Genomic DNA, 72,089 nt, shown 5'->3' with positions numbered 1-72,089 from the left:
GTGAGTACAATACAGGAATTCAAGAGGGTCCTGGATGTATTTCTGGAGCATAATAATATTACAGGCTATAGCTTCTAGAGAGGGGTCGTTGATCCAGGGAGTTATTCTGATTGCCTGATTGGAGTCGGGAATTAATTTTTTATTCCCCTAAAGTGGGGAAAATTGGCTTCTACCTCACAGGTTTTTTTTGCCTTCCTCTGGATCAAATTGCAGAATAACAGGCCGAACTGGATGGACAAATGTCTTTTTTCGGCCTTATGTACTATGTTACTATGTTGCTATGTTACTATCTTCACACTCTGTCCTTGTGCCACTCTGTGGCCTCCTGATGATGCTGCTGCCACCTACACATTATCATTGTGCCACCCTGTGGCCTCCTCCTGATGCTGCTGCTGCCACCTCCACACTCTGTCATTGTGCCACCCTGTGGTCTCCTCATGCTGCTGCTGCTTCTGCCACCTACACACTGTCATTATGCCAACCTGTCACCTCCTCCTGATGGTGCTCCTGCCACCACCTCCATGCCCTGTCATTGTGCCACTCTGTGGCCTCCTCCTGATGCTGCTGCCGCTATCTCCACACTGTCATTGCGCCACCCTATGGCCTCCTCCTGATGCTGCTGCCACCATCTCCACACTCTGCCATTGTGCCACTCTGTGGCCTCCTGATGCTGCTGCTGTCACCTCCACACTGTCATTGTGCTACCTTGTGGCCTCCTCCTGATGCTGCTGCTGCCGCCACCTCCACGCTCTGTCATTGTGCCACTCTGTGGCCTCCTGATGCTGATGCTTCCACCTCTACACTGTCATTTTTATATCCTGTGGCCTCTTCCTGATGCTGCTGCGGCTACCTCCCCACTCTGTCATTATGCCACTCTGTGGCCTCCTGATGCTGCTGCTGCCACCTCCACACTGTTATTCTGCCACTCTGTGGACTCCTCATGATCTACTGCTGCCACCACCTTTATACTCTGTCATTGTGCCACTCTGTAGCCTCCTGATGCTGCTGCTGACACCTCCACACTGTCATTGTGCCACTCTGTGTCCTCCTCCTGATGCTGCCGCCACCTCCAGACTCTGTCATTGGGCCACTCTGTGGTCTCCTCATGCTGCTTCCAGCTCACCACTATGTCATAGGGCCAGTTTTTCGACTTATAATGCTGTTCCTACCATCCCCACATCATGACTGGGCCATTATTTTTCCTTTCGGCCTGGCTGACATCATCATTTATTTGATCCTTCTTCTGATCTGTAAGAAGGAAGGAAAAATGAGATCCTAATTAGGTAACAGCTGTAAGGCCTGCATGACATGGTCCCTATCAGAATTGGCTTATGATTTGGTAGCCAAAAGCAGGGGTGGGTATAAAACACAAAAGACATGCAAATATTCCATTAACGTGTCATCTCTGTTTTGGATCCACTGCTGTTTTTTTTTGGCTGACCAAATGCTGGCGAATGAAGGCAGATGCTTCACAGACATGATCCATTTGTTGGGGGTTATTGTTCTGATGAATCAGAAGAAGGGCAAAATAATCAGTGACATCAACACAAACTTACTGCTGACATCCTCTTCACTCTGTCGAGGCGCTCTACTTGTATACACGTTTAATAGAACAGGTTCTTCAGACATCTATGTGGAATCAGCTGCCAACGGTGTAAAAGGAGTGCACTTCTTGACTCTAACATTGACCTTTAAGGCTCTTACTTGAGTAATTTGGTCAGTTTTGGCCAAGTAACTGCCTAAATAAACAAAGTGTGCAATGATTTTAAGATTGACACCTGTCATCTGCATGTACGTAATACTGACTCACAGCATTGTTTCACTACCACAGCAGACTCCCTGTGCGTGTTACTGTTAGGAACAGTGTTCTACACCACTATAAAGGCTCTCTCCAGCAAGAAAATAGCCGTTTTTTAACACGATTTGCCACAAATAAACTCTGATTGAACCCAATTTTTCAAAAAAAATTGGCGAACCGGCCGAATCGATTTTTTTTATTTTTATAAATTTGCTCATCTCTAGTGTCCCCGATAAAGTCATACAAGACTTCTGGGGGACATTTAACTACTTTTAACTACTTTTTTAACTATTGATTTCTCATATTACTGGGCCTGAAAAGTAGCCCCTGTTAAAGGGTAAATACACCCCCAGAGAGGCTATACAATGGCCTCAATGCAGGGCTGATCAAAGTCTGTGGAAGACCCAACGGCTCCTGCACTCCCGCAGCCCCGGCGGTCAAATGACCACCTGGCCGGGACAGGAAGAGGCAGATTTCTTCCTCAGCTGTATACATAGCGCTCGTTCAGCTCTATTTATATAGTGATCTAGAAGGAAGGGACACCCAGCAACGATCCCTACCTTCTCTCTGGGTTGCCTTACTGTCATTGACAGCAGGCTCCCGCTTGGCAGCGGCATGGTTAGCGTGCAGCTATCATCTCTGAAACTACGTTTATAAACGTCCGATCAGACGTAAACCCGATCGCCCAGGATGTTTATAGTCAATGGGTTAACTCCCTTTCTGTGTGTGTGAGACTCTGGGTGTGTCTGTGTGGGTGTGGCCACTTAGGCCTATAAAGCCTCTGTGTTTGGCATGTCTCAGTGGGTTGCTTCAGCCATGCTTAGCTGGAGCAGCCTCCTGTGCATAACATCTGCCAGTGGGGGCCAGCCTTTTGGTCATAAACTAACTGTGACTCTTAAGTTTATGTTGATGTCCATTTGATGTTTTCCTTTGTTATGTTATGCACCTATGGATCTGGCTTCCTGTGTGTTTGTGTGTGTGCTGTGTCCATCTGTGTTTGGGTGTGGACACTTGCTGTCTTGCACGGGATCCAGTCTGAGTGTCTGTGGCAGGTAGGTGTGGAAGTGCTTTTCAGCCTCCTGCCATATCCATAGGCTGTTCATGTTCCTTTCCCTGCAGCTTGGCCAGTGAGACTCCTGTTCATTCGTGTCCAGAAAGAACAGGTCGTCTTACCCTGCTCCTTGTTCCAGGGCAATCCTGAGGGCTAGTAGGGACCCCTAGGCATACGGTGTATGAGTCCTCCCACCTTCAGGGTTGACTCATATGGATAGGAGTCAGGGTCAGTTTAGGGACGTGATAGGAGGTGACCTGCTCCCAAATACTGTCGTCCTGGTCAAGAAGCGCGTAACATCTTCTGGCATCGCACGGCTGAGGGTTTTCCCCATCCTCAGCCGTGACAGCAGTGTTGTTTTTGCACCAAACATATCTTTTGGAATTATGGCTAAAAAGTTCAACCTTGGTTTTATCAGACCATAACACCTTTTCCCACATGCATTTGGCAGACTTCAGATGTGTTTTTGCAAAATGTAGCCTGGCTTGGATGTTTTTCTTCGTAAGAAAAGGCTTTTGTCTTGCCACTCTACCCCATAGCCCAGACATATGAATAATACATGAGATTGTTGTCATATATACCACACAGCCAGTACTTGCCAGATATTCCTGCAGCTCCTTTAATGTTGCTGTAGGCCTCTTGGTAGCCTCCCAGACCAGTATTCTTCTCGTCTTTTCATCAATTTTGGAGGGACGTCCAGTTCTTGGTAATGTCACTGTTGTGCCATATTTTCTCCACTTGATGATGACTGTCTTCACTGTGTTCCATGGGATATCTAATGCCTTAGAAATTTTTTTGTACCCTTCTCCTGACTGATACCTTTTAACAATGAGATCCCTCTGATGCTTTGGAAGCTCTCTGTGGACCATGGCTTTTGCTGTGGGATGCGACTAAGAAAATTTCAGGAAAGACCAACTAGAGCACCTGAGGCGTTTTAAATGATGGCAGGTGTATGCTGACTCCTATTTAACATGATTTTGAATGTAATTGCTTAATTCTGAACACAGCTACATCCTCAGTTATAAGAGAGTGTGCACACTTATGCAACCACATTATTAATATTTTAGTTTTTTGTTTTCTTCCCTCCACCTAAAAGATTTCAGTTTGTTTTTCAATTGAGTGGTACATTTTATAGGTCACATTAAAGGTGGAAAAAGTTCTGAAATTATTTATCTTTGTCTCATTTGTTTACAGCACAGAAACCTGACATTTTAACAGGGGTGTGTAGACTTTTTATATCCACTATATGTAACTGCAAGTTACTGTACTTTCCAGACTCTGTGCTTCAGTATGCCAGGCAGTACACATGGCTGCTGTGCCTACACCATTTCCAATATCTTTTTACTGGCGCCTGTCTGACATTTTTTGTCTTTCCTGCCATGTGTCTAGCATCCCTATGGTTTAAAAACCACCTCCTTCACCAATTTGGATCGATCAGACCCTGATTTCTTAATTTCTTGTCTGACCTATTGTCAGTGGGTTTGGTGTCCACTCTCTGGTTGACAGCCCCAGCCTACCTGACCATAATTCTCTGAATCTGCTCAACTATGAATGACTGACTTCCCTTTGCACAATAAACTCTTACTAAAAATTTCCAGTCTTAGGGAGAGTTATAATCTCTGTTTCATTTTCCATTCTTCTGATCTGTCAAAAGAACAGGAAAAAAAAACACAGGATCCAGTAAAAAAGAATAGATCCTGTGCATCAGTTATCAGACTTTTTTCCATCTCAAAAAATGTATCTCAGACGAAAATTGCTCAAATGGATACCAAATGTGCAACAGGATCATTTTTTCTTCAGGATCCTGTTTTTTTTCTGTTCTTCTGATGGATCAGAAGAACAGAAAATGAAACAGAGATGTGAAATCTCCCTTAGTCCTTGCTGCATTGATCTTTATTATTAACCGACAGATAAACACTTTGCATTTAAGTCCTGGAGCCAATGAACCAGGTCCAACCTGATTCTAAAGAGTCCCTGCTGGAATTGCTCTTTATAGAGCATTCATAGGCGAGATCTAAAATCATCCACATATTAATTTTTTAAAAAAAGAATATTTATATTTGTTATTATAGTTGTTTGATTTTCAAAGATATAATGGAGGGTCTTTTTGCATACAGCAGTTGTTTATGGAAAGGTGACAAGAAATGTAACCATAATAGTTGTCAAATTTGTATCTTAGCAAATGATAGCTGTCACTTTGATTGACTGATATGTGGACACAGTCATGGTTAACCATCAGTTTCTGAGAAGTTTCTGAGAAGTTCATTTGAAAGTGGCAACTAATATGAACACACTTTCTATTGCAAAAACAGCTGATGCAGCTAAATCGAAAGTTAATGGTGTACACTTAAGAGAGGTGCTATCAAAATAAGTTCAAAATGGTCTCCAATATGATGCCGGTTGTGCCATCCAGGACAGAGGGGCCTAATGTTTGCTCTACGCTCTTTCAATTGCTCTTGGAGAAATTCCCCAATTGCTAACCATATAGTTAGTCTGGTAAAGAATGTACAAGCTCTTGCCATAGAGTAGCAAAAGCGATGGGACGAATCAGAACAGGGCTTCTTTCTATAAGCCCCATAGCAGCTGCATGATGTGCCTCTATGTTATGTGTGTCTTTAAAAATATTCAATATTTGTCAAAAGACATACAGATCATGAGGTAAAATTAATAACTTATTCTTCAAACTCTTTACTCAGTATCTTTTGAGGAGTCAATGGTCTATATATGTTACTAATCTTCTGCTTGTTTGCCCAAGCTTTGGTAATGAGTTTGCTATTCCAACCTTTCCACTGACCCAGACAAAACTACAAGCACAAGCCTTGATGAGTTAATTCAGTTTTACAATGTCATAAAGCCAGTATGTTGAATTTTGAGCAATCTATTTAAAGGTTTTGGTGAATTTACTCTTCTGGCAGCGCCATTAATTTTCTGTATCATTTCATAATTTCTTGCCTTCAATTATGTGTCGTTGTAACATCAAAAAGCTCTTGCAGTGAAGGGTTAACAGTCTTGACATTCCTAAAGCATCTGCATAACATTACAATAATTTGGAGTTAAAAAATGAAACCTATATACCTCTTATTCAAGTATTTTATCCAAACTTAATATATCATCTTTAATCACTGCTCTGTGTACTGATTGAACTGTGACCTATGACATTCACCCAAATGGAAGCTCCGGCAGTGTGCACCCTGTCCAGATGCTGAGAGATACTTCTTCATTAGCAAGATCTACTTCACCTTTAAAAAATCCTGCTCTTCTTGTTTGTATCCAGTCAGATAGAGACATCTTAGGTCATAATGACATTTTGGAGTAAGCCTTCGACTAAAAAGAAAGTCAATTACATCTTCAGGTCCTCTGCAAAAGAGATGTCATCATGGGTAGAAGGAGCAAATGAACTAATGTCAACTTGTTAGGTCCGCAAAGGTAATGCAGCCGTCGGATCTTGAGACAAGTAGGATGGAGAATCCTATCATTACTGACACCAAAGAGCTTACTGGTGTCAAAGGTTTCCCTTGTCACAAAAGTTCAGGTGTTGCTAAATTCATTAGTGTGTCATTTTCAGGAGACATGATGTCATTTCTGTTGTCTGCAGGGAAGGGAACCACTGTAGTCTCCCTGCTCCTGTCAACACCCTGTCATCTTGATATCTTTTCTTGTATCTTCCTTTATAGACATCTGCGAGAGGAAAAGGGAATATAATAAATTAGCTTAAAAAAGAAAAGCAAAAAATTCCAACTTGACATTTATCCTTTTCAAACTAGCACTGTTAAGAAAAAACATGATTTTCAGAACTACATTTTTTTTGTTAACTAGATAATGTTTCTTACTCGTAAAGGGATTTCTAGAAATGTGTAGAAGTTGGGGGAAAAGCAATCTATTACGTGAGTATGGATGAAAAGGATGGAAATTATTACATGGGATTAAAAAACAACAACATTGTCCATATGATTAAAAACATGTTATGGGACCAACTTTTTGGAGATTTTTTATATGGCTTTTGGTTGAATATTTTTACTACTCCAATCCCCCTTCCCTAAAAATATATATATAATTGTCTTCATTTATTCACACCTTTGGGAAATTATGAAATTTTAAGGGCTTGAATATTTTTAGGCATTATTATTATGTGTGTGTTTTTTTAACATGTAATAATTTTCATCAAGACATGTTCTAGAACATTTAACAGAGCTGCCCCCTTTGAGAAAATTGCCTTAAATGGAATGTATTACCTATATATTTGTTTTTTTATATATAAAATCAGATTCTGCTAAATATGTGACTATGGAGGCAGCCATCTTAGCTGCTAACATCATTAGAAATATGCAGCTGATCATAGGATAGGAGATTGGAGATGTTCTAGGCATGATCTAGGAGGTGTTCTGTGACTATCACCTATTATGAAATGTGGATCATGTGTTATCTATACACATGTGTTATCTGTGTTATCTGCCATTGTAAACCTGGGTGGCGGCTGTTGCTACCTACTTTTCCTGATCCGATGGCAAGAATGGCTGCGCATCAGTAAGGTCTGGGAATGGATGGGAAAATAATTCCTCTGACTCGAGTGGAGGGGCTATGGTGGTGGTGTCTTTGGGGGTGCACACAGCAGAGAGTGAGGAGGGTGCAGATACAGAGGATGAGGAGGGTGCAGAAGCGGAAGGCTGAGTGAGCCACTCAACCAACTCTGGTGCGTCCTTTGACATAATCGAACGCACCATCTCCAACTTCCCACTTAGGCCTCAATCATTAATTAGTTGAAACTAGTATATCACCGTCAAGCAGTAATTTTGTGGACGTAGGTATATGGAAAACCTCTATCACTATTTTGTGAAAGCTGATATATGGTAGGCCTCAATCAGTTGTTAGTTGAAACTGGTATATCACCCTCAAGCAGTAATTTTGTGGACGTAGGATTATAGAAAAACCTCTATCACTATTTTGTCGAAGCTGATATATGGCAGACCTCAATCAGTTGTTAGCTGAAGCTGGTATATCACCCTCAAGCAGTAATTTTGTGGACATAGGTATATGATAAACCTCTATCACTATTTTGGAAGCTGATAAATGGAAGGCCTCAATCAGTTGTTATTTTAAGCAGGTATATCAAAACCCACAATCTGTGTTTTGTGGACGCAGGTATATGGAAAACCTCTATCACTATTTTGTAGAAGCAGATAAATGGAAGGCTTTAATCAGATGTTAGTTGAAGCTGGTATATCACCCTCAAGCAGTAATTTTGTGGACGCAGGTATATGGAAAATCTCTATCACTATGTTGTGGAAGCTGATATATGGCAGGCCTCAATCAGTTATATAGAAGAAACCGCAGCACTCTCCTGTCTTCAATTCAGTGGAATTTATTTCACCAACAAAAAAATGCGACGTTTCGACTGTAAAGGTCTTTCTCAAGCAATGTTGCTTGAGAAAGACCTTTACAGTCAAAACGTCGCATTTTTTTGCTGGTGAAATAAATTCCACTGAATTGAAGACAGGAGAGTGCTGCGGTTTCTTCTATATGACGCATCCAAGGGGGAACTTCTGACTGGCTCCCAACACGGCTGGCACCACCACAAGATAAGACTTTAATTTTTCGTTGTGCTGCTATACGCATTTTTTCCTATGAGGCCTCAATCAGTTGTTAGTTGAAGCTGGTATATCACCCTCAAGCAGTAAATTTTGTGGACACAGTTATATGGAAAACCTCTATCACTATTTTGTGGAAGCTGATATATGGCAGGCCTCAATCAGTTGTTAGTTGAAGTTGGTATATCACCCTCAAACAGTAATTGTGTGGACGCAGGTATATGGAAAACCTCAATCACTATTTTGTGGACGCTGATAGATCGCAGCCCTCGATCAGGATTTTCTGGAAGCATACAAATGTAGTTAGTGTAGGGAGAGGTTGCATTTTGGAGCAGGGACAGGCTATTAGGAACTTAGGGACACCAAACGCTAACTAATAGGGCCACAAAAGTCCTTTTAAGGACTGGTAACGCTGTGCTATCAATAGGTGTGATACACAGAGGGGTGTGATAGAAAGTATATTATAGAGCATGCACTATAATATACTTTCTATCACACCCCTCTGTGTATCACACCTATTGATAGCACAGCGTTACCAGTCCTTAAAAGGACTTTTGTGGCCCTATTAGTTAGCGTTTGGTGTCCCTAAGTTCCTAACAGCCTGTCCCTGCTCCAAAATGCAACCTCTCCCTACACTGACAAATTGCATAGTGTAAAATGGCGGCCAGATCGGGTTCTGTTATAGGGTATGGGGTGTGTCCATGTGCTGAAACCTCTCAATTGGCTGTCCTGTCCCACCTGATGGATGTGTCATGGGTCAAAGTTTGGTGCAATGCAAAAGAATATGGTGCACGCGGAAATCGCCATATGTTTGCATGTTCTGCGGATCGCGAACGCGCAAAGTTTGCCGCAAATCGACTGCCGGGCGAACTGCAAGGCCATCACTACCACCAAGTATACAATTGCTTTAAACAACTATTACAGCATATTATTATAGTAACACTAAGCTGACAGCCTTATGCTTCACACTGGACACCTAGAAGGTATGTTAGGGTATGAAGAGCATTTCGGGATTAAAACAGTTTACTGACTGAACCACCTGTGCCGTGAAGGCTAATAAAAAGGGCATGCCAATGTGAATCCTGTTAACCAATACTCATCAGACCTTTTTCTCTATTTAACCCTTTTCACCATTTGTCCCTTCTACAGCATATTCTTCTTTACATGTTCTTACATGATAATTTTGCTGCAATAATGGAAACTATTTTCTGATGGCCCTGAAACTGTCTTTCATACATGGTGGATTGATACTGATATATGTTATATGTCAGCCAAGTTCAACCTTCCATACTGACAAAAACCAGCTGATCCAGAAGAAGGTAAACACACCCTTGAACAACATAGCATTTTCCACAGTGTGGTAAATATCCTTCTTGAACCCTTAAAGAAGCACTCCCACAAAATGTTTTATTCTTCAACCTATTAGAAAGGTACATGACATTATGTAAATTGTAGTGAAATTTATCTTCTTACTAGAGACTGTATTTGTGAGGTATAATCTCCCTTCTGATCCTCAGATATGTCACGTGACCAACACTCCAACCATCATCTTAACACCATCATCTTATGTGTGGACAGGAAGAAAATATCTATGTATTTTAATGTTAGTCTTATAGGAATAAATAGAGAAGTAATTGACTTCCTCTCCTGTGTCAGTTGGGGAGACAGAGTGTTGGTCACATGATACAGCTGAGGATCAGAAGGGAGTGGATAACTCACAAATACAGTCACTGGAAAGAAAATTACCTTTACTACAATATACATCATGTGACTATTTTGCTGGGGATGCTTCTTTAATGGCATTCGATACTGTTCATACCAGTAACCAGATCAGTATAAAACATAGTTCTTGACATTGAAGACTGTATGGAATGACCAGAACTGCATAGTTTAGGGTAGTAATATAAGGTTGGATAGTTCTCCAATTGGATTACGTGGGTATTAGGAGATGGTTCCCAAGCCAGATATATATAATTAGTAAGATTCCTGTACTCCACTTGGGTTTCAAAATAATGCTTTTATTTTGTGTGGTTCCAGTCAAAAACGTTTTTCGGCTAACGGTAGGCTTTGACCTAGCGATCCGGCATATAGGCCAAAGCCTACCGGAACACATATGCCAAACAGGGCCATAGAGCCCCCCTGACACGCAGCTTCCTGCCACCCACTGAGGGGACATCGCTCTGAATGCTTGAGTTTTCACTTTATGCGGCTCGATCCGGTTGTACTGAAGAAGGCTGTTAGCCGAAAAACGTTTTTGACTGGAACCGCACAAAATAAAAGCATTATTTTGAAACCCAAGTGGAGTACAGGAGTCTTACTAACTAGTTTAGGGTAGTGTCACCTATATATCCTTTTCTAACAGTTAAAACCAGATGTGCATGCACTTTTTTCTAATCTGTTTTGTATTTCCTCATTGTAGTTTTTATTTTATTTTATTTCCTGAATGTGATTATGGGGGTCACCGTCTTGTCTGAGCTATTGTTAACAGCATTTAGAGATATGCTTTACAGCAGCCACTATGAGCTATAGACATAATAAACCGGAGGGGACCTCATTGACTTGTATGGGAGAGTTTTCTAGATATGCTCTGTGACCTGTGCAGAAGTCAGGAGGGAGCAGATAAGCTATGATATTACTGTACCTATTGTGAATGCTGAATACTGTATTTTCTGTATATTGAGGTGATATCTGTCATTATAATCCTGCCTGTAATGGTAAGCAGATGACTGCAGTACAGGGATCTGTACAGACTAAGAAGTAGAACCTATTATTAGTCTTAGGCTACTTTCACACTAGCGTTCGGGTGTCCGCTTGTGAGCTCCGTTTGAAGGGGCTCACAAGGGGCCCCGAACGCATCCGTCCAGCCCTAATGCATTCTGAGTGGATGCGGATCCGCTCAGAATGCATCAGTCTGGCAGCGTTCAGCCTCCGCTCCGCTCAGCAGGCGGACACCTGAACGCTGCTTGCAGCGTTCGGGTGTCCGCCTGGCCGTGCGGAGGCAAGCGGATCCGTCCAGACTTACAATGTAAGTCAATGGGGACGGATCCGTTTGAATATGACACAATATGGCTCAATTTTCAAACGGATCCGTCCCCCATTGACTTTCAATGTAAAGTCTGGACGGATCTGTTTGAGGCTACTTTGACACTTAGAAATCTTTTAACAATATAATGCAGACGGATCCGTCCTGAACGGATCCACCGTCTGCATTATATGAGCGGATCCGTCTCAGACGGATCCACTCTGAACGCAAGTGTGAAAGTAGCCTTAGTGGTAAGTGCGAAAAATACAGGATTTTATGGTTTCATTGTTTAAATAGAAATAGTGAAATGGAAAATTAAAAATAGCATTTCCAAAAATCTTAAAAAAATATATTTACCATAAAAACCTAATACAATAGATCATTTTCTGATGGCACACTCCCTTTAAGTATTTTTTTTTAAGATGTAAATGTTATATTATGGATATAGTAATAAATATAGTCTAAAGAACAATTATATCTGTAAAGAGCGTAGCCACACTTCATCAAGCACATACCTCTGAAAATGCCACCTCCTCCATCATCAGTCCCATAAGCCTACAGCACTTCATGACTTCAGAGGAGTATATAGTCAAGCATATTGCTTAGTGATATATACAAAGGGCAAAGCAATGTTAATTAGTTAATTACAAGTTAAATGGAGACATTCTTAAGCACTGGCAGGTCAGTGGACTTTGAGGACTGAGTCACACAGCCATGCACTAAGCAATAGTGACATATGGGTAAATTTATTGAAGTAAGAGCCATCATTGCTCTTTACAGGTCATTCAGACAGACAGCTATTTAGGGTGCCATTAAAAATCTCTGGACCTTGGAAAAGCAAAGGCCACTCACTCCATAAAATGATTTATGATAACGTTTTTCTGTAAAGTATCCTGAATGTGTATAGCTTGGCCCCTCTGAAAATGAAGACACATTCATATACACATATGGTATGAGTGTGCTTAAATGGTTGTAGATAAGGAACAATAACTCAGAGTAAATCCACTCACATAATATATTTGGGATGTGAACTAATCAATGGTTTATAAGACATGGTCATTTATGTAAATTTAATAGGGGAGATTTTATTATTATTATTATTATTATTATTATTTATTATTAAAGTGCCATTCATTCCATAGTGCTGTACATATGAAAAGGGGGTATACATACATAATACAGACAATTGCACTAATCATAAATAAGATGAGTTACAAACTGGTACAGAAGGAGAGAGGGCCCTGCCCATGAGGGCTTACACTCTACATGGTATGGGAGAAGGACACATTAGGTGCGGGTGAAGTTGGTCATGACAGTATAGAGGCAGCAGGGTCACTGGTTGTAGGCTTGTCTGAAGAGGTGGGCTTTCAGGTTTCTTTTGAAGGATTCCACTGTAGGTGAGAGTCTGATATGTTGGGGTAGCGAGTTCCAGAGTGTGGGGGATGCACGGGAGAAATCTTGGAGGCGATTGTGGGAAGAGGTGATAAGTGGAGTGGAGAGAAGGAGGTCTTGTGAGGATCGGAGAGTGCGTGTGAGGATGTATCAGGAAAGTAGCTCAGAGATGTAGGGAAGGGACAGGTTATGGACGGCCTTGTATGTATTTGTTAGTACTTTGAAGTGAATTCGATGGGGAGAATTGAGGGGAGAGGCGGAGAAGTAATAGGGTGAGAGGTGAATTAGTCTGGATTTATTAATATTGACCTAAAGTTGGAATGGACAAAACTCGATTAAAATGCAAAGTATGGCACATTTTGCAAATCCTCTTAGCCCAATTGTTGGATACTTTTCAAAACTATCAAGGGAAGAGTACGAAATATCCACTGTAAAACATGCAATAAATTTGGGACGTCATATACTGTACATCTCTATTTTTGTGCACGATGTGGCAGAATTCACACATTTTCCCCAGTATGTACAGGTATTTAACTTACATGAAATACATCATTAAATATTACAAATCCATAAAATGCAAATTAATAATTAAAGAAGTCTTTGAGTTCTTCTTTTTTAACACTTTTTGTTCTTTTCCGTTAAAAATTATTCGGCAGTTTGTTTTAAAATCTGTTTTCAGAAAAGCTCTAATATAGGTGCCCTACGGTTTCACAAGGTTCATGTGTGCAGCCTTATGAGCCATGACCCAAGGGGGTCAAGAAACACCAGCCTAGATTACCAAGGGATCATGAAAAACCATATTTAGGGATGTCTGAGGTCAGGGCAGGCAGAGTTTGTGCAAACCAATAGACAGTCTGAGGTCAGGGAAGGTGGCTCAGAGTCACTACAGAGTTCAGGCAAAGGTCAAGGAAAAGAGTGAAGGTTCAAAAGCAGGAAGAAGTGGGTACACAGGAAAACTAGCTAACAACATACTTTTGTAGAACACGGGAGTACTGAAACCTATTGCTCAGGCACCTTGCCATAGAGGGAAGTTGCATTAAGGATAGCCAGCCATTGACCCAGGAATATTAGCATACATGCATGCTGGCCTCTTAATTGCTGGAGGGAGTGGGCTTGCTATGGGAAGGCCAGATAGCAGACCTTAGACTGTGTGGAGAGGAAAAAGTAGTGCTACTCTGGTGGAGGAAAGGGTCATCAGTGGGTCTGAGCCCCAAAAAAACAGGAGCAGAGGAGCGGGTGAGCAACACAATAGCCTGCTTCCCCATGAGGAGTGGATCAGTGGTGGACATGGACTGTCGCCATACCAATGCCATAACAGATTTAAACAAAGGTTACATAGGTTATTTTCTTGTATTCTTATGGAACCCAGCAGAAAAATAAACCATGCCACATTTCATCACTAGGCCTGTGTTTTGATGGCATGGATGAAGCTGACAAAGGATTTTTGATCCCTTTAATTTAGCATTTTCATCTATTTGCAAGGATAGAGACTGGCTACGTAAGATGCAGCGTTCAGGCAAAAATATAAAGAACAAACCAATACAAAAATAAGTCCTTTACCAAAAATTTTACCATATAGAAATATTTTTCTAATAAGTAGTTTTCTTTATCAAGGTAATTTAAAATTATTATGTTACATTATAGTTTTATATCCACTGAAGGTCTTGTATGTGTGACATTATCCCACTCAGTAGTGAACATAGCTTTGCTGCTAGTCGTCAAGTTTTAAATTTTTTATGAATGTGATGTTAAACTGTTCACTGGGAAGAATATACCACAATAAAGGATAACCTACACAGAGCAACAAATGCTTTCTGAATGCATATATTTCATGATTTGCACATTATGAGGATTCTCTACTACTTGCTTTTGCTTTGAAAATAAACAGGGTGAAAGGTGCCGACATGGTGAATTTATTGTCAGCATCTCCCAGTCTGTTAGAGAAGGAGCACTAATGGTTGACCTTGAGATTCGACCATTCGAGCCTGATGAAGGTCAGGTCCTGGCTTCTCTAGAGTATTATGACCCTTCCATTCTTGCTCTCACGGGCCTAACCTCTAACTGGCTGATCTTTGACCAATTTATTAAGCGAACACCTGCTTTAGTTTGTGACCGAGGGGCTTTTGATCGCCAGTTACAGAAATGTCTTGTTTATTATTAGCAGAAGAAATTGCAAATACAGTAGCAACTAGGTTATAAAAAAACTGCCTTTTATAAAGTGATTTCATAAGACCAAAAATATGAATCAATCTTCCTGACTTCATTAATCAAAGAAACAGAGGAGCAGATGTATTATTTCTGTGGCTGAACAATTACAAAAAATGATTAAAAGCAAGGAAGAGAGAAAACGGGTTGAAATATAGCTCTATGATGTCAGCCACTATAACAGTCTCTGGCGCCAACAAGTATCTCCTAAATTCATAGTTATTTATTGTGCTAATTGTTCACTTCTGCCTCCCACAATCACATTTAATATATGACATTACATTACTAAAGAAATAAACTTCTTTTTTTTTTTTATCTGGCCTAGTGGAGCTGATAAATTGTAGTGCATGAACAGACATTCCAAATTTCCACAGGACATGGTGGAAAAATTTACATTATAAAAACTCCATTGCTAATAAGTGAAATATATAAATGTGATCTAAATTCATGCCCAATATAATGCCATCTTTCAGATGTTCTTAAAGTAAATGATGTAGCAGGCACTAATTGAAAATTGCATGCCCTTGAGAGAAGAAACTCAACGGTGACATATCTTGGTGAATCAGCCTCACTAAGTACCGAAAGAGAGTAAGCTGTTTACCTTAAAATACTTTATATAACACTAACCTTTTGGTAATGCATTTTTTTTTAAATGTAGGCATCAACAAAATCTTGTATTTTATGTTACTTCATTTATACAGCATGTACCTATTCACAAATTGGTTGGGGTTCACAAGTTTGGACTTGATAATTGGATACTATTTTATCACACTCTCCAACCTGGAGTCTTCATGGAAGCCATACCCATATTATGCTTACCCTAAAAGATGCTATATAATACTACATTTTTGCCAATGCATGTTCCATCTTTAGGCATCAGGCAAATGTTGCATTCTATATTACTTCAACGGCATTTGTACAGCATGCCTATTTACAAAATGGTTAGAGTTTGCACTTGATAACAGGACCCTAGTCAATCATTCACATTAAGGATGAGCATGTGTTGTCTGGCGTGGGGTACTCTTTTTCATTAAAGAGAGCTCCTAGTATGCGTAGTACATACATGGAGTATTGTAGGCCAGGCAATGCCCCTCTGGGGTTTTGGAAAATATATTCAAATTAGCTTTCCTAAGCCTATCTGATGTAAAGAGATGTAAGATATGCTAATTTTCATACATTTTTCTTATAAACCCAGGGGAACATTGCCTACCTACAACAGTCATCATGTATATTAACTGATCTCCATAACAGAAATACCTCCCAGATATGATGGAGTTATGTAGCACTTAGCTTTCTTCAATCCATTTAGAGGGAAAGCTGAATTACACATATAAATGTCTATGAGTGTTGTATACTAAGCAACACTCATAAATATTTATATGAGTGTTGTATACCAGGCGACACTACTCTTGGTTTCTAGAAAGAAGATATGCACATTCATATATCTTAATTCGGCTGTCATAAGATTAGTGTTTTTTTTTATTTATTTTTTTTATAGAAGAAAAACTAATTTGAATATTTTTTCCCCAGAAACCCAAAGCAAATTAGCTTGCCTGAAAAAAATGAAAAGAGAGGATATCCTGTTTATGCTATCAGAATTAAGGTATGCAAATTAGCATCAATTTATCTATGAAAGCAAGAGCTTTGTTACCTGGCATACAATACTCTTGATTATTTTATTTTTTTGTCGCCCTGATATAGAGCAGGCATGCTCAACCTGCGGCCCTCCAGCTGTTGCAAACCTAAAACTATCAGTGTGCCCGAACAGCCTACAGCTATAAGCCTACAGCAGGGCATTGTGGGAGTTGTAGTTTTACAATAGCTGTAGGGCCACAGGTTGAGCATGCCTGATATAGAACACCACAAGGGGTGCACCCCAAGACAATTTTCTATTATGGTATTCTGTTTCTCTTATCCTTTTGGAAAGGTAGCTACCGTGTTTCTCCGAAAATAAGACAGGGTCTTATATTAGTTTTTTCTCTGAAAAAAGGGTTAGGGCTTATTATCGGGGTAGGGCTTATTTTGGGTCCATGAACAACAATCACACATTAATGCTTGGACAAAAAAATCTAGATTTATTCAAATACAGTATAATCACAGTGGGTGGCACAGTACTACGGTATGATACTGTCACCACCAGACATCTGAGAAGCTCTGACAGACGTCTAGAACCTCCTCCTTGAGGTTCCTTTGTTTTGCTTTCATTTTCTCATCTCGTTAGCCTCTCTCAGCTGTCATGTAGTTGCACTGATTGCATCCCTTTAAATCCTTTTCCCATAGTGCATCACTTTGCGGTTTATATTACTTCCTGGAGTGTGTGCATGCTGTTTCTACTTCTGAGTCTTCTACAAGATAAGTTTTGTTCTTTCATTTGTGTTTTTCTGTTTTCTGGCTCCCAGGTGACCCTGACTCCCTCCGTATCTAGTGTAGGGAGCCGGTGGTCGTGTCCCCTCACTATTATAGGGTGTTCAGGTGTTATACAGTCGAGGTACGAGGATATGCGATCATCTACCATTGGGATTTTCGCATAGGCTGAGCAGTAAGGGAGAGAGCCAGGTCTGATGCAGGGCTCTCCCTTTTTATTCCTTAGTTTTGGATCCAGGCAGTCGTATATTCATTTTGTGTTTTCTAGTTTCCTGCACACCTTCTGTGACATTATAAACCGCCAAAACCGTCTCAAGCATGGATCCGGTTTCACTTTTGACTGAACACATGCAGGGTCTTTTATTGGCAGTAGCAGATCTCCGTAAGACTCTTTCTCAGTTTCAAGTGACCGGTTCAGCTTGCGTTCATGGAGTTTGTTCTGAGCCTAAGATCTCGCTCCCGGATACGTTCTCCGGGGGTAGTGAGAATTTTGTGCGTTTTAGAGAGGCTTGCAAACTCCATTTTCGCCTACTTCCCCATTCCTCTGGTGATGAGGAGCGGAGGGTGGGGATCATCATATCGCTGCTCAGGGATAATGCTCAGTCCTGGGCCTTTTCGCTGCCGGTGGGGGCAAGGCCCCTCCGTTCAGTGGATGAATTCTTTTTAGCCCTGGGTCAGATATATGATGATCCGGATCGTATTGCTCTGGCTGAGTCTAGACTACGTCTTTTATGTCAGGGTAAACAATACGCAGAGATATACTGTTCAGAATTTCGGAGATGGGCAGCTGATACTGGTTGGAATGATGCTTCACTCCGAAGTCAATTTTGCCATGGTCTATCAGAGGGATTGAAAGATGCATTTGCCTTTCATGAGAGACCTACCTCCTTGGACTCTGCCATGTCTCGGGCCGTTCGCATTGACAGGCATCTTAGAGAGACAGGAGAGATCACTCCTTCCTGTCATACTCAATCCCAGGACAGTGCGGCGGTCTCATTCAGTGCACAGGGTTCTCAGTCGCTGTCAATCCCTTCTGAGCAGGAGCCCATGCAGCTCGGTTTTATTGCCTCTGACAATAGAAGATTCAGCCCTCATGGGAAGGTTTGTTTCTGTTGTGGAGGTATAAATCATTTGGCAAATGTTTGTCCCTCTAGGAGATTCAGGCAGTTTTTTTAGAGTAATAAAGAAACAAAAAGAAAAAAATCCTTTAAAAATGTTCCATCTGTTACCATTGGCAGGGTTGAGGCGGAAATTGAAGGTTTTCCGTTTGCTTGTAGTTCCCGTTTTGTCCTACCTGCCAGGGTGGCGCTAGAGAGCAAGAACATTTTTTGTGAGATTTTTGTAGATAGTGGAGCTGCTGTCAATCTCATTGATAATCAATTTGCTATAACTCATGGTTTCCAGGTATGCACTTTGGGAAAGGATATACCTGTTTTTGCTATTGATTCCGCTTCACTTTCTCAGAAATCGTTAAAGGGCATAGTTCACAATATCCGTTTGATTGTGAGTGATACTCATGTTAAGGATGTGTCATGTTTCGTCCTTAGCGGGTTGCCTACTCCTCTAGTGTTGGGGCTACCCTGGCTCACTAAACATAACCCCACCATTGATTGGCAAGCGAGGCAAATAAATGGTTGGAGTGACTTTTGCAGAGAGAATTGCCTCACATCTGTTTCTGAGGTTTCTACTAAGACTGTACCATCTTTTCTCTCTGAATTTTCAGATGTCTTCTCTGAGAGTGGTGTTCTGGACTTGCCCCCGCACAGGGAGTACGATTGCCCTATTAATCTCACCCCAGGCGCCAAGCTGTCTAAATCTCATTTATACAATCTCTCCCAACCTGAAAGGGTCGCTATGCGTGCTTATATCTCTGAGAGTCTGAGAAAGGGACACATACGACCCTCGAAGTCACCTGTTGCCGCTGGTTTTTTCTTTGTTAAGAAAAAAGATGGTTCTTTAAGACCATGTCTGGATTTCAGGGAGCTGAACAGTATCACAATTCGTGACCCTTATCCGCTTCCTTTGATCCCGGACCTGTTTAACAAGATTGTTGGGGCTAAAGTTTTTTCCAAGTTGGATCTAAGAGGGGCATACAACCTGGTCAGGGTCAGAGAAGGAGACGAATGGAAGACAGCCTTCAATACCCCTGAGGGCCATTTTGAGAATTTGGTTATGCCTTTTGGTTTGATGAATGCTCCAGCCGTCTTTCAGCATTTTGTGAACAGCATTTTTTATCATTTAATGGGGAAATTTGTATTAGTGTATCTGGATGACATTTTGATTTTTTCTCCTGATTTCAAAACTCATAGGGAACACTTACGTCAGGTCGTGCTCATCCTGCGGGAGAATAAATTGTACGCTAAACTGGAGAAATGTGTGTTTGCGGTTCCAGAAATTCAATTTCTAGGGTTTCTTCTCTCTGCTTCTGGTTTTCGCATGGACTCCGAGTAGGTCCACGCTGTGCTTGAGTGGGAGCTTCCTGAGAATCAGAAGGCGCTGATGCGTTTTTGGGGCTTTGCCAATTATTACAGGAAGTTTATTTTGAATTATTCCTCTGTTGTTAAACCACTCACTGATATGACTAGAAAGGGGGTAGATTTTTCCTCCTGGTCGGTAGAGGCGCGTAAGGCCTTTTCTAATATCAAGGAGAGTTTTGCTTCCGCTCCCATCTTGGTACAACCTGATATTTCTCTACCCTTCATAGTTGAGGTTGATGCTTCTGAGGTGGGTGTGGGTGCGGTCTTGTCTCAGGGTCCCTCTCCTGCCAAATGGCGACCGTGTGCCTTTTTCTCGAAGAAACTCTCCTCCGCAGAGAGAAATTACGATGTGGGAGATAGGGAGTTGTTGGCCATCAAATTGGCTTTTGAGGAATGGCGCCATTGGCTAGAGGGAGCCAGACACCCTATTACCGTGTTTACTGACCATAAGAATCTGGCCTACTTGGAGTCAGCCAAGCGTCTGAACCCGAGACAGGCCAGATGGTCTTTGTTCTTTTCCAGGTTTAATTTTGTTGTCACGTTCTGCCCTGGGGTTAAGAATGTGAAGGCGGATGCCCTGTCACGTTGTTTTCCGGGAGGTGGGAATTTTGAAGACCCAGGTCCCATTTTGGCTGAAGGTGTGGTGGTCTCTGCTCTTTATCCTGAATTAGAGGCAGAGGTTCAGGTAGCCCAGTCAGAGGCTCCTGATCTTTGTCCTCCTGGGAGGTTGTTTGTGACTCCCACTTTAAGACACAAGATTTTTAAGGAACACCACGATACGGTCCTTGCTGGGCACCCGGGGGAAAGTGGATCTCATCGCTCGGAGATTCTGGTGGCCGGCGCTTCGTAAGTCGGTTGAGGGTTTTGTGGCAGCCTGCGAGACCTGCGCTCGTGCCAAAGTCCCTCATTCACGGCCATCAGGTCCTCTCCTTTCCTTACCCATTCCTTCCCGTCCTTGGACACATCTGTCCATGGACTTCATTACGGACCTGCCTCGTTCCTCGGGGAAGACTGTGATTCTGGTGTTGGTGGACCGTTTTAGCAAAATGGTGCATTTCATCCCTTTTCCTGGCTTGCCCAATGCTAAGATGCTGGCGCAGGCATTTATTGATCACATTGTCAAATTGCATGGTATTCCTTCAGACATAGTCTCTGATAGGGGCACACAGTTTGTTTCCAGATTCTGCAAGGCTTTCTGTTCTCGCTTGGGGGTTCGGTTGTCATTCTCTTCTGCTTTCCACCCGCAGTCGAATGGCCAGACAGAGCGCGTCAATCAGAATCTGGAGACATATCTGTGCTGTTTTGTGGCGGAGAATCAGGAGGATTGGTGTTCTTTTTTGTCTCTTGCTGAGTTTGCTTTAAATAACCGTCGTCAGGAGTCCTCTGATAAGTCACCATTTTTTGGTGCATATGGGTTTCATCCGCAGTTTGGGACATTCTCTGGAGAGGGGTCTTCTGATTTACCTGATGAGGACAGATTCTCCTCGTCTTTGTCATCTATTTGGCAAAAGATTCAGGATAATCTAAAGAGCATGAGTGAGAGATATAAGCGTGTGGCGGATAAGAGACGTGTGCCTGGTCCGGACCTGAATGTTGGTGATCTGGTGTGGTTGTCTACTAAGAATATCAAATTGAAGGTTCCCTCCTGGAAGTTGGGTCCTAAGTTTATTGGGCCTTACAAAATCTTGTCCGTCATCAATCCTGTTGCCTACCGTCTTGAGCTTCCTCAGACTTGGAAGATCCATAATGTTTTTCATAAGTCCTTATTAAAACCTTATGTCCAACCCATTGTACCCTCGTCTTTGACTCCTCCTCCGATTGTGGTTGATGGTAATCTTGAATTTCAGGTCTCTAGGATTGTGGATTCTCGTGTTGTCCGCGGTTCTCTCCAGTAGATCGTTCATTGGGAGGGTTATGGTCCTGAGGAGAGGATGTGGGTCCCAGTGACGGACATTAAGGCCACTCGTCTCATCAGGGCTTTCCATAGGTCCAATCCTCAGAAGGTGGGCTCTGAGTGTCCGGAGTCCACTCGTAGAAGGAGGGGTACTGTCACCACCAGACATCTGAGAAGCTCTGACAGACGTCTAGAACCTCCTCCTTGAGGTTCCTTTGTTTTGCTTTCATTTTCTCATCTCGTTAGCCTCTCTCAGCTGTCATGTAGTTGCACTGATTGCATCCCTTTAAATCCTTTTCCCATAGTGCATCACTTTGCGGTTTATATTACTTCCTGGTGTGTGTGCATGCTGTTTCTACTTCTGAGTCTTCTACAAGATAAGTTTTGTTCTTTCATTTGTGTTTTTCTGTTTGCTGGATCCCAGGTGACCCTGACTCCCTCCGTATCTAGTGTAGGGAGCCGGTGGTCGTGTCCCCTCACTATTATAGGGTGTTCAGGTGTTATACAGTCGAGGTACGAGGATATGCGATCATCTACCATTGGGATTTTTGCATAGGCTGAGCAGTAAGGGAGAGAGCCAGGTCTGATGCAGGGCTCTCCCTTTTTGTTCCTTAGTTTTGGATCCAGGCAGTCGTATATTCATTTTGTGTTTTCTAGTTTCCTGCACACCTTCCGTGACAGACACTGGTACAGTACTCTGGCAGGCAATGCCACACTTCTTTCTGGTACCATACGTACACTGCCCCTGAGCCCCTAGGCAGCAATTTGTATAGTATGTTACCAGGGAGATCCGGCGCGAGAGATGACAGGGTGCTGATTGGTGGAGGCGGGGGAGGGAGCAGGAAACGCTCACTACCAATCAGCACATCCAGCTCAAGGCAGCAGAGAGGAGAAGGACATCCTACTGCTGCCTCATTCAGCTACGGTAGGGGTAAGTTAGAACGTGCGGGCTGGCGGCAGTACAGGGTAGAGAAGCCATCCAGCCCGCTCAGCGATGTACCTGTTTGGTACCGTAGATGGAAGCGTGGCTGCCGGCATAATTTTGCATTTAGGGCTAGCGGCTTCACTGAAGGCTAAGTGTTGGCAGCCTGCGCTGCTGTACTGTAACTCCTGCCCACTTTCGATCAGCTGGGAGAGCGCCGGTGTCCTGCCCATCCGCCCTGGCAGCTCCTGAGCTGCTGAATACATAAATATAAAATTCATCTAGGGTTTATTTTTGGGTTAGGGCTTATATTTAAAAAACCCTGCAAAATAGGGCTAGGTCTTAATTTCGGGGTAGGTCTTATTTTCGGGGAAACACGGTAGCTTGCATTCATGTACTAATTGTCTTGTCTCACTTTCAGTCGAATATTATAATTGGGGGTATATTGTACTCACTTTCTCTCTGGTTTATCTAAAGTTAATCCCAAAGTGGCAAAATGGATTTGCTCTTTCTTAATTTTAACAAGCCCAAATATTTTGCAATTCATTATAAACAAATAAAGAGACACAGTAAACGAAAATGTGTGCAAGTCAGCTTTCTTTTCAAAAGGATATAAAAAAGCTGTGTTTCACATATCCTTACAATCATTCCTCTGCCTTTTAAAAACACTTACAGATTTAGCCGAGCTAAACTTGACTTGTTAAGTAAAGAATGGCAAGAAAAAGATAACTAACTTTTCAACTGTGCAATGTGTTATTAGAATCAATTTTAGCTTGGCTACATCTGAATGTAGCAAAACTAGTAAGAGTAGGTAAGTCAACCTCACATCTGCAACTATCAGAGCAAAGCAGATAGAATCAGGTTTCTATGTGACAGGCCTGGGGGGGGGGGGATCTCTGGGTGGGTACTATTTCTTTAATAGAGACCAGGTAATATAGGCCAGCAAGAGGGCTAGTATAAAGTTAAGTCTGTCACGTGGCCTGCTAGACAATGTGGCAAACTTATGTAGGGACTTAAGTCTAGCGTGGAAAACATCAGTCTTAATAAACGCCCCTCTATGTGAGGACTATGGTAACAGCATGGTCTCACAAACTAGTAGGCACTTCAAGTGTTGCTGTGTAAGGTTTAATACACACTCAATGCCGTGTGGATAGGTCTATACAAAGCGTTTTCATTCACAGAACTGACAAATTGGGGGTAATATACTTAGACAGTCTTAGCCAGTACCAAAACCCACTTTGGATTCTTATTTTAAAAAGTTTTTAAAGATGCAGATATGAATTTGTGCATCTCTAAGTTACATTTTACCATATTATTGGGCATCATTTAACTAGATAGTAACACACTATAAGTGAGGCCGTAGCAACATTGATATATAATACAAAAAGTTTTTCACAAAAATTTTATAATGTCTTCTTTATTCATGTTTAATATGTTTCTTTCTTATATTCTGTTAATGTTGAACTCAATGACCTCTTAAAGATGAATGTGGCTCACAAAACCCATCCGAATTTCAGGATACATTTTATACGTGTGAAGCCGAATTTCATCTTGTTTCATGGTGGTGAGTCGATTTAACGTGATATAGTGTAAAAAAACAAACAAAAAAATACTTACCTGCTCCATTTGCTCGTGACGGGCCGCCCGTCGCCACCTTGCTTGAAGATCCCAGCCGAAATCTTGTGTACAGTGACATATGACATCACTATGCTGGCTAGTGTGAGATTTCGCAACGGACCATCAAGCAAGATGGCAGTGGTCGGCCCGTCATAAGCAAATAGATAAAGTAAGTTTTTTATTTTTATTTTACTTTTGTTTATACATATATATATATATATATATATATATATATATGTATATATATATATATAGTCCAGAAAAAATGGGCGGCACTCCAGGAAAAAGTACAAGTGAACTTTAATCACCCAGCACCTGGGTGATTAAAGTTCACTTGTACTTTTTCCTGGAGTGCCGCCCATTTTTTCTGGACTACAAAATTGGGGTAAGAAGCCTATTCCCCTGGAGACGTGCACCCTATTTCCACTAGACTGCGTACCAGTGCCGCCATTTTTCCTTTGTATATATATATATATATATACATACACAGAATATATATATATATATATATATATATATCAGATGCTGCGATCATGTATGAACATGGCATCTGAGGGATGCAATGACAGTGATCAGCTCCCTATGATTGCACCATTGCACTACTTACAAAGAAATGCTTTCTGTGACAAAGTAATTTACCACAAAGTGGATTTTTGTTTTGTAAAATTCGACTATGCAGCCAAATCGAATTCTACAAAACTTTGCTCATCCCTACCCAAAAGGTTAGGGACCTTACTAAAAGACAGTCAAGATCTTATCTTCTGTAGAGTTGAGCAGACACCTGGATGTTCAACGGATTGGGACCCGAACTTGACCCCGAACCCGAACTCCATTGAAGCCAATGAGGACCTCAACTTTGGAGCAATAAAATGGCTCTAAAAAAGTAATGGAAAGGGCTAGAGGGCTGCAAATGGCAGCAAAATGTGGTTAATGGGGTTTTCCCATCTTGCAAAATCAGCCAGAGTTGCAGTTACTTCACAAATCACTTCCTGCTTTTCTGTTTCTAAAGCTGGGCGGGCTTAGGCAGCTAGAGTGAAGGCCGGCACGCCTCCTTATGACATCACACTGAGAGCTGAGTCCTGCGTGCTCGTTCATGTGAAAAGTATGACTCACCAGTCTGGCTGAAGCTCATCTCTCCTGCTGTGGACTCCGATCACTCAGTGAGCAATGGAAAGTGATTTTATTGACTACCATTTGGATGTCCTGAATACTAACTACACATAAAACTTTTCATATCTATTCCAAAGCCTATCTGTGCAGCAGAAACTGTAATTTACTGCAGCCCAAATGCATGTCTGCTAGTATCCATATGATTCGTTTTCTTGTCTCCTATTAAAAAAAAATCACTGAACAGCACAGATGCAGATTTGTTACCATTTAGAGCTGTACTACATTTCAGTAATAACGTGCATATTCAACATATCAGTGTATTACCCTCCTCTTGTACTATCTCACCACTATTCTATATATGACATATATGGATAATCCCAACCACACCAATCACTGAGAATGTTCCAGCGCATACCTAGCTCTGCTACATATCAGTGTTATTTCAGTCCTACACCTGTACTATCTCTCCACCATTCTATATATGACATATATGGATAATCCCAACCACACCAATCACTGAGAATGTTCCAGCGCATACCTAGCTCTGCTACATATCAGTGTTTTTTCAGTCCTACACCTGTACTATCTCTCCACCATTCTATATATGACATATATTGATAATCCCAACCACACCAATCACTGAGAATGTTCCAGCGCATACCTAGCTCTGCTACATATCAGTGTTATTTCAGTCCTACACCTGTACTATCTCTCCACCATTCTATATATGACATATATTGATAATCCCAACCACAACAATTACTGAGAATGTTCCAGCGCATACCTAGCTCTGCTACATATTAGTGTTTTTTCAGTCCTACACCTGTACTATCTCTCCACCATTCTATATATGACATATATGGATAATCCCAACCACACCAATCACTGAGAATGTTCCAGCGCATACCTAGCTCTGCTACATATCAGTGTTTTTTCAGTCCTACACCTGTACTATCTCTCCACCATTCTATATATGACATATATTGATAATCCCAACCACACCAATCACTGAAAATGTTCCAGCGCATACCTAGCTCTGCTACATATCAGTGTTATTTCACTCCTACACCTGTACTATCTCTCCACCATTCTATATATGACATATATTTATAATCCAAACCATACCAATCACCAGTGTCCATAAAATTCATATAGTTGCCCCCAGTGTCCATAAAATTCATATAGTTGCCGCCAGTATCCATAAAATTCATATAGTTGCCCCCAGTGTCCATAAAATTAATATAGTTGCCCCCCAGTGTCCGTAAAATTCATATACTTGGCCCCAGTGTGCATCCATTTTATATAGTTGTCCCCAGTCTCCATAAAATACATATAGTTGCCCCCAGTCTCCATAAAATACATATAGTTGCCCACAGTCTCCATAAAATTCATATAGTTGCCCACCAGTGTCCCTAAAATTCATATAGTTGCCCACCAGTGTCCATAAAATTCATAAAGTTATCCCCAGTGTGCATCCATTTTATATAGTTGCCCCCAGTGTGCATCCATTTTATATAGTTGCCCCCAGTCTCCATAAAATATATATAGTTGCCCCCAGTCTCCATAAAATACATATAGTGGCCCCCAGTCTCCATAAAATACATATAGTGGCCCCCAGTGTCCATCCATTTTATATAGTTACCCCCAGTCTCCATAAAATACATATAGTTGCCCCCAGTCTCCATAAAATTCATATAGTTGCCCACCAGTGTCCATAAAATTCATATAGTTGCCCACCAGTGTCCATAAAATTCATAAAGTTGTCCCCAGTGTGCATCCATTTTATATAGTTGCCCCCAGTGTGCATCCATTTTATATAGTTGCCCCCAGTCTACATAAAATACATATATTTGCCCCCAGTCTCCATAAAATACATATAGTGGCCCCCGGTGTCCATCCATTTTATATAGTTGCCCCCAGTCTCAATAAAATACATATAGTTGCCCACCATTGTCCCTAAAATTCATATAGTTGCCCACCAGTGTCCCTAAAATTCATATAGTTGCCCCCAGTGTCCCTAAAATTCATATAGTTGCCCACCAGTGTCCCTAAAATTTTTATAGTTGCCCCCAGTGTCCATAAAAATGCCCTCTTTGAATTTACATGGACCCCCTTTGTTGCCCAATACTCAATAATCGTTGGTGGATTAGTGGGCCAGTAGTTATAATACTTACCTTTTAGGAAATAGTATCCCGTTCCTCCGACGTCCGTCCTCTCACTCCGCAGACTCGCCTGAACTGTTCGGGTGTTCGCGCATGCGCAGCGCTATCTCCGACACACAGGATATACTGCGTATGCGCAGACGTGCGCGTCCTCGTAATAATGGAGAGGCAGCCCGATGACTGTCTTCAGCTGTTGTGCGCAGGCGTGGCACAGAGATGCGGCCGGCCAGAAGAGGCCGTATCCATGGGAGACTCTAATAAACAAAGGGATCGCATATAAGGATTTATTGGAAGAAAGGTAGCTTTTTGATAATTACATAGATAAGAAGATATGTTCTGTGGGGGTAAATACATTAGTTAAAACATATTTAATGAAGTGGGACAACCCCTTTAAGAGCATGGCAAGTGGTCTGCAAAGGTGGATAGGGAAATGACTTCAAATAACATAAAATACGTAAAAAAATAAAAATAAAAATCTTGATCTAGAAGTAGGAGGTTGGGGAGGTGGTGAATGTGGCAGTGTAGGTGGAAGCGACAGTGGAGGAGGAGGTAGCCAACACCGTTTTTTAGTTAGTTGTTTTTTATTTTATTTTTTTGCTTAAATTTGGGTACACCCCAAAACATTGGGAAATATAAAAAATAGAACAAAGAGAAAGTGCACTCGAGTACAACAATGGCTGGGTGAGTCCGGTATACATGTCTATTCTGCACAAGGTACGGACAAGTCCTGTGGGATCCCTGCCTGGTTTATTTTAATGAACTTTGGCTGTGGACAGGCGGCTGCGCTTCTCTTTGATAACCCCCTCCTGCCGTGCTAAACACACATTCAGACAATACACTGGCTGCAGGGCAAGCCAGCACCTCCAAGGCGTAAAGGGCAAGCTCAGGCCATGTGCCCAATTTGAAGACCCAGAAGCTGAAGCACGGCAGACCCATCAGTCAGTACGTGTAGGCGTGTGCACACATAATGCTCCACCATGTCGCACGTCCAATTGGATATCTTCTCTATCAACTTTTGATGTTCTTTTCTGCGCCTACCATGGAGATCACGGGTATCAGGGAATCAGGTTTCCAGGCTGGAGATGGAGTCTGAGAAAGGGATACCACAGCCAAGGGAGGTCAATGGATGAAATTAAATGTGATCGAGCAGAAATGTGGGACAAATTATTGAAGCAGAAGCTTCCAAGTAAAGGAGGGGGAACGCGGCAATTACACACTCCCGACTCGGGGAGGTAGTGACAATAAATAACAATACAGGACTCTTAAGATGCCCTGTTATTGGAATGATTGATACAAAATTTGAAGGAATGTCACTGGGGTATTTAGGATTTGGAAACGTTAGACAGGAGAGGCCCTGCTGCCGCTTAGTTGACTCTAGATAACTTCTTCCTAATTGCACGTCCCCATGACGTCCACTATCCAATTGGATATTTAGAAATTTAAGTCCCTGTCACCTATGCAGAGCAGGGGTTTTTCATCTGCAAAAATGGGTTAATGTCACCCACCAATAGAACAGACGATTTTAAAAAATTTCGGTCCCTGTCAACTATGCAGTGCAGAGGTTTATTCACAGCAAAACTGTGATCATGTCACCCACCAATTGAACAGACTATTTTACAAAAATCAGGTCCCTGTCACCTATGCAGAGCAAGGGTTTGTATACGGCAAAATTGATAAAATGTCACCTGACAATCTAACAGACGATTTTTTGAAATTTGGGTCCCTTTTACATTGTAAAATGTCACCCAAGAATGTAACAGACGCATTTGCACCCTCCTCCCTCTTTTGCTGTGCTGGTGCCACTGTGCAACCACCGCCTCTTCCTCCGAACTAGACAGGTCACTCACATGACCTTGATTCCATGTGGGGTCTAGTACCTCATCATCATCCACATGATCTTCCACACACTCTTTACCCCTGCCCTCCTTGTCAGTCTGCAGAATGCAGAAACCCGCAGCAGTTGGCACCTGTGTTTTGTGATCATCAGAGACGTGCTTCGGTTGTCTTCCCATGTCCTCATCCTGAAACATAAGTGGTTGGGAATCAGTGCACTCAATCTCTTCCACTTCTGGTGCAGGGCTATGTGGATGGCCCACAGAAACCCTGCCAGCAGAGTCATCAATAAGCATAACAGACTGCTGCATGACTTGGGGCTCAGACTGCTTGCCTGATTTTCAAGGGGGTGAGTTAAAAGACAGATGGCCATGGGCTGTAGATGCCAACTCTGATCTTACAGCAGGAGACTGGGTGGGAGACAGTGTAAAGGAACTGGATACACTGTCAGCCACCCAATCTACTATCTCCTGTACTTGTTCTGGCCTCACCATTCGTAGAGCCGCATTTGGCCCTACCAAACAACGCTGAAGGTTCTGTCGCCTACTCGCACCTGAGGAAGGTGTTTCACTTGTGTGTGTAACTGGCACAGATCGACCACGTCCTCTTCCTGCAACAGGAGCTCCACCAGCAGCACCACGACCGGGGCCATGTCCCTTATTTGATGCTCTCCTCATTCTTTGCGTTCACCAACCAAACTAACAGATGGTTTATGCCAGGCGACAATGTAGCCGCCAATAGTCAACAATTAAGTTCACTGACAGAAAGGCAGTGCCGGTGTCATAAAGAGGAAACATTTCTTGAGGTAAGACAACAGTGTGACAGGCGACTTTTCTAAAATTACTTCACGGTCACAATTTTTTAAAAATTTGTCAGCCAACAATGTAACAGCAGTATTGACTGGTTGTATTGGGCCGCACTGGCTGTATTGGGCCGCAACTGTATTATTTTGCCACAAAATGGGTGTTTTTTTAATACCAGACTATAACAGCAGTATCGCTTTTTATATAACGCTTGTATTGGACTGTCAGAAATGCAGCAAAGGCCGCAAATGTATTATCTTGCCCAAAATGGGTGTTTGTTTTTAAACCCAGACTATAACTGCAGCATTTCAAGCTTGTATTTGACTGTCACAAATGCAGCAAAGGCCCCAAATATAGGGTCTTGCAAAAAATTGGTGTTTTTTTTAAACCCAGAATATAACTGCAGTATTTACAGCTTGTATTTGACTGTCACAAATTCAGAAAAGGACTCAAAATGTATTATCTTGAAAAAAAACGGGCATATTTTTAAACCCTGAATATAACTGCAGTATTTAAAGCAGGCATGCTCAACCTGCGGCCCTCCAGCTGTTGCAAAACTACAACTCCCATAATTTCTGGACAGCCTACAGCTATCAGGCTACAGAAGGGCATGATGGGAGTTGTGGTTTTAAAACAGCTGGAGGGCCGCAGGTTGAGCATCCCTGATTTAAAGCTTGTATTTGACTTTCACAAATGCAGCAAAGGCCCCAAATATAGGGTCTTGCAAAAAATTGGTGTTTTTTTAAACCCAGAATATAACTGCACTATTTAAGCTTGTTTTTTACTGTCACAAATTCAGCAAAGGCCGCAAATGTATTATCTTGCAAAAAATGAGTGTTTTTTTAAACCCTGAATATAACTGCAGTATTTAAAGCTTGTATTTGACTATCAAAAATGCAGCAAAGGCCCCAAATGTAGGGTCTTGCAAAAAATTGGTGTTTTTTTAAACCAAGAATATAACTGCAGTATTTACAGCTTGTATTTGACTGTCATAAATTCAACAAATGACCCAAAATATATTATCTTGCAAAAAATAGGTGTTTTTTTAAACCCTGAAAGAATATAACTGCAGTATTTAAAGCTTGTATTTGACTTTCACAAATGCAGCAAAGGCTCCAAATGTAGGGTCTTGCAAAAATGGGTGTTTTTTTTAAAACCCAGAATATAACTGCAGTATTTACAGCTTGTATTTGTCACAAATTCAGCAAAGGACCCAAAATGTATTATCTTGCAAAGAATGGGTGATTTTTTTTAAACCCTGAATATAACTGCAGTATTTAAAGCTTGTATTTGACTGTCAAAAATGCACATATGCTGTACTGGTGCACTGAACTTGCAGAAAAGGGCCACCGACGCCCACCTAACTAACAAACGGATAAAAGTTATTTTTCTGTGTCACTGGGCTCAGGGCAGGGTAAAAAAATGGTGCACTGCACCCACAAAACAAAATCGCTGTAGATTGCAGAGTTAACAAGCACTTCTGATAACAGATTCTTTCCTATTCTCTCCCTCACAGCAGCAGCATCCTATCCCTATAACTAGTAAGAGCAGAGTGACGTGCAGCACTACGTGACTCCAGCTTATATAGAGACTGGGTCACATGCTGCACTGGCCAATCACAGCCATGCCATTAGTAGGCATGGCTGTGATGGCTTCTGAGGGCATAGGAGTTAAGCACTTGTTGATTGGATACTCTGCAGCCTTTCTAAAAGCGCCATTAAATCACCGAACACTGAACTCGAACCCAAATTTTTACTGAAAAGTTCAGGTCCGGGGTCCAAAAATCCTAAAATTCGGTACGAACCCAAACTTTACAGTTCGGGTTCGCTCAACCCTAGTCTTCTGCTGATTCAACCTCAGTGCATCTGCTCCATTAAAGGGAAAACAAGGTAAAGCATTCTGGTACTACTGTTTCTCCACTGAGTATTCAGTGTTTAATTATTTATATGTGAAATGTCTAGCCTTTTCTCAGGCATATGTTACAAATTAATTTAAGTTATGTTCACTATGTTAGGTGTAAAGCTATATAGGTTAGTGGTTCAAGTTATTCTACACTCTAGATACATCTTTTGTCCCTAGAGTTTGCCCCAATGTGACCCTACTTTCCAGTAAATTAGGTTTTTGTTAAGTAATGCTGATGCCTTGCAGCTGCTTTTAATGCCATGACATACTCTGCCCTCTTGACCACTAGTAAAGTATCTATTACAAAGGCCATTCCTGCAGAGTGGACAGAAGTCTAACCAGCAGTGTCAGAATGATAATAGCCTTGTTATAGAGGACCCGCCATCTCTCTTGATGTGTCTGTTTTAGTAAATACTGTACTTATTGCCAATGTAAATATTCTTGAGCACTTTTCTTTTAGTGCCAATATCCCGTTCTTCCTCCTGTGAATCCATAAATACTGTATTTTTCGCTTTATAAGACCAACTTTTTTCTCTCCAAAAGTCAGGGATATGTCTTATAGAATGCAGTATGTCTTATAAAACAAATACTAATGCAAGTTTTCAATATAGAAGTGCTTAAAAGTATGTAGTGATAGGTGCTGGATACAGTGAAGCACTCTCGTCATTGGATGTATTCACTGCTCCCTGGTCTTCTCCCAGCTCGTGCTTCACTATCCTAACTATGTACAGCATCAGGACGTAATGTGCGTACTAGGACCTGATGCTGTACGATGTCATGTCACAGTGCAGCATGGGCCAGGACATAAATTGAGCTGCAGGAAGAGAGGCTACATGTGTAGGTTGGCAGTGCCATCCAGAGAGGTTAATTTAATTACTTTTTGTCTGATCTGAGGTCTAATATGGGAGTCTGATATTAGGGTCTGATCTGAGGTCTAATCTTGGGGTCTGATCTGAGGTCTGATATTGTAGTCTGATTTGAGGTCTGACATGGTGGTCTGATTTGATATGGAGTCTGATCTGAAGTCTGATATGGGGGTCCGATCTGAGGTCTGATATGAGGATCCGATCTGAGGTCTGATATGGGGGTCTGATATGAGGTTTGAACTGAGGTCTGATATGGAGTCTGATGTTAGGATCTGATATTGGGGTCTGGTAAGGGATCTAATCTGAGGTCTAATATGGGTGTCTGATCTGAGGTCTGATATGGGGGTGTGAGTTGAGGTCTTGGATTGGGGGTCTGATTTTCCTCCTCTAAAACATATGTGCATCTTATAATCTGGTGCATCTTATAAAGCAAAAAATATGGTAAATATGGCCAATGCCACTGTACATTGACCTTTAGGTGGAGTGAAAGGGTAGATGAAAAGGAAGACTTTTTGCCTTACACTGCTAGATAGACTTGAGTTACAAGGGTATTGGATTGCAGAATAGTGATCATTTTATATACCCAGCTGGAGTAAGGGTGAGTTGATTGGTACCGGAAATAATGGTACACCTCAGAATTAGCTAGGGTAACTGAAGCCAAATACTGCAGAAGAATTGGGGCCGGAGCTGAGGGGGTAAGAGAAGTTGTCTAGTCTGTGAATCCAGGAAGTAGCCAAGGCCTCTAAAAGAGACAAGCCAATTACAAAGACCGGGCAGCCTATAAGCAACACTGTGTGTCACCTAGCAGGGCATTTCACATGAGTGTGCACAGTGGTTGTTAATAGAGTTGAGCGAACACCTGGATGTTCGGGTTCGAGAAGTTCGGCCGAACATCCCGGAAATGTTCGGGTTCGGGATCCGAACCCGATCCGAACTTCGTCCCGAACCCGAACCCCATTGAAGTCAATGGGGACCCGAACTTTTCGGCACTAAAAAGGCTGTAAAACAGCCCAGGAAAGAGCTAGAGGGCTGCAAAAGGCAGCAACATGTAGGTAAATCCCCTGCAAACAAATGTGGATAGGGAAATGAATTAAAATAAAAATTAAATAAATAAAAATTAACCAAAATCAATTGGAGAGAGGTTCCATAGCAGAGAATCTGGCTTCCCGTCACCCACCACTGGAACAGTCCATTCTCAGATATTTAGGCCCCGGCACCCAGGCAGAGGAGAGAGGTCCCGTAACAGAGAATCTGTCTTCATGTCAGCAGAGAATTAGTCTGCATGTCATAGCAGAGAATGAGGCTTCACGTCAGCCACCACTGCAACAGTCCATTGGCATATATTTAGGCCCAGCACACACACAGGCAGAGGAGAGAGGTCCCGTAACAGAGAATCTGGCTTCATGTCAGCAGAGAATTAGTCTGCATGTCATAGCAGAGAATGAGGCTTCACGTCAGCCACCACTGCAACAGTCCATTGGCATATATTTAGGCCCAGCACACACACAGGCAGAGGAGAGAGGTCCCGTAACAGAGAATCTGGCTTCATGTCAGCAGAGAATCAGTCTGCATGTCATAGCAGAGAATGAGGCTTCACGTCAGCCACCACTGCAACAGTCCATTGGCATATATTTAGGCCCAGCACACACACAGGCAGAGGAGAGAGGTCCCGTAACAGAGAATCTGGCTTCATGTCAGCAGAGAATCAGTCTGCATGTCATAGCAGAGAATGAGGCTTCACGTCAGCCACCACTGCAACAGTCCATTGGCATATATTTAGGCCCAGCACCCAGGCAGAGGAGGGAGGTCCCGTAACAGAGAATCTGTCTTCATGTCAGCAGAGAATTAGTCTGCATGTCATAGCAGAGAATGAGGCTTCACGTCAGCCACCACTGCAACAGTCCATTGGCATATATTTAGGCCCAGCACACACACAGGCAGAGGAGAGAGGTCCCGTAACAGAGAATCTGGCTTCATGTCAGCAGAGAATCAGTCTGCATGTCATAGCAGAGAATGAGGCTTCACGTCACCCACCACTGCAACAGTCCATTGGCATATATTTAGGCCTAGCACACAGGCAGAGCAGAGAGGTCCCGTAACAGACAATCTGGCTTCATGTCAGCAGAGAATCAGTCTGCATGTCATAGCAGAGAATCAGGCTTCACGTCACCCACCACTGCAACAGTCCATTGGCATATATTTAGGCCTAGCACACAGGCAGAGCAGAGAGGTCCCGTAACAGACAATCTGGCTTCATGACAGCAGAGAATTAGTCTGCATGTCATAGCAGAGAATGAGGCTTCACGTCAGCCACCACTGCAACAGTCCATTGGCATATATTTAGGCCCAGCACCCAGGCAGAGGAGAGAGGTCCCGTAACAGACAATCTGGCTTCATGTCAGCAGAGAATTAGTCTGCATGTCATAGCAGAGAATCAGGCTTCACGTCAGCCACCACTGCAACAGTCCATTGTCATAAATTTAGGCCCAGCACCCAGGCAGAGGAGAGAGGTCCCGTAACAGAGAATCTGGCTTCATGTCAGCAGAGAATCAGTCTTCATATCATAGCAGAGAATCAGGCTTCACGTCACCCACCACTGCAACAGTCAATTGTCATAAATTTAGGCCCAGCACCCAGGCAGAGGAGAGAGCTCCCGTAACAGAGGATCTGGCTTCATGTCAGCAGAGAATCAGTCTGCATGTCATAGCAGAGAATGAGGCTTCACGTCACCCACCACTGCAACAGTCCATTGGCATATATTTAGGCCTAGCACACAGGCAGAGCAGAGAGGTCCCGTAACAGACAATCTGGCTTCATGTCAGCAGAGAATCAGTCTGCATGTCATAGCAGAGAATGAGGCTTCACGTCACCCACCACTGCAACAGTCCATTGGCATATATTTAGGCCTAGCACACAGGCAGAGCAGAGAGGTCCCGTAACAGACAATCTGGCTTCATGACAGCAGAGAATCAGTCTGCATGTCATAGCAGAGAATGAGGCTTCACGTCACCCACCACTGCAACAGTCCATTGGCATATATTTAGGCCTAGCACACAGGCAGAGCAGAGAGGTCCCGTAACAGACAATCTGGCTTCATGTCAGCAGAGAATCAGTCTGCATGTCATAGCAGAGAATGAGGCTTCACGTCACCCACCACTGCAACAGTCCATTGGCATATATTTAGGCCTAGCACACAGGCAGAGCAGAGAGGTCCCGTAACAGACAATCTGGCTTCATGACAGCAGAGAATCAGTCTGCATGTCATAGCAGAGAATGAGGCTTCACGTCACCCACCACTGCAACAGTCCATTGGCATATATTTAGGCCTAGCACACAGGCAGAGCAGAGAGGTCCCGTAACAGACAATCTGGCTTCATGTCAGCAGAGAATCAGTCTGCATGTCATAGCAGAGAATGAGGCTTCACGTCACCCACCACTGCAACAGTCCATTGGCATATATTTAGGCCTAGCACACAGGCAGAGCAGAGAGGTCCCGTAACAGACAATCTGGCTTCATGACAGCAGAGAATCAGTCTGCATGTCATAGCAGAGAATGAGGCTTCACGTCACCCACCACTGCAACAGTCCATTGGCATATATTTAGGCCTAGCACACAGGCAGAGCAGAGAGGTCCCGTAACAGACAATCTGGCTTCATGACAGCAGAGAATCAGTCTGCATGTCATAGCAGAGAATGAGGCTTCACGTCACCCACCACTGCAACAGTCCATTGGCATATATTTAGGCCTAGCACACAGGCAGAGCAGAGAGGTCCCGTAACAGACAATCTGGCTTCATGTCAGCAGAGAATCAGTCTGCATGTCATAGCAGAGAATGAGGCTTCACGTCACCCACCACTGCAACAGTCCATTGGCATATATTTAGGCCTAGCACACAGGCAGAGCAGAGAGGTCCCGTAACAGACGATCTGGCTTCATGTCAGCAGAGAATCAGTCTGCATGTCATAGCAGAGAATCAGGCTTCACGTCAGCCACCACTGCAACAGTCCATGGTCATAAATTTAGGCCCAGCACCCAGGCAGAGGAGAGAGGTCCCGTAACAGACAATCTGGCTTCATGTCAGCAGAGAATTAGTCTGCATGTCATAGCAGAGAATCAGGCTTCATGTCAGCCACCACTGCAACAGTCCATTGGCATATATTTAGGCCTAGCACACAGGCAGAGGAGAGGTTCATTCAACTTTGGGTAGCATCGCAATATAATGGTAAAATGAAAATAAAAATAGGATTGAATGAGGAAGTGCCCTGGAGTCCAATAATATATAGTTATGGGGAGGTAGTTAATGTCTAATCTGGACAAGGGACGGACAGGTCCTGTGGGATCCATGCCTGGTTCATTTTTATGAACGTCAGCTTGTCCACATTGGCTGTAGACAGGCGGCTGCGTTTGTCTGTAATGACGCCCCCTGCCGTGCTGAATACACGTTCAGACAAAACGCTGGCTGCCGGGCAGGCCAGCACCTCCAAGGCATAAAAGGCTAGCTCTGGCCACGTGGACAATTTAGAGACCCAGAAGTTGAATGGGGCCGAACCATCAGTCAGTACGTGGAGGGGTGTGCACACGTACTGTTCCACCATGTTAGTGAAATGTTGCCTCCTGCTAACACGTTGCGTATCAGGTGGTGGTGCAGTTAGCTGTGGCGTGTTGACAAAAGTTTTCCACATCTCTGCCATGCTAACCCTGCCCTCAGAGGAGCTGGCCGTGACACAGCTGCCTTGGCGACCTCTTGCTCCTCCTCTGCCTTGGCCTTGGGCTTCCACTTGTTCCCCTGTGACATTTGGGAATGCTCTCAGTAGCGCGTCTACCAACGTGCGCTTGTACTCGCGCATCTTCCTATCACGCTCCAGTGCAGGAAGTAAGGTGGGCACATTGTCTTTGTAGCGTGGATCCAGCAGGGTGGCAACCCAGTAGTCCGCACAGGTTAAAATGTGGGCAACTCTGCTGTCGTTGCGCAGGCACTGCAGCATGTAGTCGCTCATGTGTGCCAGGCTGCCCAGGGGTAAGGACAAGCTGTCCTCTGTGGGAGGCGTATCGTCATCGTCCTGCCTTTCCCCCCAGCCACGCACCAGTGATGGACCCGAGCTGCGTTGGGTGCCACCCCGCTGTGACCATGCTTCATCCTCATCCTCCTCCACCTCCTCCTCATCCTCGTCCTCCTCGTCCTCCAGTAGTGGGCCCTGGCTGGCCACATTTGTACCTGGCCTCTGCTGTTGCAAAAAACCTCCCTCTGAGTCACTTCGAAGAGACTGGCCTGAAAGTGCTAAAAATGACCCCTCTTCCTCATCCTCCTCCTCCTCCTCCTGGGCCACCTCCTGTTCCATCATCGCCCTAAGTGTTTTCTCAAGGAGACATAGAAGTGGTATTGTAACGCTGATAACGGTGTCATCGCCACTGGCCATGTTGGTGGAGTACTCGAAACAGCGCAACAGGGCACACAGGTCTCGCATGGAGGCCCAGTCATTGGTGGTGAAGTGGTGCTGTTCTGTAGTGCGACTGACCCGTGCGTGCTGCAGCTGAAACTCCACTATGGCCTGCTGCTGCTCGCACAGTCTGTCCAGCATGTGCAAGGTGGAGTTCCACCTGGTGGGCACGTCGCATATGAGGCGGTGAGCGGGAAGGCCGAAGTTACGCTGTAGCGCAGACAGGCGAGCAGCGGCAGGATGTGAACGCCGGAAGCGCGAACAGACGGCCCGCACTTTATGCAGCAGCTCTGACATGTCGGGGTAGTTGTGAATGAACTTCTGCACCACCAAATTCAGCACATGCGCCAAGCAAGGGATGTGCGTCAAATTGGCTAGTCCCAGAGCTGCAACGAGATTTCGCCCATTATCACACACCACCAGGCCGGGCTTGAGGCTCACCGGCAGCAACCACTCGTCGGTCTGTTGTTCAATACCCCGCCACAACTCCTGTGCGGTGTGGGGCCTGTCCCCCAAACATATGAGTTTCAGAATGGCCTGCTGACGTTTACCCCGGGCTGTGCTGAAGTTGGTGGTGAAGGTGTGTGGCTGACTGGATGAGCAGGTGGAAGAAGAGGAGGAGGAAGCCGAGAAGGAGGAGGTGGCAACAGGAGGCAAAGAATGTTGCCCTGCGATCCTTGGCGGCGGCAGGACGTGCGCCAAACAGCTCTCCGCCTGGGGCCCAGCTGCCACTACATTTACCCAGTGTGCAGTTAGGGAGATATAGCGTCCCTGGCCGTGCTTACTGGTCCACGTATCTGTGGTTAGGTGGACCTTGCTACAGATGGCGTTGCGCAGTGCACACTTGATTTTATCGGATACTTGGTTGTGCAGGGAAGGCACGGCTCTCTTGGAGAAGTAGTGCCGGCTGGGAACAACATACTGTGGGACAGCAAGCGACATGAGCTGTTTGAAGCTGTCTGTGTCCACCAGCCTAAATGACAGCATTTCATAGGCCAGTAGTTTAGAAATGCTGGCATTCAGGGCCAGGGATCGAGGGTGGCTAGGTGGGAATTTACGCTTTCTATCAAATGTTTGTGAGATGGAGAGCTGAACGCTGGCGTGTGACATGGTTGAGACGCTTGGTGACGGAGGTGGTGGTGGTGGTGTTGGTGGTACATCCCCTGTTTGCTGGGCGGCAGGTGCCAACGTTCCTCCAGAGGCGGAGGAAGAGGCCGAGGCGGCAGCAGCAGAATAGGCCGAGGCGGCAGCAGCAGAAGAGGTAGCAGGGGGAGCCTGAGTGACTTCCTTGGTTTTAAGGTGTTTACTCCACTGCAGTTCATGCTTTGCATGCAGGTGCCTGGTCATGCAGGTTGTGCTCAGGTTCAGAACGTTAATGCCTCGCTTCAGGCTCTGATGGCACAGCGTGCAAACCACTCGGGTCTTGTCGTCAGCACATTGTTTGAAGAAGTGCCATGCCAGGGAACTCCTTGAAGCTGCCTTTGGGGTGCTCGGTCCCAGATGGCGGCGGTCAGTAGCAGGCGGAGTCTCTTGGCGGCGGGTGTTCTGCTTTTGCCCACTGCTCCCTCTTTTGCTACGCTGTTGGCTCGGTCTCACCACTGCCTCTTCCTCCGAACTGTGAAAGTCAGTGGCACGACCTTCATTCCATGTGGGGTCTAGGACCTCATCGTCCCCTGCATCGTCTTCCACCCAGTCTTGATCCCTGACCTCCTGTTCAGTCTGCACACTGCAGAAAGACGCAGCAGTTGGCACCTGTGTTTCGTCATCATCAGAGACATGCTGAGGTGGTATTCCCATGTCCTCATCATCAGGAAACATAAGTGGTTGTGCGTCAGTGCATTCTATGTCTTTCACCGCTGGGGAAGGGCTAGGTGGATGCCCTTGGGAAACCCTGCCAGCGGAGTCTTCAAACAGCATAAGAGACTGCTGCATAACTTGAGGCTGAGACAGTTTCCCTGGTATGCATGGGGGTGATGTGACAGACTGATGGGGTTGGTTTTCAGGCGCCATCTGTGCGCTTTCTGCAGAAGACTGGGTGGGAGATAATGTGAACGTGCTGGATCCACTGTCGGCCACCCAATTGACTAATGCCTGTACCTGCTCAGGCCTTACCATCCTTAGAACGGCATTGGGCCCCACCATATATCGCTGTAAATTCTGGCGGCTACTGGGACCTGAGGTAGTTGGTACACTAGGACGTGTGGATGTGGCAGAACGGCCACGTCCTCTCCCAGCACCAGAGGGTCCACTAACACCACCACGACCATGTCCACGTCCGCGTCCCTTACTAGATGTTTTTCTCATTGTTATGGTTCACCACAACAACAAATATATTATTTGGCCCAATGTATTGTATTCAAATTCAGCGGGATATAAATTTGAGGCCTAGTATTTAGGCGCTGGGTGACCGGTATGGATTTAGTGACAGAATTAGACTTGGAAATGCACAGAAGCGTGTGTGTGAAGTTATTCTGAATGACCCTATGTGCACCTTCAATATTATATACCCTTTTAGGGATAGATTTCAAATAGCTCTGATATAGCAGAAACCACTAAATTATGAAATTGCTAAATTGGGAATTGTACTTCAACCCAGAACAAAAAATGTGCTTTGACGGACACTAAATATCTTGCCCAGCAACAACAGTACAGCGGTGGGTAACGAGAGATTTAGAGGGAATTAAATTTGAGGCCTAGTATTTAGGCGCTGGGTCACCGGTATGGATTTAGTGACAGAATTAGACTTGGAAATGCACAGTAGCGGTGTGTGTGAAGTTATTCTGAATGACCCTATGTGCACCTTCAATATTATATACCCTTTTAGGGATAGATTTCAAATAGCTCTGATATAGCAGAAACCACTAAATTATGAAATTGCTAAATTGGGAATTGTACTTCAACCCAGAACAAAAAATGTGCTTTGACGGACACTAAATATCTTGCCCAGCAACAACAGTACAGCGGTGGGTAACGAGAGATTTAGAGGGAATTAAATTTGAGGCCTAGTATTTAGGCGCTGGGTCACCGGTATGGATTTAGTGACAGAATTAGACTTGGAAATGCACAGAAGCGTGTGTGTGAAGTTATTCTGAATGACCCTATGTGCACCTTCAATATTATATACCCTTTTAGGGATAGATTTCAAATAGCTCTGATATAGCAGAAACCACTAAATTATGAAATTGCTAAATTGGGAATTGTACTTCAACCCAGAACAAAAAATGTGCTTTGACGGACACTAAATATCTTGCCCAGCAACAACAGTACAGCGGTGGGTAACGAGAGATTTAGAGGGATTTAAATTTGAGGCCTAGTATTTAGGCGCTGGGTCACCGGTATGGATTTAGTGACAGAATTAGACTTGGAAATGCACAGAAGCGTGTGTGTGAAGTTATTCTGAATGACCCTATGTGCACCTTCAATATTATATACCCTTTTAGGGATAGATTTCAAATAGCTCTGATATAGCAGAAACCACTAAATTATGAAATTGCTAAATTGGGAATTGTACTTCAACCCAGAACAAAAAATGTGCTTTGACGGACACTAAATATCTTGCCCAGCAACAACAGTACAGCTGGTGGGTAACGAGAGATTTAGAGGGATTTAAATTTGAGGCCTAGTATTTAGGCGCTGGGTCACCGGTATGGATTTAGTGACAGAATTAGACTTGGAAATGCACAGAAGCGTGTGTGTGAAGTTATTCTGAATGACCCTATGTGCACCTTCAATATTATATACCCTTTTAGGGATAGATTTCAAATAGCTCTGATATAGCAGAAACCACTAAATTATGAAATTGCTAAATTGGGAATTGTACTTCAACCCAGAACAAAAAATGTGCTTTGACGGACACTAAATATCTTGCCCAGCAACAACAGTACAGTGGTGGGTAACGAGAGATTTAGAGGGATTTAAATTTGAGGCCTAGTATTTAGGCGCTGGGTCACCGGTATGGATTTAGTGACAGAATTAGACTTGGAAATGCACAGAAGCGTGTGTGTGAAGTTATTCTGAATGACCCTATGTGCACCTTCAATATTATATACCCTTTTAGGGATAGATTTCAAATAGCTCTGATATAGCAGAAACCACTAAATTATGAAATTGCTAAATTGGGAATTGTACTTCAACCCAGAACAAAAAATGTGCTTTGACGGACACTAAATATCTTGCCCAGCAACAACAGTACACCGGTGGGTAACGAGAGATTTAGAGGGAATTAAATTTGAGGCCTAGTATTTAGGCGCTGGGTCACCGGTATGGATTTAGTGACAGAATTAGACTTGGAAATACACAGTAGCGGGTGTGTGTGAAGTTATTCTGAATGACCCTATGTGCACCTTCAATATTATATACCCTTTTAGGGATAGATTTCAAATAGCTCTGATATAGCAGAAACCACTAAATTATGAAATTGCTAAATTGGGAATTGTACTTCAACCCAGAACAAAAAATGTGCTTTGACGGACACTAAATATCTTGCCCAGCAACAACAGTACAGCGGTGGGTAACGAGAGATTTAGAGGGAATTAAATTTGAGGCCTAGTATTTAGGCGCTGGGTCACCGGTATGGATTTAGTGACAGAATTAGACTTGGAAATACACAGTAGCGGGTGTGTGTGAAGTTATTCTGAATGACCCTATGTGCACCTTCAATATTATATACCCTTTTTGGGATAGATTTCAAATAGCTCTGATATAGCAGGAACCACTAAATTATGAAATTGCTAAATTGGGAATTGTACTTCAACCCAGAACAAAAAATGTGCTTTGACGGGCACTAAATAACTTTCCCAGCTACAACAGGACAACGGTAACGAGAGATTTAGAGGGATTTAAATTTGAGGCCTAGTATTTAGGCGCTGGGTGACAGGTATGGGTTTAGTGACAGAATTAGACTTGGAAATACACAGTAGCGGGTGTGTGTGAAGTTATTCTGAATGACCCTATGTGCACCTTCAATATTATATACCCTTTTTGGGATAGATTTCAAATAGCTCTGATATAGCAGAAACCACTAAATTATGAAATTGCTAAATTGGGAATTGTACTTCAACCCAGAACAAAAAATGTGCTTTGACGGACACTAAATATCTTGCCCAGCAACAACAGTACAGCGGTGGGTAACGAGAGATTTAGAGGGAATTAAATTTGAGGCCTAGTATTTAGGCGCTGGGTCACCGGTATGGATTTAGTGACAGAATTAGACTTGGAAATACACAGTAGCGGGTGTGTGTGAAGTTACTCTGAATGACCCTATGTGCACCTTCAATATTATATACCCTTTTTGGGATAGATTTCAAAGAGCTCTGATATAGCAGGAACCACTAAATTATGAAATTGCTAAATTGAGAATTGTATTTCAACCCAGAACAAGAAATGTGCTTGAACGGACACTAAATAACTCGCCCAGCTACAGCACTAGGGACAGATTTAGCTGGATATAAATTTGAGGCCTAGTATTTAGGCGCTGGGTGACCGGTATGGATTTAGTGACAGAATTAGACTGGGATATGGCCAAAAAATGAACAGACTATTGCTGGTTAAATGCACTTGGTGTGACAGCTTCACCCTGATGTAGGCTTTAGCCAAATAACAACCACACCATTGAGGGTTAAATGCACTTGGTGACAGGCGCAGCTTGCCCCTGATTTTGTATATGGCCAAAAAATGAACAGACTATTGCTGGTTAAATGCACTTGGTGTGACAGCTTCACCCTGATGTAGGCTTTAGCCAAATAACAACCACACCATTGAGGGTTAAATGCACTTGGTGACAGGCGCAGCTTGCCCCTGATTTTGTATATGGCCAAAAAATGAACAGACTATTGCTGGTTAAATGCACTTGGTGTGACAGCTTCACCCTGATGTAGGCTTTAGCCAAAAAACAACCACACCATTGAGGGTTAAATGCACTTGGTGACAGGCGCAGCTTGCCCCTGATTTTGTATATGGCCAAAAAATGAACAGACTATTGCTGGTTAAATGCACTTGGTGTGACAGCTTCACCCTGATGTAGGCTTTAGCCAAAAAACAACCACACCATTGAGGGTTAAATGCACTTGGTCGCAGCTTGTGCTGGCGCACCACAAGACACAAAATGGCCGCCGATCACCCCAGAAAAATGAGACTGACAAACGGTCTGTGCAGCCTAAAAACAGTGAGCAATTGAGGATCAGCAGCTCAATGATCCACAGCTGCAGATCGATCAGTTAATCAAGTCCTTTGGAGGAGTTAATCTGCCTAATCTCGCCCTACTGTCGCAGCCGCAACCTCTCCCTACGCTAATCAGAGCAGAGTGACGGGCGGCGCTATGTGACTCCAGCTTAAATAGAGGCTGGGTCACATGGTGCTCTGGCCAATCACAGCCATGCCAATAGTAGGCATGGCTGTGATGGCCTCTTGGGGCAAGTAGTATGACGCTTGTTGATTGGCTGCTTTGCAGCCTTTCAAAAAGCGCCAAGAAAGCGTCACAAAAGCGCCAAGAAAGCGACGAACACCGAACCCGAACCCGGACTTTTACGAAAATGTCCGGGTTCGGGTCCGTGTCACGGACACCCCAAAATTCGGTACGAACCCGAACTATACAGTTCGAGTTCGCTCATCCCTAGTTGTTAAGTCAGGTACTGCAAGATAGGAGCAACTGTTAGATACTGTGCATATTGTGTGGTACTGCACCATGTGGAAACAAAGCTGTACTGACAACTACAGACACACCCATCTTCATTGCTGCCAATCTGAGGAAACCGGTGCCAAAATATTGACCCCACCAGGGTGTTGAGTGCAAGGCAATCCAGAGGGAGAGTGAGTTATTACCATTTAAAGGGACAGTGTCATATTCATCTGTTGCCACTTTAATACACAGTGTACTCAATTAATCTATTGACCTTAAAGGGGTTTTCTGGGAATTACATAAAATTACCACCAGCAACCAGTCCTAGAATGTGTGCAGGACTTATTGTCTTTACTTGAGCTGCTCGGGGAGGTTTCACAACACACTACACTGCTCTACAATAGATGGTAATGATGCAATCCTGCCTATGATAGATGCAATCCTGCCTATGATATGCCATCATGGCTGAGTGCTTGAGAATAGTTTGTAGTGAGGCCCCATCCCCCACCCCCTAGGCAGCTCTGCTAGTGGACGCCACCAGTCCTGCTCATATTCCAAGAAAGGATGCTGGTGGCCATTTTAACTCATTCCCAGAGAACCACTTTAACCCCTTTAAGTGTGATGCCTGTCAAACACTTTTGTAATCATATGATTATTGCCCCACATCAGCCACGTAAAAGCACCTTATTTACAACTGTGTCCACCTGATTCCTTCTGCCATCCTAGGATGGGGAGCCTTGGGCAAAAAAAAGTTGTCCTGCTGTTGTGTCTATATGCAGATCCTAACAAGGTAAGCTCTACTTAACACTGTGGGTAGGCTGCTATACCAATGACAATCTAACATATGGAGTCTGTTTTCTCCAGTTTCATTTGTATTTTTTTAGATTGGAGGAAAAAACACATCAGGCCGTCTGCCAGAAGAGCAGAAGAGGGGGAGAGATCACATAGGCTGTACAGTGTAGAAAGAAAGGAGAAAATACACACCAGATACCGTCTATGTCCAGAAAATTGTAATTACCGTATTTATCGGCGTATAACACGCACAGGCGTATAACACGCACCTTCATTTTAAGAGGGAAATTTCAGGGAAAAAAGGGTAGCTCAGAACTTTTTTTTATTAATATTAATACCACTTATAAGGTAAATAATGTAAAAGGATGACACTTATGGGGCTCTGTGGATGACACTTATGTCATCCACAGATCCCCATAAGTGTCATCTACAGATCCCCCATCAGATGGATAAGTGTGGAGAGAGGAGGCGGGAACACTCATGGCGGGGCCCGGTGCAGTGACTCTACTCTAATACACCGGGCCCCGCAACTGTTAAACATTCAATCTGACTCTATATCTAATTGTACGGTACTTACTGTAGTACCGGAGGTATAACATTAAGACGGCGCAGACCGGCATCTCCCTCGGTCATGCGCCGCCTGTCTCAGCTCCCTCCTGATGCGCTGCCTGCCCCAGCTCCCTCCTCATGCGCCGCCTGCCCCAGCTCCCTCCTCATGCGCCGCCTGCCTGCTTATCTCACTTTATGAATGAACAGGCAAGCGGCCCATGACAGATTGAGCTGGGGCAGGCGCCGCATGACAGAGTGAGCTGGGACAGGCGGCGCATGAGGAGGGAGCTGCGGCAGGCGCTGCGCCGTCTTAATGTTATATATTCGGTATGTAAAAACATGGCTTCATGGATTATATCGGCGTATAACACGCATACATCATTTGCCCCCTATTTTCAGGGGGAAAAAGTGTGTGTTATACGCCGATAAATACGGTAGGTTGCAGATAGACATGTCATGTATGTGACAAATATGGTGCCCACAGAAATCTATAGGCCCTTATTATGCTTTTGTGTTTTTGCTTGAAAATTATCAAGTTTTATAGGCATGCTATATTACAGACAGTTGCATGCTGAAGCACTATTGTGGCATCAAAGTGGCAATAGTAAAACAAATCCATACTGCAGTCCATGCACTATTGTATGGATCCATGCATGCAGAATAGCCATTTGCATAATCCCTTATTTAACAATTTTTTACAAGCCATAGCCTTCCAGTTTTCTTGGGGGTTGTCAATAACAAAGGTATTTGTTGCTTTGACCTAAATCAAGAAACAGTATTGCTGAAAAAACATAGAAATGACAGAACTTATACATGATTATTAGCATATGAGCAATCATCACTCTGTCTCTTAATAATGCTAAATTAAGTTATCTTTGGTTTGCTGCCTGGCTGGAGTACTCAAAGCTAGGGTTACATTAGCATTTATCAGCTCAGCTTTCACTTTTGAAAAGGTTGTTGTAAATGAGTGGAATGCCATTATGAAGACACAGGTTCACTAGAAGTGTCCATGAGTCATGTAAGATTCACTTATATGTGTTTGACACTCCTGGTATAATGAGGATGTCTCTGTTCATTCTTTGTCATTAAAAAGACTTTGTTCACACCAATGTATTAGCCCAAGGATGTCTCAGTTACCTTATTTTAACAAAAACAGCTACGGCTGACATAGGAGGACATGGGGGACCATTTTTGAGCCATTTTTTGCTATGCCATTCATCTTTACAAAAATCTTTTAATTTACTGTAATGCCCCCTTTCTATCATATGTCTTCCTTACTGTATTTTTTATTTTTTTTGAAAGGATATAAAGTAAAGTAAAGAAAGCTGTCTATTACATATGCAATTCAGAAATCACTTCCAGTGAAATATTAAAATTCATCCTTTTTATAATAAAAAAAAACTGTGCAATTTTCTAATATAGCCTGTATTCAATTCCTTACTATTCTCAATAATTTTACTTTTAAGAAGAGAATAGAAACATTGTTTTTAATAATAAACATTTTTTTTTGAAGTTTGTTTTGGGTCTGAGTTTAACGAATTGGTCTAAAATTTTGATTTGTGTCCGTATCAATTCTACCTGAATCAAAACTGTTTAAATTGGCCTGAAAATTGGTGTATCACACGTGGAGTCTTTCTCTCTTCTTTTTCACATCTTTCTCTCCCTCTGCCCTTCAATCTCTTCATATGTCATTCTTTTTAAAATTCTAAAAAAAATAAAAAATGTCCCTTATAGGGGATAGATGCCAGGTCATGCATATGCACACACAGTTGTATTGAAGGAACCACCGGCTTGTTCTGAGCAAGTATCCAAAATGTTACCTTAATAGTGGCTGATATATGCCCTTGTTTGTGCACACAAACATTAGTATCAGAAGAATCATCAGTGCATCAAGAGCAATGGTGATGCCCTCATTGCACCAAATGCCTAATTCACTAAATATTAGCAATAATAAAAATATCCATAATAGTTGTCAATGGTCCCCCATAGAGTTAACATCTAAAATAAAGTTTAAAGCATATACGAGCATCATATGTAGTGATGGATGAACATCGACCGGGACAAGTTGCGAACGCGATCAATTGTTCGCGAACCGCAAGTTTGCAGCGGGACCTATTCACCTTAATGGCAGGCGAACCTGAAAAATCTTCAGGTCACATTTGCAGCCACCAAATACTTAATAGAAGTGCACAAATCGTCCCACAACATGGACAATGACATATCAGAGGGGAATCAGTTGCAAAAATACCCACAAAAAATATGTATTTTAATCAGGGGCCTTTTAAAGGGAAACTGTCAAAAATGTGCCCTGCTGGAGCCTAGAAAATTTTTATTTTAGACCACAGGAGTACAGGCCCCAAACATTAGGCATTCACCGGACAGAAAACATCAAGTGATTATGTGGCTGGAGGTATATTAGACGGTCATTGGATATCAATTTTACTGCAGGCTAGTGGACTACAGGCCCCAAAAATCATTCATTCACCGTACAGAAAAGAACAATTGATAATGTGGCTGGAGGTACATTAGGCGGTCACCGTATAACAATTTTACTTTTGGCTAGTTAGATTACAGGCCCCAAAAATTATGCATTCACCGTACATAAAAGATCAAGCAATTATGTGGCTGGAGGTATATTAGACAGTTGATGGATATCAATTTTACTGCAGGCCAATGGACTACAGGCCCCAAAAATTATGCATTCACCGTACAGAAAAGTGATTATGTGGCTGGAGGTATATTAGGCGGTCACCGTAAAACAATTTTACCGTTGGACAGTTAGATTAAAGGCCCCAAAAATTATGCATTCAACATAAATCAAGTGATTATGTGGATGGAGGTATATTAGACGGTCATTGGATATCAATTTTACAGTACAAATACATGTCAAATACATATGTTTAAAAGAACTAAAAATATAACATTAGTTACGATTGCTAACGAAATCCCCCCTCTTGAAAAAACCCCAAATGATAATAGTTGAAATCCGATAACACGTGGCCGTCACAGGTGTTAAATTCCTCCAGGGCTCCAAACATTAGGCATTCACCGGACAGAAAAGGCCTTTTATGCCGCTGTATTTACATAAGACAGGGACCATTATTTGTTCTGGGTGGTGGTGGATGTGTGGGCTGGTGTTGAATTCCTCCGAAATCCATTCCTCATTCGTATTTAGAAATGTGAGGTAGTCCACACTGTCATGAGCTAGGCGAGTGCGCTTATCGGTCATAATCCTCCCTGCTGCTCTGAACATTCTTTCGGACAGGACACTCGAAGAGGGGCAAGCCAAGAGTTCCATGGCAAATTGTGCCAGCTCTGGCCACAGGTCAAGCCTGCACAACCAGTAGTCAAGGGGTTCCTCGTTGCTCAGAGCGTCCACATTAGCCGTTCACCCAATGTAGTCGAACACCTGTCGGTCTAGGCGTCTCCTGAGGCTGGATCCGAAGGGCGGTTGTTGATGGGTTCGCTGCAAGAATGATCTCATATCTGAAGTGACCGACACATCTTCAAACCGCCCTCTTCTTGCATGCACTGTAGGATTTGTACCAGCTGCTGTTTCTCTGTGGGTGGAAATTCCTCTGATAGTGCTCGCAACAGCAGAATGCAGCATCTCTTGAAGCAAGGCCTGGAAATTCTGCATTCTGACAGCCCTTTTTGATGCTGGTAACTTGTCCGCCATTTTGTGTTTGTACAGGGGGACTAAGTATGCTGCCACCCAGTACTGGTCCTTGCCCTTTATGCTTTTTATACGGGGTCCCTCTTCAAACACTGGAGTATGAATGCCCCCATTTGCACTAAATTGGAAGTGGTGGAGCGCCCTGGCTCCTGCTTATCGCTGAGGAGAATGTTGTCCTTGGTCTCCACCCCCCATCCATGGACAACACCATGGATCCCAGAAAAGTTTAAAGCCTGTTCTTCTTGCTCCTCCTCCTCCTCCTCCTCCCCCCAGGCACTATCCTCCTCTGACTCCTCTTCAGACTCCTGCTGATTTGTCTCAGATGGAGTAGCCCCCCCCCTGGGAATTCATTCAGCATTGCAACTTCCTCATCTTCCTGCTCCTCGATGGCTTGATCAATGACACAACGTAATGCACGCTCCAGAAAGAAGGTGTAAGGTACGATGTCACTGATGGTGCCCTGGCTGTGACTGACCAGTTTGGTGTTCTCATCAAATGGCCACAGAAGTCTACATGTGTTGCGCATGAGCAGTGAAAAAAAACAAGTTCCCCAGAACCTGTCCTGCTGCAGAGTTCTTACAGGTAGTTGTTAACGGCACGTTTCTGCTGGATCAGCCTATCAAGCATATACAAGGTGGAGTTCCAGAGCATCAGGTAGTCACAAATCAGACGTCTGACGGGCAGGTGGTGTCGCTGTTGAACGTCAGCAAGGGGATCCATGGCCATGTAAGATATTCTAAAATGGCCACAGATTTTCACCTGGCACGTCAAATAGGTTCTGGGGAGCTGGGGGGTGCAGCGTAAGAGGCGGTAGCAGTGGAAAAGGAGGAGTCAGCTGAGGAGGAGACAGAGGATGGAGTAGGAGGAGGAAAAGAAGAGGCAGGCCTGCATGCAATCCGTGGTGGTAACACCAAATCCACACGGGTGCCACGGGTTGATTGCTTGACAGCCGTCAGAAGGTTCACCCAGTGGGCTGTAAAAGTTATGTACCTTCCCTGCCCGTGTTTTGTAGATCACGTGTTTGTGGTCATATATATCTTGGCACTGACACTGTAAGCCAGAGATACATTTACTTGGCGCTGAACATGGCCATATAGCTCTGGCATGCCCTTCTGGGAGAAATATTTCCTTCTGTGGACCTTCCATTGCGGTGTGCCAATGGCCGCAAATTTTCTAAAGGCCTCTGACGTGACAACGGCACAGTGGAAGGGGGAGTGGAGGACAAATGGAAGGAGAAAGGAGAAGAAGAAAAGGCAGTACATTGAGTGCCAGGAGTGCGGCTTTGTGGGTTCTAATGGTATTGCTCCCACTGGGCTCAGTGATGGGAGTCCAGGTGCCTTCTTAAGGCGGTCATCCCTAGATAAGTGTTGGGCTTACCGCGACTTAGGCTACTTTCACACTTGCATCCTATAATGCAAACGCTTAGATCTGTTCAGAACGGATCCGTTTGCATTACCATGAACAAAAAAAAAAAAAACAGGATCCGTTTTGACTTTACATTGAAAGTCAATGGGGGACGGATCCGTTTGAAAATTGAGCCATACTGTGTCAACTTCAAACGGATCCGTCCCCATTGACTTACATTGTAAGTCTGGACGGATCCGTTTGCCTCCGCACGGCCAGGCGGACACCCGAACGCTGCAAGCAGCGTTCAGGTGTCCGCCTGCTGAGTGGAGCGGAGGACAAATGGTGCCAGACTGATGCATTCTGAGCGGATCCGCATCCAGTCAGAATGCATTAGGGCTGGACGGGGCCGCTCGTGAGCCCCTTCAAACGGAACTCACAAGCGGAGCCCCGAACGCAAGTGTGAAAGTAGCCTTATGCGCTGACAGCACAGACGACAGACGGCAACACTATTGTAAGCAGCTGACACATTAAAAAAAGCCCACACTGCAGAGCCATGTCCCGGCATCCTGGGAGCGCCAAATGTGACCGTGCATGGTGGATGGCTTGCTCCAGATACATTTGCAGTCTGCTTTTTGCCTCCTGTGCACTGCGAGTTCTGCCTGCTTCTCCTCCTTCTCCTCCCTATCTGCTGCTCCGTCTCTCCCTCTGAACTCCCCTCCTCTTCCTCTCTTGTGGGCACCCACATGATGTCCATCAACACGTCATCATTGTCACCTTCACCACCACTGAAATTAGAGATCTCGGAGTAGGCAGCAACAGCGGGGACCACCCTCCTTGGGCTGATCTGGGTACTATCGTCAGAACGCTGGGTGGCGGTGCTACCTCCTCTTCCTGATCCGATACCAAGAATGGCTGTGCATCGGTAAGGTCTGGGAATGAATGGGAAAATAATTCCTCTGACTCGAATGGAAGGACTATGGTGGTGGTGGTGGTGTCTTTAGGGGTGAACACAGCAGAGAGTGAGGAGGGTGCTGATACAGAGGATGAAGATGGTGCAGTAGCGGAAGACTGAGTGAGCCACTCAACCAACTCTGGTAATCGCACGCACCTTCTCCAACTTCCCACTTAGGCTCCGGCCTGGTGCACCTGCCCGACTGCTGCCTCTTCCTCTGCCTGTCATTTACAAAATGACCCTGTGACAAAGTCCCTATAGAAGAGCAGTATTTGTGGAAGCAAGTATATCGCAAGCTTCAATCAATATTTTGTGGAAGCCGGTATATCATTCCACTCTATCAGTATTTAGTGGAAACAGGTATAAAGAACCCAATAATAAGTATTTGCTGGAAGCTGGCAAATCAAACCCCTTAATTTATATTTGGTGGAAGTTGGTATATCAATAGCCTGTATCAGTATTTTGTGGAAACAGGTATATAGAACCCAATAATGAGTATTTGCTGGAAGCCGGTAAATCAAACCCCTCAATCGATATTTGGTGGAAGCTGGTGTATCACACCCCTTTATCATTTTTTGGGGAGCAACAGGTATATCACAAATGTTGCAATTACTTACTCCAATAGTGTTTGTCCCTCTATCTAGCTGCGGTATCTCAGCAGAACCGCACACATCTGCTGCACAATACAAATGCACTATAATATACTTTCTATGTTAGAAGGTATATTTTAGGCATATCACACACCTCAATAGTTTTTTTTTTTTTTGGGGGGGGGGGCAACAGGTATATCATATCAGTTGCAATTACAGTGGGATGCGAAAGTTTGGGTAACCTTGTTAATCATCATGATTTTCCTGTATAAATCGTTGGTTGTTACGATAAAAAATGTCAGTTACATTTATCATATAGGAGACACACACAGGGATATTTGAGAAGTGAAATGAAGTTTATTGGATTTACAGAAAGTGTGCTATAATTGTTTAACCAAAATTGGGCAGGTGCATAAATTTGGGCACTGTTGTCATTTTATTGATTCCAAAACCTTTAGAACTAATTATTGGAACTCAAATTGGCTTGGTAAGCTCAGTGACCCCTGACCTACATACACAGGTGAATCCAATTATGTGAAAGAGTATTTAAGGGGGTCAATTGTAAGTTTCCCTCCTCTTTTAATTTTCTCTGAAGAGTAGCAACATGGGGGTTGTGAGGAATATGGATTAATATTTACTGTCAGCCATGTCCTCACACCCCCCATTTGCTGACAGGATTTCCCTGCTTCAAAGCCCCCAGCCCTGATTGTAATTTTATGCACCTCTTGGCATGACTCAGTTGGCCAGGAAGACACCCCTCAGGGGGTCCAAGCTTCAAGGAGAAGTTCACACCTCTGTGCAGCAGTTGGGAGCCACCTGAATCTGCAGGAAAACCCCCCAGCAGGGGGTATCTGCTTTGGCCTGGATCAATGAGATTTCCTAGACATATTGGCACCTACCTCTCATAAGGAATTATGAATCACCTGGCCACCGCAGACGCAAACCGGATACATATTTGTGTCCCGGTGGCCACGAGGTACGGTCCCATGGTCTTTGTTTACTCGTACCCAGTCGGGGTAGGGAGATACCCATATCTCCCCATAGAAGCCACCTACCGGTACCAGGTTTGGGCTCTAATTGTAGCCGGAACCCAGGCAGGTCCATTAGTCCCAGAACCATCTCCCTGTGACCCTCTGGTCTGGAGCTATGACCCCTAAAGGGTTTTGTGGGTCATTCACCGTCAGCCCAGAAGAGGGGGAGTTGACCCCTCCCTGAGGCAGGGAGGGGGTGGGCCAGCTCCAGGTTAAAAGCCTGGTGCCAGCAAGTAGGGGGCGTCTTTTCTCTGAAGAGGGGTCACATGCTACACATGTGTTTAGAGGGACCCAGGAAATAGCAGGAGAGCACAGCCCCTCGTGTGGCCTCCGATTCAGGACATCGCCAAGGAACTTTCATCATACTTGGTAACTTACTTTCACCCTGCTTAATCCTATTGTAACCATATACCCTGTAATCTGTAACCTCAGACCACTGTATATATATTGTCTGTGTATAGTGTGTTATATCTAGTGTGCTCTTATAGCGATTAAATCTATAATTTAATCTTGTGCTATCTTGTATCTCGATCACGAATCCCCACGTCCGTGTTTTGGCCTAGTTATAAGCTACCGCGGGTTGGTTTCTGACCCTATATAATCCCGTTAGCGGACCGGGCTTATATCAAACGAGAAACTGGTGGCAGTTACCCGGGCTGAGTGTGGGCTGTTTTCACTGCGGCAGTGAAAAGGCCCTTCCAGCTTGTTGCCTCTCTGTGCCCGCGTGGACAGGAGGTGTGTGTGTAAACTATACCAGCCTGACCTTACGTGCTCCTCTGGAGGGCGTAACTTCACGTTTTTGGTAAACCCCGTGATCATACCAGGTCTCGTGAGCTCGACGTGGTTGACGTCAGCGGACACGAGGGGTGGTATTCATCACATATTGGTGGCAGCAAAGTGGGATCGAGATACTAGTGTGTGTGAGTGTGAGACCCATACTCCCAGACACTAAAGACGACCAGCAGTAGCTCGTGCTGCTGGAGTCTTAAGATCAGTTCGACACTAGACTGTCTGAGGGCAGATACAATAAGGTGTGTGTGCATCAGGTTGCAGTGGTGTCAGTGACCACCCGTTGCAATGACGGCCAGTATCACAAGGAGCAAATCGAAGGAGATGGCCGATGCTTTAAATGGGGGCGGAGAGGAGGTGGAAGGCGAGGGGGAGCACAACCAAAGCTCCCCAAGGAGCCAGTCGCCAGAGGTGAGGTCCGCGGCGGGCCTCGCTCCACCTGCCCCTCCCCCCAGCCAAGCTGGCTCAGCTGCTCTCCTACAAGCTGCCATGGACCGTCTCCAGGCTGGAGACCAGGTAGCCTCGGAGCTCCTCCTGGCGGCTGCAGAGCGTCGCGAGCAAGCAGAGGCTGCAGAGCGTCGCGAGCGAGCAGAGGCTGCAGAGCGTCGCGAGCGGGCCGAGCGTGAGCACCAGCTACAGATGCTCCAGCTGAAGCTTCAATTCCAGCAGCCCTCCCCAGCCCAATGTGAGTCTCCAGAAGTCCGGATTCCCAAACTGCGGGCGGAGGACTTTCCCCTACTGGACAAAGATGGGGACCTGGACACCTTTTTGTTGGCATTTGAGACAGCCTGCCATCAGTACCAACTGCCAGAGGACCAGTGGGTCAGATTCCTCACGCCACGGCTCAGGGGAAAAGCCCTTGAAATCTTCGGGTACCTGCCCAGCGAGACCATCCTGAGCTATGAGGACATCAAACAGGCTCTGGTCAGGCAGTATAACTTAACCCCTGAGTCGTACCGGAAAAGGCTCAGGAATTTGCACCGGGGTTCTACCCAGAGCTGGGCCGATCACATGCGGGCCTTGCTGAGAGCGGTCGACCAATGGACCACAGGATTGGAGCTCTCCACCGTCCAGCAGCTGAAGGAGCTCATCGCCACAGAACAGTTCTTGTGGAACTGCCCAGAGGATCTCCAGCAGTACCTCCGTGACCGGAAGCCAAAGGGGGCCTCCGCAACCGCAGCCCTGGCCGATGAATACACCAACAACAGGACTTCAGAGGCCCGGAAACCTGTCGGCTGGAGAGGGGGTAAGACGCACGCTGCACCTGCTACCCCTGCCCCTAGGCCCAAGTGGGCACCGGCCCCTGCTGCACTTTCCACGTCGGTGGGGGAACCCCGACTTTGTCACCTGTGTAAGCAGCCAGGACACTTCCAAGCCATGTGTCCCCAGCGCCCGAGGGATCCGTCCCAGTCATCAACCCGGAAACCGTCCACTGTGTTGTGTGTGGGTGGGGGTGGTGGGAGGTCCCTTGACAATGTTCAACCGGTCACCGTGGGCCAGGCCGTGGCCATGGGACTTAGAGACACCGGCGCTGAAATGACACTGGTACGGCCTGAACTGGTGACGCCCCATGATTTACTGCCCGGGAGATCCCTCACTGTCTCCGGGATTGGAGGAGTGGAACCGGCGCTGCCCGTCGCCAAGGTCTATCTGGACTGGGGCGCCGGTCGAGGGGTAAGGGAGGTGGGGGTATCCGCAAATATCCCCGCCAGTGTTTTGCTGGGGACGGACCTGGGGCGGCTTGTGTCTAAGTATGTGGCCGCTGATGCCCCAGGGTCCAATTCCCCAGAATGTGATGCAATGTCCCCCCCTGATAATACTGTGAATGTACCCATTATGCATGTTGATGGGGATGTGGGGGATGTAATGTGTGCCTCTCCCCTCAGTGGGGAGGGGGTCATTCCTGTCAGCTGGGCTGAAGCCCCAGGATGTAGCCAGCAAGCATGCTGGGACCTGTTGTCCTCCAGTGTGGTGACTGGGGGGACAAGCAGGGGGCAGACAGCTGCAGGGGGGGAGGATGCAAAGGAGGTCAGGGCTGTCCCAGGAGAAGTGGGACTGCCAGGTGAAGCCTCAGTGCAGTGTTCCTCCACCACTGGGATGTCAGAGGGCCAGGTTAGTCCGCCTGGACTGGCGACTTGGTCGGGAGTTGAGGGGAAGCAGGCACTACCAGCGGTGGCAGCGGCTGTCACGCGCAGTGGGAGTGCTGGGGCCCTAGGGGCCCCTCAGGGGTCTGATGGCTTTCCCCCTTCCGACCAAGTGTCTGCCAAGTCAGATGGAGGCCCAGAGACAGGTCCCAGGGACCTGACAGAGGACGTGGCAGTCTCATCTATTCTGACCACGTCCAGTCAGGGGTTTCAGGTGGCGTTAGTGGCTGACGCCAGCCTGAACGCTCTCAGGGAGCAAGCGGCGCTGCCTCCCTCGGACTCAGACCTCAAGCAGGTGGTCTGGGACCAAGGAAGGCTGTGCCGGGTCACGGTCCAGCAGGGCTCACCGGAGGAGTGGCCTAGGGACCAGCAGTTAGTAGAACTGACAGGGGACGTGGCAGTCTCATCCATTCTGACCACGTCCCACCAGGGGTTTCAGGGGGCGTTAGGGGCTAGCGCCGGTTTGAAAGCTCTCACAGAGCATATGGCACGGCCTCCCTTGGATTCAGACCTCCAGAGGGCGGTCTGGGACCAAGGTCGGTTGTGCCAGGAAACGGTCCCACAGGGCTCACCAGGGGCGTGGCCTAGGGACCGACCATTTGTGGTATCCTATCCGTACAGGGCAGAATTTCTGTGGACTGTGCATGAGACTCCGGTAACCAGATACCCAGGGGCCGCTAAGGCAGAGGCTTGGAGTGGAGACCTAGCCACCCCTGGGGCGTCGGTCATCGAGTGTGTCATGCGCTTCCAGGAAAAAGCGCCGGCCTTGTCGCGGTTGGTGCACGACAGTATGGGGCAGGCCCAGACCGTCCAGAAGCAGGGGTACGACCAGTTAGCTTGTGAGAGGACCCATCACGTGGGTCCGCAAGCATGGATACTGGTTTCGGTACCTCAGACTAAGCTTCAGGCGGCCTGGGAGGGACCGTACCTCGCACACCAGCAGCTCAATGCCAGGATGCACCTGGTCACCCTGGACCACGCCCGGGGAAGGCAGAAGGCACGGGAGGCAGGTGCCCTCCCAGAAGGCCACCCCTTCCGGGAAATGTTAGCAAACAAGCATGGAAGGACTGCGTCCACCAAGATGCCCTTGGACATGGAGTATGCCCCTGCCACTTCTCAGCGGATGGTCAAGCTGCTTAAGGGACTTGAAGGGTACGCGGCTGCGTACCTGGAGGTCATTGCCGTCTTCGGTCCTACATGGGAAGATCCCCGAGAGCATCTGGCGCAGATGCTCGGGCAGATCGGCCAGGCAGGCTTGACCCTTACGCCAGGAAAGTGCCAGCTGGGCATAAGTGAGGGGCCCCGGGTAGGCAGGGAAGCCTCGGAACCGGAACCTGGGAGAAGGGATGCCAGCTCATCCTGGATCACCCTCCGGGACAAGCACCAGGCGATATCCTTCCTGGGCTCCGCCGGGTACTATAGGGAGTTCGCACCCCACTATAGTAGCCTGGCGAGGCCCCTGACGGACCGCACCAGGAAGAAGCTGCCCTCCGCAGTCGATTTGACCAACGAATGCGAGACGGCCTTCCAGGCGCTGGAGCATGCCCTTTCCAGCTTCCCGGTACTACAGGCAGCCGACTGCGTGCGGCCGTTTATGGTACCGTCTGAGGCCAGCCATTGTGGCCTCAGGGTCAGGCTCAATCCAGGTGACCACCTGGGTCAGGAACGAATGGGAGGTTGGTACGCAGGAGCCTGGCTCTCCGGCCGTACCACTTTGCCATTAACCACCAGGGAGGGCGCGGATGGGCGCACGGGGGAGCACAGGAATGTGCTGCCCCCTGGCGCCCTCTAAAAGGGGGAGGTGTGAGGAATATGGATTAATATTTACTGTCAGCCATGTCCTCACACCCCCCATTTGCTGACAGGATTTCCCTGCTTCAAAGCCCCCAGCCCTGATTGTAATTTTATGCACCTCTTGGCATGACTCAGTTGGCCAGGAAGACACCCCTCAGGGGGTCCAAGCTTCAAGGAGAAGTTCACACCTCTGTGCAGCAGTTGGGAGCCACCTGAATCTGCAGGAAAACCCCCCAGCAGGGGGTATCTGCTTTGGCCTGGATCAATGAGATTTCCTAGACATATTGGCACCTACCTCTCATAAGGAATTATGAATCACCTGGCCACCGCAGACGCAAACCGGATACATATTTGTGTCCCGGTGGCCACGAGGTACGGTCCCATGGTCTTTGTTTACTCGTACCCAGTCGGGGTAGGGAGATACCCATATCTCCCCATAGAAGCCACCTACCGGTACCAGGTTTGGGCTCTAATTGTAGCCGGAACCCAGGCAGGTCCATTAGTCCCAGAACCATCTCCCTGTGACCCTCTGGTCTGGAGCTATGACCCCTAAAGGGTTTTGTGGGTCATTCACCGTCAGCCCAGAAGAGGGGGAGTTGACCCCTCCCTGAGGCAGGGAGGGGGTGGGCCAGCTCCAGGTTAAAAGCCTGGTGCCAGCAAGTAGGGGGCGTCTTTTCTCTGAAGAGGGGTCACATGCTACACATGTGTTTAGAGGGACCCAGGAAATAGCAGGAGAGCACAGCCCCTCGTGTGGCCTCCGATTCAGGACATCGCCAAGGAACTTTCATCATACTTGGTAACTTACTTTCACCCTGCTTAATCCTATTGTAACCATATACCCTGTAATCTGTAACCTCAGACCACTGTATATATATTGTCTGTGTATAGTGTGTTATATCTAGTGTGCTCTTATAGCGATTAAATCTATAATTTAATCTTGTGCTATCTTGTATCTCGATCACGAATCCCCACGTCCGTGTTTTGGCCTAGTTATAAGCTACCGCGGGTTGGTTTCTGACCCTATATAATCCCGTTAGCGGACCGGGCTTATATCAAACGAGAAACTGGTGGCAGTTACCCGGGCTGAGTGTGGGCTGTTTTCACTGCGGCAGTGAAAAGGCCCTTCCAGCTTGTTGCCTCTCTGTGCCCGCGTGGACAGGAGGTGTGTGTGTAAACTATACCAGCCTGACCTTACGTGCTCCTCTGGAGGGCGTAACTTCACGTTTTTGGTAAACCCCGTGATCATACCAGGTCTCGTGAGCTCGACGTGGTTGACGTCAGCGGACACGAGGGGTGGTATTCATCACAGGGGTCTCAAAACAACTCTCAAATGACCTGAAGACAAAGATTGTTCACCATCATGGTTTAGGGGAAGGATACAGAAAGCTGTCTCAGAGATTTCAGCTGTCTGTTTCCACAGTTAGGAACATATTGAGGAAATGGAAGACCACAGGCTCAGTTCAAGTTAAGGCTCGAAGTGGCAGACCAAGAAAAATCTCGGATAGACAGAAGCGACGAATGGTGAGAACAGTCAGAGTCAACCCACAGACCAGCACCAAAGACCTACAATATCATCTTGCTGCAGATGGAGTCACTGTGCATCGTTCAATCATTCGGCGCACTTTACACAAGGAGATGTTGTATGCGAGAGTGATTCAGAGGAAGCCTTTGCTCCGCCCACAGCACAAAAAGTGCCGCTTGAGGTGGGCTAAAGCACATTTGGACAAGCCAGCTTCATTTTGGAATAAGGTGCTGTGGACCGATGAAACTAAAATTGAGTTATTTGGCCATAACAAGGGGCTTTATGCATTGAGGAAAAAGAACACAGCATTCCAAGAAAAACACCTGCTACCTACAGTAAAATATGGTGGTGGTTCCATCATGCTGTGGGGCTGTGTGGCCAGTGCAGGGACTGAGAATCTTGTCAAAGTTGAGGGACGCATGGATTCCACTCAGTATCAGCAGATTCTGGAGACCAATGTCCAGGAATAAGTGACAAAGCTGAAGCTGCGCCGGGGCTGGATCTTTCAACAAGACAACAATCCTAAACACTGCTCAAAATCCACTAAGGCATTTATGCAGAGGAACAAGTACAACATTCTGGAATGGCCACCTCAGTCCCCAGACCTGAATATAATTGAAAATCTGTGGTGTGACTTAAAGAGAGTTGTCCATGCTCGGAAGCCATCAAACCTGAATGAACTAAAGATGTTTTGTAAAGAGGAATGGTCCAAAATACCTTCAACCAGAATCCAGACTCTCATTGGAACCTACAGGAAGCGTTTAGAGGCTATAATTTCTGCAAAAGGAGGATCTACTAAATATTGATTTCACTTCTTTTTTGTGGTGCCCAAATTTATGCACCTGCCTCATTTTGTTTAAACAATTATAGCACACTTTCTGTAAACCCAATAAACTTCATTTCACTTCTCAAATATCACTGTTGGTGTCTCCTATATGATATATTTAACTGACAATTTTTATTGTAACAACCAACAATTTATACAGGAAAATCATGACGATTAACAAGGTTGCCCAAACTTTTGCATCCCACTGTAGTTATTCCAATAGCGTTTGTCCCGCTATCTAGCTGCAGTATCGCAGCAGAACTGCACACAACTGCTGCACAATGCAAATGCACTATAATATACTGTCTATGTTAGAAAGTATAAGTATATCACACCCCTCTGTATGTCACACCTATCGATAGCACACCTATACCATTCCTTAAAAGGAATTTTGTGGCCCTATTAGCTAGCATTTGGTGCCCCTAACAGTCTGTCCCTGCTCCACAAAGCAACCTCTCCCTACACTGGCAAAAAACAGAATGTAAAATGGCAGCCAGATCGTGTTTATTTATAGGGTAGGGGTGTGTACATGTGCTGAAACATCTCAATTGGCTGTCCTGTCCCACCTAATGGATGTGTCATGGGTCAAAGTTCTTCACAATGCTAAGAATATGGCGCTGGCGGACATCGCCATATGTTCGCCTGTTCCGCAAACGAGCTAAGTTTGCCGCGAAACAATCGCCGGGTGAACTGCAAGGCGATCTCTAATCATATGTTCAGGCTATCAATTTTAAACACATATAGAAGGTGAATGCATTTTTAACACATCCCTTTACCCTGGCAAGACAGATGCCGAAACTTTCCTTTCGTCAGGGGGTACTGACTGAAGTGTCATAACTCTCCTATATGTCCCTATCATGTCAGCTTACAAAAGCTCTACATCATTCTCACCATGAGTGATATCTGTATTTCAAGTTCCTTATCATTCTGCATTTCCAGGCAGACACATGCATATGAAATGGCGTCACTCTGTGTGCGGCCGCATCATCAACAGCAGGCTTGAGTGGATCGACCTTCGGATCATAGACCTGAAGTCGAATCATTCAAATACTTTGATTTTAATGCTGTTTCCGTACAGCATTAAAATGTAGTAGTAATTCACCAAAGTCGTGCAAGACTTCGGTGAATTAGTACTGTATTCATATCTACGTATTTAAAAACAATTTAAAATACAGTAAGAATCTGAAGTGTACTGGCTGGTACCTTGGTACCAAACCATGCTTCGGATTCCTATTTTAAATAGTTTTTCAATATGCAGATATGAATGCAGTACTTATTTATCAAAGTCTTGCACAACTTCGGATGAGACAAACTTAGGCTCCACGAAGCCAATACATTTTGATGCTGTATGGAAACAGCATTAAAATCGAGGTATTTGAATTATTCTAAAGTATTTAACTTGGGATCTATGATCTGAAGGTCAATTCGCTCAAGCCTAATCAACAGGAACCAAAACAATGTTATCAGCATCTACTGTATGTCAAACGTGTTGAAGCTTGTGAACAAGTGTTTCAGTACATCTACAGTAAGCCAAAATTGTTAAAAACTAAGAGGAACTAATTGCATGCATGCCAAGTGGCGGACAAAAGTCACAGGGTTTTAGATTTTTCCTTGTACATGACTGTTGCAAATTCTTGAAAAAAAATTGTAGGTGGGTCTTAACAGGAAGGTGTTTGACCTCCGATGGCATGAAAAATTTACTTAAATTTTTTTGTTTATTTATTTATTATAGCTGACCTTTATTCTATTTCATGTCAAGCACAGATTATATTTTTTATGTAGACTGGTGTATGAAACACCTGTACTCAGAAATTCAACCTAAAGGCTAGTATAACGTTTTTGGACAGAACCAATGGACAGTCTACACTAGGTGTAATGCTTCTAGGGAGAATATCTTCATTAAACCATCAGGTTGAGCATATCATGCCACCAGAATTAGATTCCCCTTGAATCCAACCGAAAAAAAAAATCTCAGCATTTCCCCATATGAAATTAGAAGCATGCGGAGATACAGTGAGGCCCCATATTACTTTTGTGCTGTTTATTGACCAATTAATGATAGAACATATAATGTAGGGTAATATAATACATGATATGTATATATATATATATATATATATATATATAAATATATTGTAAGGGATCGCTGTACTTGGGGGGGGGGGTCATTCTCACAAGAATTGTCGTCCACCGCAGCTTTCGGGGCCAAACATTGCATTTATTGGGACATTTTTTTTATATACGAAACAGTCCAGTTAATAATCACTGGGTGTGGTGAGGTTCCCACATACATCAAAACAAAACAAATACCTGCCCGGCTGGGCTCTCACTACACCTGTTAACGTGGCCCTGACTCAGCTATAGAACCCTGTTCACACACGGAACCCATATGCATTTTTCTCAGCCCGTAGTTCCCCAGCCTTTCCGGCTGTAATCAGTCCCGTACCTGTATGGGGAAGTGTGGCCCAACAGTCCTCCCGACTCCGGCCTTGTGACCCTTGAATCCTGGCCTCACGGCGTTCCCCAAACTTTGGGCTATCACAATGACCCGGGGTCTCTCAGCCTGGCGTGCTGAGACCACGCACAGAGCCTCTGCTCTGGGTCTCTGTATCTAACAGTGTATCTCTCCCTAGACTGACCTACTCTGAGGCGCTTTATGCCAGCCTGATTACAGCAGGCATCACCTCAAGTAGAAAGGAAAACCCGTACCGGAAGGGTGTGGACTGGCAACTCCCTCTACCAAGCCTAGCCACCAGTCCAAGTAAAATCCAGACCAGAAAATGTATACAAAAATGTCTCAGCAAACTATGATTTGCTAAGACTACTGCCACTCTCTGGATTTTATCTGTCTCACCCATCTGAGGTATCTGAAGTGGGACAACACACCTTCTAGCACTGTTTACATTACCACTATATATATATATATATATATATATATATATATACAGTACAGACCAAAAGTTTGGACACACCTTTTCATTCAAAGAGTTTTTTTTTTCATGACTATGAAAATTGTAGATTCACACTGAAGGCATCAAAACTATGAATTAACACATGTGGAATTATATACATAACAAAAAAGTGTGAAACAACTGAAGATATGTCATATTCTAGGTTCTTCAAAGTAGCCACCTTTTGCTTTGATTACTGCTTTGCACACTCTTGGCATTCTCTTGATGAGCATCAAGAGGTAGTCACCTGAAATGGTCTTCCAACAGTCTTGAAGGAGTTCCCAGAGATGCTTAGCACTTGTTGGCCCTTTTGCCTTCAATCTGCGGTCCAGCTCACCCCAAACCATCTCGATTGGGTTCAGGTCGGTGACTGTGGAGGCCAGGTCACCTGACGCAGCACCCCATCACTCTCCTTCATGGTCAAATAGCCCTTACACAGCCTGGAGGTGTGTTTGGGGTCATTGTCCTGTTGAAAAATATATAATGGTCCAACTAAACGCAAACTGGATGGAATAGCATGCCGCTGCAAGATGCTGTGGTAGCCATGCTGGTTCAGTATGCCTTCAATTTTGAATAAATCCCCAACAGTGTCACCAGCAAAGCACCCCACACCATCACACCTCCTCCTCCATGCTTCACGGTGGGAACCAGGCATGTAGAGTCCATCCGTTCACCTTTTCTGCGTCGCACAAAGACACGGTGGTTGGAACCAAAGATCTCAAATTTGGACTCATCAGACCAAAGCACAGATTTCCACTGGTCTAATGTCCATTCCTTGTGTTCTTTAGCCCAAACAAGTCTCTTCTGCTTGTTGCCTGTCCTTAGCAGTGGTTTCCTAGCAGATATTCTACCATGAAGGCCTGATTCACACAGTCTCCTCTTAACAGTTGTTCTAGAGATGTGTCTGCTGCTAGAACTCTGTGTGGCATTGACCTGGTCTCTAATCTGAGCTGCTGTTAACCTGCGATTTCTGAGGCTGGTGACTCGGATGAACTTATCCTCCACAGCAGAGGTGACTCTTGGTCTTCCTTTCCTGGGGCGGTCCGCATGTGAGCCAGTTTCTTTGTAGCGCTTGATGGTTTTTGTGACTGCACTTGGAGACACTTTCAAAGTTTTCCCAATTTTTCGGACTGACTGACCTTAATTTCTTAAAGTAATGATGGCCACTCGTTTTTCTTTACTTAGCTGCTTTTTTCTTGTCATAATACAAATTCTTACAGTCTATTCAGTAGGACTATCAGCTGTGTATCCACCTGTCTTCTCCACAACGCAACTGATGGTCCCAACCCCATTTATAAGGCAAGAAATCCCACTTATTAAACCTGACAGGGCACACCTGTGAAGTGAAAACCATTTCAGGTGACTACCTCTTGAAGCTCATCAAGAGAATGCCAAGAGTGTGTAAAGCAGTAATCAAAGCAAAAGGTGGCTACTTTGAAGAACCTAGAATATGACATATTTTCAGTTGTTTCACACTTTTTTGTTATGTATATAATTCCACATGTGTTAATTCATAGTTTTGATGCCTTCAGTGTGAATCTACAATTTTTATAGTCATGAAAATAAAGAAAACTCTTTGAATGAGAAGGTGTGTCCAAACTTTTGGTCTGTACTATATATATATATATATATATATATATATATATACACACTATATGTATACATTATATCACAAAATTGAAACCAGTGTTTCGCCCCACAAGGTCACAGCAGCATTTCATTATTTTTCACTGGATAATCGCCCTACTTTGCATTGAAAGTCATTGGTGGACCAGTCTAATGAATCCATGTAAGCCTTTCTTGCTGCCGCCTCTCTGCTTTGACTGATTGTGTTGAGCTCATTTTACTGGAAGAAACTGTCTACACAGGCAAAATGCTCATGTGAAAATCGGAACTGATAATTTTCTTCAGCAGGCTCAACAGAGAGGAAGCCTCCAGAATGAGATTTCCTGCACTTTATGATAAAAATTAAGCTGTTATGTTGAAAAAAAAAGCAGTATTCCAGCAAGCAGAGAATACAATCCGTCAAAAGCATCAATAAAACGAGCCTTTTTTCATATGCAAATGCAGCTTTAGAAAGAAAGCATTGTTTTTTCAATGAGAGATAATATTCAAGAAAAAAAGGTTAGCAGAATTTCTATAACTTATCTTCATCAGGGAGAAATTTGGAGTTTACAGTTGCTCTTTCATTAAAAAGGGCTTTTCATCTAGAATCATCTAAGAAGGCAAACTTTGCATTTTAATTAGAGATATTTAACCCCTGCTATCCGGAATGATTTGGCTGTGTTCCTGAACAGTGACGGGGGCCTCTCTGGCCTAGAAGAAAGGGGTTAAATAGTTTTAGCTCTGTGTAACGCAAATCAAAAAAGGCCTTTTAATAAAGCCAAGTAACATTTCAGCTTTTGCAGTGATCATGCAAGAAATGATAAGAATTATCTTATTAAACTGCGAGTCAGAGTATTGCCTGTAATTGCCTGTCTGCTAGTAAAAAATAAATCCATAGAGTGGTGAAACCACGAGAAACAAATAACAACATACATAAATAGGAATGCCAGAGGTTGGATTACATGAAGTGGCCCTGGAGGAACCCGGTAATGCTGACACCATTTTACTGTGTCTCGTAGCTTTAGGCCCCTAGATATGGCTACAAAGAGTATTAAGCCACTTGCGCATGGATTATTTGCAGAATCTTGCCATATATGCAAGTGCAGTACAAAGCGTGTGAAAGGCGTTTCATCAATCTGTTGGTATTTCGTGATACAATGTAGATTTTCATAGTCCTCAGCATATTACTGTCGAGGATAGTCTACTAGATTTTCCTCAAATTTCTCCCATTGTTACACGATATGCTACAAAATCCTCATTTAAGTTCATCCAAATTTCAGACCATCTTCATATCTCTTACAGATGCACATATACCTTTAACATTTGCTCTTCAGGATTATGCTTTTTTGTCTGACACCCTGAATCCCAGCTGATCAGCTTTTGGGGAACTGTCTGTGGAATTACATACCGTAATTCCTTGCACTGTGTAGTGGACTGACCTAGTAAGGCTACTTTCACACTAGCGTTCTGCTGTCCGCTCGTGAGCTCCATTTGAAGGAGCTCACGAGCGGAGCAGAACGCTTCCGTCCAGCCCTGATGCAGTCTGAATGGATGCGGATCCGCTCAGACTGCATCAGGGCTGGACGGAAGCGTTCTGCTCCGCTCGTGAGCTCCTTCAAACGGAGCTCACGAGCGGACAGGCGTGCAGATCCGTCCAGACTTACAATGTAAGTCAATGGGAACGGATCCGCTTGAAGATGACACCATATGGCTCAATCTTCAAGAGGATCCGTCCCCCATTGACTTTACATTGAAAGTCTGAACGGATCCGCTTAGGCTACTTTCGCACTTAGAAATTTTTCTAAGTTATTAATGCAGACGGATCCGTACTGAACGGAGCCTCCGTCTGCATTAATATGATCGGATCCGTTCAGAACGGATCCGATCAAGCGCAAGTGTGAAAGTAGCCTAACTGGAGCACTGCGCCCATTGAAGTGAATACTGCAGTAACCAGCTCCATTCACCACACAATTGAAAGAGCCTTGTATTTCCGGTACCTGTGCTCCCAAACAGCTGATCAGCCAGGGTATTGGTAGTCAAACCCTTGTTCTGTTATCAATCTCCTATCCCGAGGACAAGCCTTCAGATTCAAAATAGTGGAAAACCCCTTTAATTCCTTACATGCACCACAATATAAAATTACATGGTGGTGCAGTGTAATAGTATTGATTGGGCGCATGCACTTGGCCCTCTTCATACACATAATTTACAACTTGTATTCCATGTTATTGCTGAAATTCCATTGACAAATTCCCTCAGTGTTTTTTTTTTTAATCATTTGCAATGTTAAGCATGTTTTATGGTGTTTTTTTATATACAGTTTTTAATTGGTGTAATTTTGTTCAGGCATCTTTCCAGGCAAGTTCCATTGTGAATATAAATGCTTGATTAAAGGAATATTCTGGTTACATTAAGTAACTATTAGATTTGTAGGGGTCCTACTGCTCGGATCCCTACTGATCCCGGAAAATAATGCACCAACACAATTGATGCGAGCATTACATATGGACTAAGCCCTCACTCCGACATGACAAAATCTGAGACTCCCAGCTAACATATTTTGATAAAAACACATCTGTGCCCGCCTACCCGCGCCATGGTGATCTCAGTCAGGCAGGTCCTATGCTAAACCTATCTATGCCATTTGGCATCTACATTCAGGAAAGCAGACCCTGCACATATTGTATGCTGCTCCTATTTACCTCTATATCATATCATGCAGGACGTTTTGTATCTTTTTCTGTGATTTTTTAATCAATTTATGTGCTTGAAAGAGTGGCACCTTCAAGTATGAATGCTCTCCTATTATCTGGGAAGTAGGATTCGTGAGCACTTTTTGTCCCACCTATACCACATGCAACTTTGATCAGGTGGTACATATGTGTGCGTGCTCCCCCTCTCACTGGTTGCTTGATGCACACAGAGGTAACTAGGAGCAGCACACTATATGTGCAGGGTCTGCTCTCCTTAATGTAGATGCCCAATGGCATAGATAGATTTAGGACCTGCTTGACTGAGACCACCTTAGCGGATGTGTTTTGATCAAAATATATTGGCTGGGAGTCTGATTTCGTCATGTTGGAGTGAAGGCTTAGTCCCTATGTAATGTTTGCATCTATTGTGTTGGTGCATTATTTTTTGTGATTTTTTCCTTATAAATGTTGCCATGAACATCCACAAATTTAGTTATCAGATCATGCAGGATGTTTTGTGTCTTTTTCTGTGATTTTTGATCCCTACTGATCCCCTGGATTGAGCGGAGCAGTCAGTTTGCACTCCCGTAGAAATGAATGGAGAGGCCATGCGCATGCCTGATCAGCTCCATCCATTTCAGGGGGCTGCAGAGGGTACATGGATCACCTTCTTGTGATCATGGCCTTGTGGTAGGACCCCACCGATCTAATAGTTATCCCCAATCCTGTGGATAGCGGACAACTTAATGTAACCAGAATACCCGTTTAAGGCCTCATTCACACAACCATAATTTCAGTGTGCATCCCATCGGCTGGATGCGGACCCATTCATTTCACACTGTCCACATTCCATGGCCCTGCAAAAGATAATACAACATGTCCTATTCTTGCCCATTTTGTGCACAGGAATAGGCATTTTATAATATAGTGCAAAACCTGTGGAAGGAGAAATTGCAGGATGTACATGGCCGATATCCATGCTTTGCCGGTCCGCAATTTGCAGACCGCAAAGATGGATACATTTGTGTAAATGAGGCCTTAATGACATGCCTAGAGCATGCTGCATCCCTCAAACACCACACAATCTTCACAAACCAAAATGCTATGTTGTAGACATTTCATATTTTACTACAAATCACTCAGTAAAGCGCATCAACCTTCCCATTTCTGTCTGCTGGATACAGTTTAAAAAACTCCTAAGGCCTCTTTCACACTTGCGTTGTCCGGATCCGGCGTGTACCCCACTTGCCGGGATTACACGCCGGATCCGGAAAAAACGCAAGTGTACTGAAAGCATTTGAAGACGGATCCGTCTTCAAAATGCGTTCAGTGTTACTATGGCAGCCAGGACGCTATTAAAGTCCTGGTTGCCATCGTAGGAGCGGGGAGCAGGGGAGCGGTATACTTACAGTCCGTGCGGCTCCCCGGGCGCTCCAGAATGACGTCAGAGCGCCCCATGTGCATGGATGACGTGCCATGTGATCACGTCATCCATGCAGGTGGGGCGCCCTGACGTCACTCTGGAGCGCCCGGGGAGCCGCACGGATGGTAAGCATACTGCTCCCCGCTCCCCACTACACTTTACCATGGCTGCCAGGACTTTAGCGTCCCGGCAGCCATGGTAACCATTCAGAAAATGCTAAACGTCTTATCTGGCAATGCACCGAAACGACGTTTAGCTTAAGGCCGGATCCGGATCAATGCCTTTCAATGGGCATTAATTCCGGATCCGGCCTTGCGGCAAGTCTTCAGGATTTTTGGCTGGAGCAAAAAGCGCAGCATGCTGCGGTATTTTCTCCGGCCAAAAAACTTTCCGTTCCGGAACTGAAGACATCCTGATGCATCCTGAACGGATTTCTCTCCATTCAGAATGCATTAGGATAAAACTGATCAGGATTCTTCCGGCATAGAGCCCCGACGACGGAACTCTATGCCGGAAGAAAAGAAAGCAGGTGTGAAAGAGCCCTAAATTTGTATTTGATATCAGTCTCAGATCTGATTCTAAGTATCTCCAATGCAGGGCTGATATGGCTGATAAGCTGCATAATGATGTGGTTCTTTTTGGCTTTAGAGAAGCTTTTAGCGGTTTGTAATAGATGGGCATGTTCACTGTGTTAAACACGCTCTGTGTGAGAATGTGAATTCCCATTGTAGACTCTGGCCCTTTGACCTGACTGCACAGCATTGCAATGATTTATAATGCTGTGTGTCTCTGTCCAACCTTAACTGTAATGATTTGTACTGACATAATACTGCCAGTACATGCTTGTCTAAAACTGACCTAACTCTGTAAATGTTGATTCCATTTGTTTGTATTTTGGGATATGTGGAGGACATAATGACCATCAAACATTGTAAGTTAGCAATTGCTAGAATAGTATACATGGCTTGGAAATGAATTACCCAGCATACGTGAACCAGAAGATATATTGGACTTTCTGGAGTGATGCACTATAGGTTTGCTACAGGTTTTGGGGAGATTGTGTAAGACAACTAAAAAACCACTGCAAACCTATGTCAAAACCACAATAAAACTGTGAGTGAACTGCCACAGGTGAATATACACTAAATGTACTGTATGGAATAGATTCTATTTATCAATCTAATCGAATTTATGTGAAAAGTTTTCACTTTTTTGGAAATCAGGCTGTGACAATCTGGGTTTACTGACTGATGACTGCTTTGTTTACTTGTATGTAAATAATATTTAAAGTCTAATAAAATCATACATTTTTTAATGTTCTTATAGAAATTCTCCAGTCTACAATTTCTTTAAAGTTATTCATGACACTTTTTTCCATTGACTACTTATGACCATTCTAATGTTTTTACTTGAACCTAAAAATGTCAATCCACCAGGAGATTGTATATAACATAAATTGGATAATTTGGACTAGATATTAGGCACTGTGTATTTTGGTTAGTAAAGGGTTGTGTATTTGCCTATTTATTTAATATCAGTTTTATGCTGTACCATGTCAGACACTGTCTTTGACTTGTGCCTTAGGTTTCATATATTGTAAAATGTCAACTTTATTTTTGATTTCTGGTGGTAGATTTCACTTAAAGGCTGAGTAATCAGCAAACACAATATGAAAGCACCACAGGAAACAGAAGGGTCTGTTGATGATTATTTAACATGGGGAAACAAAATCATTTGCTTACTGTCTGCTGCCTGCATGTTCTAATAACAGCTCCCTGTGAATGCTTCCTCACAGTCAAGGGCATAGAAGGATAAAAGTATATAGTGGGCAACTGTCCTCATCCACAGCCCAGAGGGAACAGCTGAGGTCGGGAAAGCAAAGATAGGAACCATTAAAGTGTGGCTTGAGATTGACACTGACCTAGTTCACTCATCGCTCATTGTCCCACCATCTGCACAACCGTGAACTTTGCCTTCAAAACTTCTTCTCAATTATCATGTCCAGCTGGGGGAGAATTGCGTCATATCTCTGACACCAGCCTGCAAACGGACTGTTGTTTTGAATCTTTGGCTTCTAGAGAAGGGTTATGCAACAATTTTTCTCTAATACAACAAGAGTCAAGACTATTCTGGTATCAACACAGAGCAAAAATAAATAAAAATTATATATATATATATATATATATATATATAAAAATAATTTCTGTCTGCCTGTCTAGACGTCTGTTTGAACGTTCTTTATGCGCGACCAAGCGACTGGACCGATCTTCTCCAAATTTGGCACACAGGTACATCAGGTGTCCGGGAGGTTTTAGAGCTCTCTAGGACCGTTCCTGAGATATTCCCA

Source organism: Bufo gargarizans, chromosome 2 (assembly GCF_014858855.1).
Source record: "Bufo gargarizans isolate SCDJY-AF-19 chromosome 2, ASM1485885v1, whole genome shotgun sequence".
In the NCBI taxonomy this organism is placed as follows: Eukaryota; Metazoa; Chordata; class Amphibia; order Anura; family Bufonidae; genus Bufo; species Bufo gargarizans.
This window is presented reverse-complemented; position numbering follows the sequence as displayed.